Source organism: Protobothrops mucrosquamatus, unplaced genomic scaffold (assembly GCF_001527695.2).
Source record: "Protobothrops mucrosquamatus isolate PMUCROS unplaced genomic scaffold, P.Mucros_1.0 scaffold1784, whole genome shotgun sequence".
NCBI classification, from domain to species: domain Eukaryota; kingdom Metazoa; phylum Chordata; class Lepidosauria; order Squamata; family Viperidae; genus Protobothrops; species Protobothrops mucrosquamatus.
In genome coordinates this window covers 1-72,089 of record NW_015387922.1, presented here as the reverse complement: position 1 = coordinate 72,089, position 72,089 = coordinate 1, and the positions used below count along the sequence as shown (strand labels likewise).

Genomic DNA, 72,089 nt, shown 5'->3' with positions numbered 1-72,089 from the left:
TAGAATCTAAAGTAATTCTATGTTATAAAATTATAGGCCTATAGAAGGGAGAAAGATGACAAGTTAAACGTTCAAGTGTTCAAACTACTTTAATATGATGTTTTAGGTCCTCTTAACCATTCCTGTAAGCTAGACTCAGTAAGATGTTAAGAGAAATCTAATGATTACTGCCCAGTGCTGAGGTGAAATATGAATGAGAAACATCACATTCCCATGTATACACAAGATCAATTAAAAAACATCATGTCTTAGCACCTGATTCATTCTTGCAATGTAATAGTACATTGCAAATTCTATGGAAAAAAATAATTTGTACTGGATCATGGTAAGATCTCAACATATGAAGGCAACAAAGGTTTGAAAAACTTTCTAACTGTAGGATCATTCTTGGATCAACTGTAGGATCATTTTTAACAGGACCTGTTAAAAAATGGTGCTATATTCATATGTACATTTTGTAGTACAATCCATGCATGACTGCTGAGAAGTCCATAGGCTTAGAAAATCTTATGTAAGATTAATGATTGAATCTGAAATTGCTTTGGCCAATCATCTGATTTTTGTTCTTCCATCCCCTTTTGTCTCCTCAACTGCAATTCCCTCTGCCACCTGGCATTCTGCCGCCAGGGTCGGGACAAAGAATTATGTAACTTGTAGGTACAGTAATGCAAATAATAATACTTTATAATTTATTTCAATCTAGTTGTAGGATTTTAATGGTGAAAAGGAGAACAGCCATATAGCAGTAAGCTAAAATAAGGTGACTGAGGTTTTAAGAGTTTGCTGTGCATTGCCAAATGTAAGCCTTGAGTTTGTAACTTTTTCAACTGTCTGAATATATTTGGAAGATGGTGTTGTATGGCTACAGTATCTAAACAAAATATGGTGAAAGCTTTCGTTTACACAGCAGTGTAGCATATTTAAGTGCAACAAGTCAAGAAATGCTTAAAATAGCGTATCCCCTAGTACAGAGCTGCTCCTATTTTCAGATCTGGAAAATGTAATCCAAAAATTGTGAATATAAAATGAAAATGCCTGGAGGCAAATATGCTTCCTGAAATATGGATAAATTTACTACAAGATAATTTGCAACTTAATGCACAGCCTGCTGTGCAAACTTTACAAATGTGGTTAAAGTTCAAGCAGTGTTATGTACATCCAGGCAATTCAGTCAATTCAGTAAACCATCGTTCAATTAACTATACACGAATTACCATGGAAACAAAGCTATTATAAATTGCCTAGAAACTGGACAGTACCTAGCTATGGATCTGGCTATATATTCCATTATTTAACATTAGTGAAAAGATTATAACTTTTAATTTTATCCAGAATAAACTGGATCATAAAAAATTTAACTCAGAGTCAAATCAGTATATTTTTTAATACGGGAATAAAAATGGTTAATATAGAAGGGCTGATCATTTCTCACTTAGAATGTGAGTTTAAATTAAAACAATCCTTATTATTTAAAATCTGCAGTTGTTTTTCCATCTAATTTTTAAATAATAACATATGTTAGTAGCTAGTTGAAGTTTTTATTATTCTGCCAAATTGAACTTCTGCATACTGTTCTTGGTATCACATAGCAGATGTATGCAGTGAGCCCAAAATATCTATGGTCTAGAATACAAAATTGTTTATAAAGTTAAAAAAAAGCACAGTTCTTAGTACAAATACAATATAAACAGAAAAAGAAGAGAGAAACCTGCGAAGATTACTATATCTGATTGGGACCCTCTACACAAAGGACCCACCCAGCTTTGGGTCACACTAATGGTATTCAACCCAATTCAATGCTTGGATTTTGAGGGAGAATTGGGAGAAAAAGAGTTCTGCTCCTTAAAAGGTCTAGCATGAAAAAAATATAAATGGGTGTAATACATTTTTCCATGCAACGGATTGAAATGTTTATGTAAATTAGACAATTATAATGGGATTAACTATGTCAAACATCATAGAAATCAATGCAAAGGTTTCAAGTTATGTTCTTTTCAATGCTTATTTAATGCAAATGCAAATATCGGGGTAAATGTAAGAATTGATACTCTTGCTCAATAAAGCACAGTGTAAGGTGAAGGCATAAATGATTAAATCAAGGTTCTTGCTTATGATATAAACCAGTTACCAGCCCAAGCAAAGCTGCAAACACTGTTTATAACATATGGTCACATAGATGAGATAGTGGGCAACCTTAAGTTATAATGAATTGGAAAACTAAAGATGAGTCCTTCAATCTCAAGAACACAATGTTTGATTGGAGGGGCGAGTGATGGCCTGATTGCAAAAGTCTCTCTGATTTGCAACAGATAGATTGTTGATAAAATCCAAAACCAAAATATTTTTCGTTTTGGCAATAACATTTTGATGTTATCTTTTGTAAAACAATAGATTTTTTTTTAGAGAACCAGAATGAGAAAAAGCCTTCTCAAAACCAGAATCAAAATAGTGAATTCACCTGTTGGCTTCACTGTGGGAAAATGAATGAATGATTATTCTGATTCGTAGAAGTAAAGTAGGATTATTCCATTAATTTTGCTAACTTCTTTTGATTCCTCTTTTCTTTACAGAAAAGCTGAAACTTTCAGAAGTATTGTGTAAGCTGGCCATTTTCTTCTTTTCTCCTTGCATTGCATCTTTCAGATGGCAGGGATAATAGTTGCTATTGTTTTTCAGCTAGGAGTAAGTTAAAATAGCTTTAAGCTAAGCAATAAAAATAAATAACAGGCACATTTTAACTTTATGCAATATATGCTCTTCCTGTCTTACTTATTCATGAGCTGCAAGTGATCACATGGAAGCCAGAGGTGATTAAACTGGCATTACCTGTATATATTTTAAAAATTCTGTCAAGAGACCCAAATGCCAGTTTTCATACTATTCCTGATGTCCTGCCTTTGTTGTTGTTGTTTTAATTCTTGCTTCTTTTCTTCCATATCTTTTCCAGTCTCTTGTTTGGATGTACTTCAGAATCTTGGCAAAAAGATGGAAAGTATCTCAAATAGTTAAATGAATCTTGCAGTTAGTCATTTGCCAGAGGACAGGGAGTAATAATTCCTTTCAGATGAAACACTAACCAGATGCTCTAATCAAGCAACTGTGTATATGTGAGTGTGTACAAACATGTACGCTTGTAACTTTTCCTGTACTTATTTATACAGCATGTGAGGAAATATGTGAGAAGTGACATTTAATCATGAAACAGATTTCCTTGTATTAAGCTACTATAATTAATTCTTACAATCTGTTCAATTATCAAACAAAAGTCCACATAGACGACAACTCTTAGATACTCCAAGTCATTGCGCACAACTCTTATGAGCTGATTTGAAAGCATTGTTAAAGAGCTGAAAGCTCAGATATCAATACATTTTCAGTTTATGGATTAAATCTTGAGGAGTTTTAATTTAATGCAAAATTTTGCTACTTATTTTTTAAAATAGCTGTTAGCACCAAAGTGGGTAATGTTACCGTATTGGGAGTGGGCTCCAAATTCTCCGTTTTCAGAGATGAGGTAAGAGTGTTGAGCAAAGTACAATATGCAAAGCATAAAAAAAGTATGGTCCTGCCATATGTTAGGGCTTGAGGAAAAAAAGAAGCCAGCATTTAAAAAAAGACTCAAAAGATTAGGCTTTAAAATTCCCAATTTAGGAAAGCCCACATTTCTACCTTTTAAGATTTTTTTTTGCCCATATTAGAGCAAATATTTTCATTTTCTGCCGCATCATACCAAAATGCAAAAAACCCACCGCCTTTGGAATACAGAGTATAGGAGGATCTTCTTGATATATATCCCTAAAATTGTATTAGTTTATCTACATATATAGTGTTTTATGATAGAGATTGGCACCGTAGAAATATAAGCAATAATATATAATCAAACATCACTTTCACTATATGCCAAGGACCCAATTCTTTCTAATAATGTATTATTTAAAGGATCTCCCGAGATGGCTGGAATCACTTCAAACCAAAGCACTCACTTCTAGCTTCACCCTTATTTCTCAAAATATGTCTCAGCCCAAAGCCACTCCAGCTAAAGATGCTAGCAGGCTGCAATATAAAGTCTCCTAGATCATCTATTTATTAAAGAAAGTAGCTGGGAAGTAAATAACAGGATTATATCTATACTAGGATAGATGGGCTGCAAGAAGTATAGTTGTTTGGGGCTAGGGTGGGTGAGGTAGAATACACAGAGAAAAAGATGATTGATAGATGAGTAAACAGGGAGAAAGTAGGAAGAATACATGGGGAAAGGAGAAAAAAATCATGTGTAAATAAAAATATTTATGTAAATGTAGAGAAAAGGATTATATGCCCACATTCCTATACAAAAGTGGGCAGTTAGTTCGGAAGGGTATGTGGGATACTTTTCCACAATTCTTAATTTGCCTATATCCTAGAAAGATTACTAGTTATATATATTAAGGGGAAACTAGGCTATCCTATGGTATACTGTAAGGGAAAGGATGAGGCAAATATTGTTATGTATATACTTAGCTTTACAATGTCATGCCTACTAAATACCAGGTAATATTTCTCGATAAACATAGAAAGTCTACGTTTCAATACAAAAACACAAAATACAATTAGTATTTTGTAATAGCTGTGCAAGTTACCAGTAATGACAAATGAATAAAAACACAAATTTAAGGCAAATGAAGATTTAAGTTTCACAGAAATATTAGTTCTATCAGTCAACTTTTAATTCTATTTATTTTGGATTTCTGTCTTGTCCATTAACCCAAATACTGGCAAGTAATAAAAACATATAATATAAAATCTTTCAATGATGTAATTTGATTCTTTTTTGCTTCCTATTTTTCGCCATTAAAATGAATGTATGTAAGAAAATGACATTGCCATAAGTGTATACTATAGGCCCCCCAACCAAACAGAGGAAATAGATGAACTTTTGCTACTCAGTTAACTAAAGTATGAAGGAAGCACATCACAATAGTAATGGGGGGCTTTAATTACCCTGACATTAACTGGGAGACAAACTCTGTGCCAAGTGGAAGATCAAACAGATTCCTGACAAACCTAGCAGACAACTTTGTCTCCCAAAAAGTAGAGAAGGGAACTAGGGAATCAGCCATATTGGACTTAATTCTCACTAACAGAGATGAAATAATAGAAGATGTTGAAGCCACAGGAACCTTGAGGGGGAGTGATCATGCAATATTGGAATTCGACGTTATGCAAGCACAAGCAATAGAACATAGTTAAACTAGAGCCTTGGACTTCAAGAGAGCAAATTTCAATAAAGATATTGAAACTCTAGAAAGAGTATAGAGAAGAGCAACAAAGATGATCAAGGGACTGGAGGCTAAAACTTATAAAGAACAGTTGCTGGAATTGGGTATGTCTAATTTAATGAAGAGAAGGACTAGGGGTGACATGATAGCAGTATTCCAATATCTCAGGGGTTGCCATGAAGAAGAGGGAGTCAAGCTATTCTCCAAGGTGCCTGAGGGCAGGACAAGAAGCAACGGGTGGAAACTAATCAAAGAGAGAAGCAACCTAGAACTAAGGAGAAATTTCCTGACAGTTAGAACAATTAATCAGTGGAACAATCTGCCTCCAGAAGTTGTGAATGCTCCAACACTGGATTATTATTATTATTATTATTATTATTATTATTATTATTATTATTATTATTATTATTATTATTATTATTATTATTATTATTGTTGTTGTTGTTGTTGTTGTTGCTGTTATTCATCACACAATCAGCCAGATGTTTAGACTGGATTTGGCATTTTTGTCTATCTATCGAGTTCTTACCAAGGACCTGGGATAGGCAGATGTGGATGTTTGATTTGATGGTATTACAGATATCGTTGCAGGATGGAAGCTGTTCCTAATAAGGCCACCTTTTGCAATTGACTGATGGCGAATTTGTCAATGCCAATGGTGTCCAAGTAGTGCTCCAGTTGTTTTGGGATTGCACCCAAGGCGCCTATTAGTACTGGTACTATATTATTATTATTATTATTATTATTGTTATTATTAGTAGTAGTAGTAGTAATAGTAGTAGTAGTAATAGTAATAGTAATAGTAATTGGTAGTAATTGATCAGGAGAAATTTATTGTAACTGATCAGGAGAAAACATGGAGTCATGATGGACAGCTCAATAAAAATAAAAATCCAGTGTGTATCCATATAAAACAAAATATATATAAATTCCGTGCTATTAGGAAGACAATTGGAAATAACAAGAGTATAATAGTAACAGTAATAATAATTGAAACTGCATTTGGAGTATTATATGCATCTGAAAAGAATTTTAAGAGCTGGAAAAATTGCAAGAATTAAAAATATTAGCAGAGGAATGGGAGGAATTCCTCTGCAAGGAAATACTAGTGTCTGTAATTTTTTAGATTGGAGTAAAGGTGGGCTAGGGAAGCTAACAGAGGTATATAAACTCATACATAATATAGATTGTATAGAGCTATTACTAGCCACTCAATAAACATAATGAAGGACATTCAGGTCCAATAAAGTACTTGCTTGCACAATATAATTAACTTGTGGATTTCTTTGGTGCTGTAGTATGGTGCACTTTAAAATAGCTTTAAAAGGGAGTTGGACAAATTTATGGAAGATCAGGCTGATTATTTGCTCCAGAATCACAGAAAGTTACTAAAAAAGCAGAACAGAAGGTTATTATCTTCCTGTCCATCTAAGCCTGAACATATCTGATTTGTTATTGTGGTACACAAAATGCTTAATTATTTGTGCACTGGAAAGAGTGCAAAAAAGAGCAACAAAGATGATTAGGGGGCTGAAGGCTAACACATATGAAGAATGGTTGCAGAAATATGTCTAGTCTAGTGAAAAGGACTAGGGATGATACGATAGCAGTGTTCCAGTAATTGAGAGGCTATCATAAAGAAGAGGGGGTCAATCTATTTTCCAAAGCACAGAAGGCAAGACAATAAACAATGGATGGAAACTAATCAAGGAGAGAAGCAACCTAGAACTAGGGAGAAATTTCCCAACAGTGAGAACAATTAACTAGTGGAATGGCTTGCCTTCAAAAGTTGTGGGTGCTCCATCATTGGAGGTTTTAAGAAGAGAATGGACAGCCACTTGTCTGGAATGGTATAGGGTTTCCTAATAGAGCAAAGAGTTGGAGTAGATGACCCAAAGTCCCTTCCAAGTCTGTTATTCTGTTATTATTAAGCCATCAGCCTGATCTAGAATATTTCCTTGTGTGATTTTATGTAAAGAGGGCAGATGTTCCTGTATTGCCTGGGAGTTTTTGTTCAAAACATCTTGAGGGTACTACACTGAAAAAGGTAAAGGGCAATAGAGAACTTAGTATGACATGATTGGATTAGTACCTTAAGGAAGCTTCACTATCCTTAATTTGAGGAAGGTTAGAGCTATTAGATTTGGATTGCAAAAATCCAGATGACACTTAGATCTGCAGAGGATTTGGATTTTTGCTATCTAGTAACATCTGATAAGATGTTCCAAAGTATGTCATGTCCACATTTAAGATAAAAACAATTAATATATTCTAAATTGTACTTACAAAGGCCTCATATTATTATTAAGTGTCAAGGAAACCTATAAGTCTATAATGTGACATGAGGCAGAAATACTAACTGGTAGGCCTTCTATATGCATATCATAAACTTCATAAAGCTTTTAAAACAACACTATACCAGAATGTGTATTTCTCATAAGAATCTGAGGAATTTTTATTGTTTATCTTGCTTTTATTCTGCGTTTTTAGTCTTTTTATATATCACCTAGAGCAGTGGGGGCAAACCTATGGCACGTGTGCCAGAGATGGCACTCAGAGCCCTCTCTGTAGGCACGTGCGCCGTCATCCCAGCCCTGCCTCCCCCCACCGCCCCCTCCTCACCAGCAGCCCCCCAGAGGACAGTTGCCCCAGGGCACAGCCCGCGTAGAGCAGTACAGCCAAGGTCATGGCAGCTGGGTAGCAGGGACAAGACTCCGCCATGCGCAGATGATGTAGGGCGTGGGTGGAGGGTGTGGCCACCATGGTGCTGCTGGGCTGCCTGGGGGATCTGCGGTGGGCCATGGAGGCAGTGGGTGGCCCTGCGGGCAGCTGGGACACAGGGTGGCGGGCAGGGTGGGGACGGGGTGAGTTTTGAGCACTCGGTCTCTAAAAGGTTTGCCATCACAGACCTAGAGAGTCTATGGATAGGGACAGGTTACAAAAACCTGAAATAAATGAACAAAGCAAATAAGCAAGCTTACATGTTAATTTTAACTGTCAGAATTCTCAGCAATAACCATGCTGTTTGGAAATTCAGGAAGCTGAAGTCTATGTATTTGCAAGATGCTCATATTGGCAAAAGCTGCTTTAAATAGAATAGTTTTGGAAAGAGCAGGTACATAACGCATCTTCCTTTAGAAAATGGCAAATATTTGATACCTTAAAAATACCAGCACTGTGCTGAAAACTTCACCCAACTCAGTGGGAGTTACTTCCAAGGAAATAACTTACAACAAAAATATTGTGCTCATGGGCATTTATAATATTCAATATTGTTGAAATGGTGGTGGCAGATCAATTCCAACAGATTCTACATGAGCAGAATTCGGTGTTGATTGGAGACAGAATTCGTCTTTTCACCTCATTCAGGACTTGGATGGGGAAAGTGCACCTCTCTTGATCTCTTTAGATACTTCATCAGCTTTTGATGTCATCTAAAATTGTATCTTGTTAGAATGCCTTCTGGGGTTGGAGATTGGAGGCATTGGTGGGTGGTTTTAGGCAGCTGAGGTAGGGAACAAAGGTTGGCTTGGTAGACCTACTTTGCGGAATTCCAAAGATCAGTCTTCTGTCTCTTGTTTTTTAATATCTATATGAAGCCACTGAGTGAGGTCATCTGACAGTTCAGATGGGGTATCATTATTATGCTGATAGTACCTAACTGCACATTGCTACCCTGTAGGACACATGCAGCCAACATCTTGTCCCAGTGTCTGGAGGCTATCAAGGTCTGTATGGGAAACAGGTTAAAGCTGAACACAAAAAAGACAGCAGTACTACTTGTTCACTGAGGTTCTCCATTAACATCAATGTTGTCTCTGTGTAGGTATGCACTACCCCTGAAAGAGAGGTTTAGGATCTGGGAATCCTTCTGTGGCTAGTACAACATATGAAAGCTGTTGCTATCCATTTTAATTGATGCATCAACTGTGGCCTTATCTAGTGCTTAGAGGATTTCAATAACTCATGTCGTTTATTAAGAATACAAAGTTCTAGATGTCAAAATGTCTACATTTCAGGGGAAAAGGCAGAAGTACCCTATTTTTCTCTTAAGAATTTGTCTTAAAATTATAGTGATTAATTAGCAGAATCAGAGAGGATGAAATTAGAATTGAGTTAATACTCGTTTTTTCAGGTGAACATTTGTAGTGGCAAAATTATTCCTTACAATATGGTTAGCATTTCAGCTATTTCAATATCAGTTTGTATTACATACTGAAATGATTGACAGCTGAAGTTAGGAGAAATAACGAATATTTCAATGTAAAAAGGTATTAAATCCACCTTAGCTAGATTCAGCACAATCACCTAATGCAAAAATATCTTTATCAGCAATGCTGCACCTTACTTTATACTTACATTATACTTAAAAGATGTGTATCTTTTAAAGAAAAATGGGCAAAATATTGCAAGATAACCAACTCCTTAAAGTTGTGTTATATCAGATTTCATGAGATTTGAGAAACACACTCGCATTTTCAATAATTTGGAATTCTCGAGGAAGATTTCATAGGATTTCACCTCTCTAAAAATACATTTTTCTTTCTATGTTTTGCAATTGTGCAATCATTGAAGATTGCATTGTAGAACCTACAATGAGTTTGGACATCTACATGGGGAGAATGACATGTTTGATGTCATGCGTATGCCACAACTTAGATATTTGCATAAAAGGTTTAGACGCAAGTACATAAGGATATCATTTATGTGATGTCACTGCCTATGTGTCTTCATTTTGATAAGCCTGCTGTGTCACTCACCATCAGAAAATGTTGCTGATCCAATATATATGAATGCATTGAATTCATTGTCAACAACAGATCAGATAATTCTAGATCAAGAATATTGGAATCAGCTGAAATAACAGAGAAGAGCTGTAAAACCAATGAATTATGAGAAACTTCTCAGACTCAGATCCTGGCAGATTTTGAAAAAGCTTCTGACTGAAGTTCCTGAAAAGCTCATGCCAATGAGCATAAAGAATACTGGATTCACATATAAGCACAACTGTGGTTTATTGGATAAGTCACGATTGATTAATATATCATGGCTACTTCATTTCATATACCAGTGGTGGCGAACCTATGGCACACATGCCAGAGGCGGCACTCAGAGCTCTCTCTGTGGGCACGCATGACTTCGCCTCAGCCCTGCCTTCCCCCATGGCCCTCTCCTCACCAGCAGCCCCCCCGGAGGAGAGTCGCCCCTGGGTGCGGCTGCGCAGAGCAGCGCAGCCAAGGACATGGCAGCTGGGTAGAGGGGAGAAGACTCCACCCTCACGCTCCGTCATGTGCAGATGATGCTGCAGGGCGTGGATGGAGGGTGTGGCCCCCATGGCGCTGCTGAGCCGCCTGGGCGATCTGTTGCGGTGGGCCGTGGAGGCGGGTGGCCCTGCAGGCAGGCGGAGCATGGGGTGGCAGGCAGGGTGAGTGCGGGGTGGTATTTGGGCACTCGGTCTCTTAAAAGGTTCGCCATCACTGTCATATACTAATCCAAAATCGAATAACAGAATGGCTTACTGTAATGTGTTACTGTAATGTGTTAATCCAGCCACTCTAAAGTCACTTCCTATGTTTCTATGCTCTAGATCAGAATCTGAATTGGTTAATATGTATTTTCTTTCTTACAATGAACTATTGTTGCTATTACAGTATATATGGCAGGAAAGAATCCCCTATATTTCAGGAATGGCATTTCAGAACCAGGAAACTTCTAATGCATATACAGAATGTTGCTTTCAATCATTGGGCCCTAGCTATGTGGAGGCTTAAAAATACATTAGAAGTATTTTTATTATGTTTATGGAAGAAAAAAAAAATGCCAATCTTGTGAAGTGGTAGTCAGTTTGATGACTGTATCAGCTAATTTGCATGCAGAGAGGCACAATAAGAAACAACGACTTCAGTTATTTGTAAAGACATTTTTATTAGAAGTGATTTGACTAGAAATATAGCTAGTGAGTGTAAAGGCCAAGGCTATTGGCCAAAATTGACAGGTATAGATCAAAGATTTAAGAGGTGAGAAACATCCACGCTCCATGGCTAACATCATGATCATTGAAGAGATGAAGGACTTCATATTAATCCAGCAAAATAAAGTTTCCAAGTGTCCCAAAAGCCTATTTTTTTCAGAATCATTTGAAAATATACATAATGTAGGGCAGGGGTCCTCAATCCTGACAACTTTAAGACTTGTGGACTTCAACTCCCAGCTTTGCTGGCTGAGGAATTCTGGGAGTTGAAGTCCACAAGTCTTAAAGTTGCCAAGGTTGAGGACCCCTGATGCAGAGAACAGCAGATAATGGTACACAGAGGTGCTTTAAGAAACTACACTTAAAAAAAATACTTCAAACAGTTAGACCATGACTATATGAAGTAAGTTGCCTTCATATACTTTAAGATCTGTACAAAAGGCCCTTCTGAAAGTGCCCCCACTTTCAGAGGTTTGTCTATTGAACAGGTAGGAGACAAAATTTTGCTGTGTTGCTCCCAGGTTATTAACTGTATTCTCTTGGAGATGAGGTCTGCAAATATGTCTTTCTTTTGCTTGGCCTTTGGTAGTAAAAATTATATTATTCATGTTTTCATTTACATTTTTACATATTTTGTGTAGTCTGCATTTGTGTGTGCCTGTATTGTTTCAAAATGTAAATGCCTCGAGTGTTTCCCAAAGGTGCTTTTCAAAAGCCAACTGGGCTTTCTTGAACTGGACAAGAAAGTCCAATTGCCTTTTGAAAAACACCTTTGGGACAACTATGACCAGGATGATTGAGAATCTCCATCAACGCCTTGAGTGTTTATTCAAACAGAAAAATCAGTACATAGAATAAGAAAAAATGAAGAAAAAAAACCCATACAGAAGAAAAATCCCTTGTATGAGTAGAAAGTGGTCTCATTTGCACAAGGGAAAAAAATCTCCAGTTTTCACCGATCTTCTTTCTCAATTGGTCTTTCTGGGTCTAAGTAACAGCAGCAGGCAAGACACAGAAAAACCTTGTCATTCAAGTGGAAGCAATTGCAGTTGTGCTTTCATCTATACAGTTTGGGGAGGAAAAATAAAAGCTTTCATTTTTGTTGTTTGTTGCACTGGCAGCAACCACAGCCTTTGGTTCTACCAGTGTGTTCTCTGTTTTTAGAAGATTAATTGACCACAACACATACGTAAATAAAAATCCTACCCTATATCTAGATGTGAACTATTAGAAATTTTATAATTTTTATAATGGATTGGGCAATAAAGAATTACTGTAATAAACTTCATCGTGTTTATCAAAGGCTATTTAGCATATGAGACCTGAATAGCAATTAACAAGACAACTTCAATATAAGCAACTCAGTCTATAAGATGCTACAAAGTGTAATTTTAAAAACCTGTGATCCATCTGCAACCAGATGTTTATCTACATGAGGTGGTATGAATGTAGGAAAATCACTGCATGATTAAGAACGGAGCAAATAAATACTTATTACAAATTCTGATGCTTTTTTAAAACTAGAAATGTTATCTATTACATAACGTAACAGCACTACATTTTTAGGTCATCAGACTGGTTAATATTAAGAGTTGCTTGTGTGAGGTACTACACAGTACCTCAGTCACTGGGGGACGGTCCGATGAGAACACCTAATTGAAACTCCTTAAGGCAGGGCTTTTCAACCAGTGGTACGGGTACCACCTGTGGTACATTGGCACCTGGCAGGTGGTACGCGACCATCCTAGAAAAGTGGTAGCGGGGGAGGGGAATGAGCTGAACCGGTGGCAGCACCGCACAAGCCTGAGTGAGAGACGGCTGGAGCTGCAGGGCTGTCAGGACTCAGCAGAAGCGCCAGGATCAACGCCAGGCTCCAGCTGGAGCTTGGCGCTGATCCTGGTACTTCTGCTGAGCCCAGAAGAAACGCCGATCAGCTGGAATGTTGCAGCATCTCCAGGGTCTTGTGATTTACATTCAGATGCTTGGCAACTGATTCATATTTATGACGGTCACAGTGTCCCAGGGTCATGTGAACTGACCAAAACCTGCTGCAACCACCCAGCAGACGGTGGTAATAAAAACCAAACAATCCCCACCCCACCCCTGCTGCCAATCCTCAACAGAAATGCTCACAACAATGAAAACCTCGGACAGGAGAAAGAGCGCCGCCGGGCGGGCAGGCAGGCGTCTTGCTCGGCTGTGGCTTGTGGGGCACTTTTTTCAGTGCCATTGTAACTTTGAACAGTCACTAAATGAACTGTTGTAAGTCGAGGACTACCTGTACTTTATCACTTTTTGTCCTTTTTTTTTGTGGTCATCAAGTTTTTGACACCTTGCTAGGCGACTGATGGTACTCGGATATTGCCATATCCTAAAAGTGGTACAATGGGTGAAAAGGTTGAAAAGCCCTGCCTTAAGGCAGTGACACCTGTTTTTGGCTTTGCACAGCTATTGCTGCTTTTTAATCACAGGAAAGATACATTTGGTTTAAGAGAATGCATTCATTCCCCATCCTGAAGTACCTAAGAGGATCGAGATCTTCTTGCAAGTGATAAATATTTTAATTATATTTTAATTAAAGTTGTATATATATTTAAATATCTCCCATGACATATTTTTCTAAAATTATTTTTCCCCTTTGGGTTATAATTTTTTTAATTTTTCTTTCTTGTCTTCTCACTGATTATGGCGAGGTGAAATCTAGTTCAGCAGACAGAGAATATTTAATGTAAACATGAGAGATGCTCATTGGCAAACTTTACAGTCACTATACTTCAAATGCAATTTAGCACTGTGAAATTGCTTCTGAGATCACTTGAGGCCATATTAGAAAATATTTCTCCTAATGTGTAAGAGAAGACAGTTTAATGCAAACTTGGATGGATGATAATACAGAGTTTTGTTCAAAGCAGTGAAAGGGCAAATAGAAACGAATGTCTTGGCTGCGTAGAAAGTTTTTCTTTAAAGATTTCAAAAAGAAGAACAAAACAGAATTAAATCCCCCCCCCCTTTTTTTTAACCAAAGGCTGGTTGCTTCGCATTCTTTTGGTCAGTTTTTTCTCATAAAAATATTATTGGGACCTGGTTATAAGGATCAGCTTAGAAACTGGGAAACTATGAGTTCCATTTCCACCTTAGCTATGAAAGCCAGCTGTATGACCTTGGGCCAGTCACTCTTGTCTTGGCCTAACCCACCTCACAGGGCTGTTGATGTAGGCAAAAATAAGAGGAGGAAGGTGTGTTGGATATATTCGCTGCCTTGAGTTATTTGTAAAAATCATAAAGGCGAGATACAAATAAATGTTTGTATATTTCTGATTCTGCTTACTGGCACCGAAAATGCTTTTTCAGCGCTGCGGAAAGTATTTGCAAAAAGAGCTGTTCCTTCAGGTCAGCTTCAGTAATGACAATGGTCTAGAACAGGGGTAGGCAACCTTGGCTCTTTTATGACTCGTGGACTTCAACTCCCAGAATTCATGAGCCAGCCATGCTGGCTCAGGAATTCTGGGAGTTGAAGTCCACGAGTCATAAAAGAGCCAAGGCTGCCTACCCCTGGTCTAGAAGGTGGAACAACATTTGGCTAAACATATGGCAGCTTTCTAAGCCTACTTAACGTACAGAAGCAAGCATTCATTGATACCTTGGAGATGAATCCAAAGCTGTGCATTGTGAAGGGATGGAGCTCGTACTTCCAATTCAAAGCATAGTAACAATTTTCTAGTGCCATTTCTTTAGGATGTTAATGTTAAGTTATGTAAACACTCCTCTAAAGTCTGTGGGAAGATTAGTAGATACCTTTTGCTGATACAAATGAATAAAAATATAAGCATTAAACAGATATATATTGTTTCCTTCAAAACTGAGATGAATACTTGGGTGGTCAAGTATCTGTCAACTTAAAACAAAACACCGCTATCAAAAATAAAACAATGCTTTCAGCACTCTTGGATATATACTGTACATACATATGTGAAGTATTCAAAAATAAAGATGGAAGACCTACTGAAAGCTGAGAAGTAGAGCTTAAAAACATTCACTGACGAGTAAGCACTTAGCAGTTCACTATAAAACAAACAAAAGAGTTTGCTGCTATCCTTCATTTGTAGCATAGGGAACTTATACATACACTATCATTGCAACAGTTAAAAAAAACCCTGCATATTTTTATTGATTTCGTTGTGTAGTAATTTAGCTAGGTGGGAGAAAAATAATATCTAAAGGAACAAGGTCAGGCAGACACTGAGGGCAAAGTATTTGGTTGCGTGAGTATGCAAAATATGTACTGGTCTTGCTTGAAAATAATGTAGCATTTTATAGGCTATGTAGAAACATATCAATTTTCAAATCAAAAGATCATTACAAATTTAAAAAATGGCCCAGCAAGGATTTATACTTCCTTGACCTACCAAAAATGGGTTACTTTTTAAAGAGGAACCAATTGGGGATTGGGAAGATAAATAATTAACTGGCTCAGCTTCTAATATGCTGAGAAAAGGGACTGAAGTGAAGTGCAAATTGTGAAGTTAAAATCCCCCCCAAAAAATGAGAGGCTTCAGAAAGGAAAAAATGGTTATTTCTCTCTCATATTCTTTGCCTGATAGCAAGTCAGAATAACTACAAAGTTGATTACAGTATTCCAGTTTAACTGAAGCTTCGAATGGGATCATTCCATTTACAGTGAGTACACAATGAAAATTTAGGCTTTCTTAAAAATAAAATATGCAGAGAAAAACATGACCTCTGTATGGTATAAATAACCACACCATTTCTATTTAAATTCAGGTAGTCTGACACTTAAATGCTTTAAAGGCAGACCTGACAACCTTTCAAATTAACTTCTGGATATTACGAAAATATGACTTCTGTTAAATGATGAAGAACTGCAGAGGGATTGATAGTTTTCTAATTTATTCATTATGAAAAGTTATTTTTAAGGCTTCAAGCAAATGTAGGGTGTGTGCAGAAATTATTTATTTTTAGATCATGCCTTTGGGAAAAAGATAAAAATTTAGGCTTGTGAAGCTTCAACTTATTGAGTGATTGCATAATGCATTTTTATATCTTTAAGCTTCTGTAAACTCTGATGCCACAAAATCCCAAGCAACTGAGTTTACTTTTCAAGAAGCTGAAACCAAGATCATTGGGTGAGGAAGAAAATCTATTACAACGTGGAAAACAAGGAAATGAAGAATGAAAGAAACAACTATGAACATAAAGTGAAGATAATTCCTTAAGTCAACTCTTAAGGAAGATTTACATGGACTGTAGAGAATAACAATAAAGTAATAAAAAGTCCAGATTTACTATTAGTTCCACATTACTTTTTTAAGGTTCAGTAAGGAAAGGTATTTAGACACTTGCATATATACCTAGCATTAATTAGTCTCTCATCTGTTTTCCAAACTGCATACTTTTTTTTTTTTATCAAAATGTGTACTTCTCAACATTAATACAGCCTTCCTATCTTTAGTATTCTCTAAATGGCTTCAAAACTTCCCCTTCCTGAGCATTTGTAAGGCTTTTTATACTTCTAAATAGAAATCAGGAACAAACTACAGACACATTCATGCTTACTAAAATGCATGTTATTGTTTGTCATTTTTCCTCAGTAGAGATAGGCCTTGTTTGTATTTGAAGGTGAACATTTGGAAAATCCAGGACTCTAAACTACATGGAGCAGCTGAAAAATATTTCCTGAGAGAAGGTAATGTCTACAACCAGGGCTTTTTTTGTCATAGAACGCCCAGAACGGAGTTCCGGCACCTTCTTTGGATGGAACCTTGTAGGGTAGGCAAGGCAGGTTGGGTTGTATGACTTGTGTGAGTTCCGGCACCTTTTTTTTTTTTTTTTTACAAAAAAAGCACTGGCTACAACAATGGGTATGTTTATATCAATCATCAGCAATTCAGGTCTTCTTGAAGATAACTGCTTTATATGACTGTAAATCGGTGTTATATTGTGAGAACCATGGACCAAAAACAAACCAAAATTCTGGTTAGTTTGTTTCGTGGATTTAATCAAAGAATCCAAGAACAACCTATCATACTGACAGCCTTGTCTCCATCAATATTCTATACCAGTGATGGCGAACCTTTTAGAGACCGAGTGCCCAAACTGCAACCCAAAACCCACTTATGCATTGTCAAGTGCTGGGTGGGTGTGGCCCATTGGCTGGGTATGGCCCATTGGGTGCGCGTGGCCCATTGGGTGGGCATGGCTGCAGTTGTAACGGCAGACTGGGTGGGATTAAAAAGTTCAATCAATCAATTCCAACTTTGCAAGATCTTTTTTTTTCTCGTGAGAAGTTGAAATTGACTGTTTGAACCTTTTTTTTTTTTTGCACACGGCAGTGGAGGCCTAAAGTGAAAAGGTTTTATAAAACCCAGCTGAAGGCCTAGGACTGGGGCGACAGCGCGCTTGCCCACAAAGAGGGCTCTGAGTGCCACCTCTTTTTCTCCACAATTTTGACAAGTCAGTTGCCATAACTGACAATGTTTTCCTCATATGGATAAATGGCAATATAACAAAATTGCTCAGTTTTTAAATTATTATTATTTAACTATTAAAGAAAATGGTCCCTATTTGGTAGAGAGAGCTCCTTGGAACATCTTTTGAGCTACTTGTGGATAAAGTCTCTCTGATTTGCTCCAACCTGGACTCCATAGGGCACTCTGATTCCGGGGACATGGTTTGGGAGGGAGGTAATTCGGAATGAGTTGAGCTGGTGACTCCCAAGGAAGTGAACAGGATTCTCTTGCTGTCAGTTTAGCCACCTCTTTACTGAATCTGGGCCCCTCCTATATCATAAAGCATCCAGGAAAATGATCTGCAGTTAGATCCAGGCTTAGCATCAGCTTCTCTAAAGGAGGGAGTGCTAATGTCTGCCTTGAAAGAAAAAAACATGTGCTCCCTCCTCAAGAGGCCATCTTTGGATCCAACAATTTTTGACAACTACCAGCAGGTACTCCACATTCTGTGTTTGGGGAAGGTTGACGAGAAGATGTTTGGTCTGCAGCTGATAAGAAGTCTGGAGAAAACAGATTATCTAGACATGTTTTGATGGGGTTTCAGGCCAGGATTTTGTACCAACACAGAATTAGTTATAGTTGTTGATAATTTGTAGTGGGATTGAGGATGCCATTCTTGTGCACCTTGATCTCTCAGCACTTTTGATACCATCAACCACAGCATCCTTCTGCCATGGGTTCGGGATTGGGCATACCATTTTACTGTGGTTCTCTTCTTTTCTCTTGGGTTGGTTCTAGTCAGTGTTGATTAGGTGAAGAGATTTATTTATATAATTGTAAAATGTATTGGCTGCCCATCTTATCTCAAGGTAACTCTGGACAGCTTACAATTATAAGAGACCACAACCTATTTGGTATGCTGCAGTGTACTATTCTCTCTCCTTTTTTCAACAACTATATGAAACCACTGGGTGTAGTCATCACTTATCTGGGATCATCACTTATCTGGGATCAGTAACCTTATGAAACCCAATTGTATCTTTCAACTCTGGGCCAGCCAAGTGAGGTTGTAAAAGTTCTGTTCAGGTTCCTGGAAGCTGTGCAGATTTGGATGAGGAAGAACTACCTCTGACTCAATCCTATCAAGACCAATTGACTGTGAAAGTTTGCACTGCCCAGAATTTGGGATATTCCACTTTTGGTCTTGGTTGTGATAGCACAGGGGTCCCTAACCCGCAGCCCACTATTTGCAACTGGGCCGGCACACATACACACACGTGCAGCTCCTCATGCGAGCAGTGGGCTGGCGTATGTATGCAGTTTGACTCACACAAACAGCAAGCCAACACACAAAAGCATTCGACCTGTATGTGTATGCATGAGTGCTGCCCTGTTGTTTGTGTGAGTTGAGCTATGTCGCATGCAAGCTGGCCCACCGCTCAGGTGGCCCGGTTCCCCTCTCCCCCACCCCCCAGCCAGGCCGCCAAACCACAAAGGTTGGGATCTGCTGGGGTAGCACTTCCCTTTCAAGGTTGGTGCACAATGTGGGGCTGCTGTGCTGGCAGCTGCAGCCAGGAAGATCTCTGTACAACTGTCAACTTTGAAAATGAGCATGGCTGTGGCCATTTTCCCTATTCATTTTCAGTTGACACACAGAAAGGGGGGAGGGGGGATTGCCAGGTGCTTCGCTAGTCAAAATAATCTTTTGTCCCGTGGGAACCAAGGTCATCGGCTGTTCCCGAGACTGCTGGCTGGGCGTTTCGTGAAAAGCCCTCCAAGAAGATGTATTGGGGAATGTAGTTGCATGCATAGCTTTAGTGGTGGGATTTCTTAACTTTGTATTGGGGATTTGTTACATGTGTCTTCAGACTTGGTTTCACTTTTGATGTGCCAATACTTTGTAACTAATAAACATGTTCTTTGAGAAATTTTCAAGCCTCGGAGTTCTGCTTTATTTGTCCCTGTCTGTCGGAACCATGACAACTTTATCTGCTGTATCAGTTGCACCAGCAGTCCCCAACCTTTGTGGCTTGGTGGCCCAACTGGGAAGCAGGGGAGAAACCAGGCCATGGAAGTGATGGGCCGATGTGCATGCATGTGCAGCTCAATTCATGCAAGCAGCAGGCCAGCACTCATGCGCATGCACACAACTGCAAGTTGAGCTGAGCATGCATCTGCATGCTCATTGGCCCTCTGCTTGCACAAGCTGCACATGCACCAGCCCCCTACTCACAGGAGTTGAGCTACATGCAAGTGTGTGCCAGCCCATGCCGTTGCGAATAGGCCATGACCCAATAAAAGGCTGCGAACCAGGGATTGGGGACCTGAGTTACATCCTTCATCAAATTGGGGAGAGGTCTTCAGTCACTCATACTCAATCTTGACGCCTGTAGATGGGGCTGCTGTTGAAGACCACCCAGAAAATTCAATTGATATGGGATGCAGTAGCACAAGCAGAGATGGGTGTGCTATGGTATGCACATTACATTTTTATTGCATGAGTTGCACTGCTTTCCAGTTTGATTCCAGGTGCAATTAAAGGTGCTGGCTGTTATCTATAAAGTCCTATATGGCATAGGGGCTGATTGCTCAAAGGACTATCTGTCTCCTATATTTGCCTGGCCAATTTGATCTTGCAGTGTTAGTGTGCTCCAGATTCCCTTGACTAAACAATATCACTATCAGGACTTTGGAAGTGTGCTTTCTCTGTAATAACTCCTCCTCTCTGGAATGAGGTTTCCCCCCCCCCCAAGATCTGGAATCTGTTGTTATTTAGAAGGGCTGTGAAGACCTGGCTCCTCATAAAAACCTTTAGCAAGGGAGAGTGAGACCCTTTGCTTCATTCGTTCTGATCTGAAATGCAAGCCATCTTTTATGGGTTATTATAATTACTTTGATTGCTGTAAGATGCTCAGTCATTGGGAATCAGGCAAAGTACAAGTTTTAAAAATTATTATTATTATGGTTGGTTACACAATGTTTAGACTGGATTTGACATTTTCATCCAGCTTTTGAATCCTTCCCAAGGACCTAGAATAGACAGAAGTTTTTGTTTAATAATATTAAGGTATTACTATGATTGGATACAGTCAGCCAGATGTTTAGGCTGGATTTGGCAATTTTTAATCTGTCTATTGAGTCTTCCCAAGGACCCGAGTTAGGCAGATGTTGTTTGATGTTAGAGGTATCATTACAGGATGTAAACTGTTCCAAGTTAAACGGCTTTTTGCAATTGATAGACAGCAATTTTGTCAATGTCAACAGTATTTAAGTGATGCTCCAGATATTGACCACCATCAGCATTTACAAAATCACCACCAGTCATTATAAGATATTATTTTAACATTGTGTTCCTAAGACTAGTTGAGCAAATTCTACAAATATGTGGACATGTGTGGTGGAATCAAGTAAGAAATATGACCAACAGGCACTGAATCAGGAAATTTTGTGGAGTCTTCACTGGAATTATCAGCAATAAAAGCCATAGTAGGCATAAATCTAACTGCCTAGGTATTAACTGAAAGTTAATAGAATGATCTAGGGCAGTGATGGCGAACTTTTTAGAACCTGAGTGCCCAAACTGCAACCCAAAACCCACTTATGCATCGTCGAGTGCTGGGTGGGTGTGGCCAATTGGATGGGCGTGGCCCATTGAGTGGGCGTGGCTACGGTGGTAACGGCAGACTGGGTGGGACTAAAAAGTTCAATCAATCAATTCCAACTTTGCAAGATCTTTTTTTTCCCCGCGAGAAGTTGAAATTGACTGAACCTTTTTTTTTTTTTGCACACGGTGGCAGAGGCCTAAAGCGAAAAGGTTTTATAAAACCCAGCTGAAGGCCTAGGACTGGGACGGCGCGCGCGCCCACAGAGAGGGCTCTGAGTGCCACCTCTGGCACCCGTGCCATAGGTTTGCCACCACTGATCTAGAGGACAGAAAGAAGTCAAAATATTTCTGCAAGAATGGACTAAATATTTAAATCTTCTGGATCCAGCTTACTCTCTAGGGTAGGCATGTCAAACTTGCGACATCACGTGGCGTCTCGGGACTTTTTCCCCATTGCCGGCAATGGGGTGGGCGCGGTTTTGGCATGACGCATCCAGCCTGTGGGCTGGCAGTTTGACATGCCTGCTCTAGGGTTAAGGAACACAATTTATATTTATTGCCAAAGTTCATCTGTGAACCCAAATGACTGGGAAAGAACTGGATCTGTTAGGCTTTGTCTAAGCAAAAGGCAATTCTAAATTTCTCATGTCATATTTTATTTTATTTTACTTTAGTCTTCCTTATTTATTAATGTAAAAGTTAAAAAAATATGGCCTTCCTAATTCAGACTTGGGAAAGTCCTTGTTGCTACTTATTCTTTCTTAATCATCCCCTTTTCAAAGTCTTTGCCCACCTTTCTATAGGTCTGTTCTATCAGACTAATCTTTCTCTGAGTTTGTGAATTTTCTTATAGAATGCAGCCCTGAATTTTCTTGAGTAAACTTTGTTGGGAATATTTTCTTTTAAATTTTGGGACGGATTCAGTCTCAGTTGTATTACTCCAAGGTTACTTACGTCTGATGCAGAATAAATGAGTGTATTCTTCTCTGTATTTGACTCTTAAGTCTATGAACTGTTATATATACCATAATGATATTTGCAATTCATGTCTCTTGTTGAAAGTTATATAAGAAATTGTACACCAATGTTTGAAAATTATTCATTTAAAAGGAATGATATATATTTCACACAAGCTGAACTAAAATACAACAAAGATATAGTTTCCAATGTCCATGTAAGCTAGATCAGAAGCAGCTAACAGAATGTTACAAAACTAAAAGTGATGTCTATTTGCCTAAGAAAAATGATAAATTAATTTATTTGTGTAGTTTTAAAATTACTTTATGTTCCTCTAACAGTAGTGAATATGTAATAAAGAATACGTAGCCCATTGTGTTCATGTGTCATAACTCCAACATCAGTGAATAGATAAGATTTTTAAATTCTTGGCTTTATTTCATCTAAGAACCTGAATGCAACAACAGAATAAACCTACATGTTTACCCCAAAGAACTTAACAAGATTTGCTCCAAAATAAGTGATATAGAAGTGCAACCTAAATGAACTTCCTCAGTATAATTTTAGATGCAATACTGAATACTTTTACATTAATAGTATTGTTGATAGTATTACAGTACATAAGCTGCATTCCATGTTCTATTCATGATGCTGTGGCTGCTCTCTTTCTCAAAAAAGCACCAAAAAGACCTGTTCCCCTATCAAGGGAATACAATATTGTCAAAAATATTATTATTGTGGACAGCCAGAATTATCTTTATAGTGTGAATTATAAAAAAAATAAAAATATTTATTTTCAGGAAACCCTATTGGTGGCAAATGTGCAGGCAGCTGTCCCAGGTTTACTGTTACTGTTGAAGCAAGACTCATAAGCCTTAGTAAGGAATCAAAACAATTCCATTTGCCTTATTTCAAACCATTTTCAAGGAATGCTATGGTTTATCCAGTAATAGGAAAGCTTTTAATGTCATAGAAAAAAAAGATTCTTCTCTTGCTTCTCTTTCTCTTGAAAGTGTACATCTTGATATGTATATTATAAACGAGCAATCTGATGGTGCCTTCTTTCTATGGTGATTTGACTTTAAGCATTTATATGGTAATTTAGCATGTGCAATAATACAGTTTCACAATCAAAATTTAGATGCTGTTTGCTACTGTTCCTCCTTTTTATTTTTGTGGGGTTATTTGAGGGAATGCCTCTCCCCTATTTCATCTGTCTATCCCATTAGATCTGGCAGGACAAGCATGCTTTGGTTCCCTTTTGTTACAGAATGTCATCTGGTTAGATTCAGAAAGAAAGCCTTTTTCTGTTGTGGCACTTGCTCTCTGGAAATCATTTCCCAGAGATCAGAATGGCTATTGAATAAATAGGCTACTGAATGAAAAGCCTACTGGTTTATGGACATGATTTTGCTTCTGCTTGGGGATCTGGGTGTGTGGCAGAGGCTGTGCAGTAGTTATGCTATTATTTATTTATTTTCAAAATTTATTAGCCGCCCATCTTACCTCAAGGTAACTCTATTATTGGTGAATCTTCAGATACCTCAGATACTGTTTTGTTACACGGATATCTAAATCGTTTCTATTATGATTCTTGTATTTTTAAATATATATAGTTTTAATTGCTGTGAGTCATCCAGAATCATTTGAAATGAGCAACAATATAAAAATGAAATAATAAATAAAAGATCTTTTACTTGCAGGATAAAGCTAGTGCCTGATCACAAGATGCTTCAGCAAATTCAATTAGTACAAAGATAAGCAACTTGGTATTTTCCACGAGTTTAGAACTTTAAATTCACATTTAGCTTTCATGGATCATAAAGTACAATACCAAAGCATATTGCACTCATGCTCCTATAATCAATCTTGTACCATATATTTGCCTCTACAGCCATACTAAAATTACTTTGCTATTCCTGTACTGAATATAGCAAAAGAATCATTATACAGTGCATTCAAAAAGAATTCAAACCCCCTTCACTTTTGTCAATTTTGTTATGCTGCAGCTTGATTAGTTGTTGAAATTCATTTTTTCTAATTTATTTACACTCAGTACCCCCATAATGCCAAAGTGAAAACAGACATTTACAGACATGTCTGTAAATTTATCGAAAAGAAAAAACTGAAATATCACATTGGCATAAGTATTCAGACCCTTTGCAACAACACTTGAAATTTAGCTCCGGTGCCTCCCATTTTTCTTGATCATTGCTGACATGTTTCTACACCTTGATTGGAGTCCACCTGTGGTAAATTAAATTGATTGGACATAATTTGGAAAGGCAGACACCTCTCTATAGAAGACTTTACACCTGACAACGCATACTATAGCAGAAAAGCCATGAGATCAAAGAAACTGCCTGCAGAGCTCAGAAACAGGATTATTGCAAGGCCCAGATCTGGAGAAGACTATAATAAAATTGCTGCTGCACTGTAGGTTCCTAAGAGCATAGTGGCCGCCATAATTCTCAAATGGAAGAAGTTTGGCACAACCAGGATTCTTCCAAGAGCTGGCTGCACAGTCAAACTGAGCAATTGGGGGAGAAGGGCCTTATTAAGAGAGGTGACCAAGAATCTGATGGTCATTGACTGAGCTCCAGAGATCCTGTGTGGAGATGGGACAGAGTTCCAGAAGGACAACCATCACTGCAGCCCTCCACCGATTGGGCTTTATGGTGGCTAGATAAAAGCCTCTCCTCAGTGAAAAACACATGAAAGCCCACTTGGAGTTTGCAAAAAAGCACCTGAAGGATTCCCAGACTGTGAGGAACAAGATGCTCTGGTCTGATGAAACCAAGGTCAAACTGTTTCAGCTCAATTCTAAATGTTATGTCTGGAGGAAAAAAGGCACCACTCACCACCTGCCCAATATCATCTCAACAGTGAAGCATGGTGGTGGCAGCATCGTGCAGTGGGGGACTGGGAGACTGGTCAGGGTTGAGGAAATCTGAATGGAACGAAGTACAGGGATAACCTGTTCCACAGCACTTAGGACCTCAGACTGGGCCGAAGGTTCACTTTCCAACATCACAACGACTCCAAGCACACAGACAAGACAATGCAGAAGTGGCTTAGGACAACTCTGTGAATGTCTAGAGTGGCCCAGCCAGAGCCCTGACTTGAACCATATTGAACATTTCTGGAGGGACCTGAAAATGGCTGCCCATCAACAGTCACCATCCAATCTGATTGAGGTTGAGAGGATTTGCAAGGAAGAATGACAGAAAATCCCCAATTCAGATGTGCAAAGCTTGTCACATCATATCCACAAAGACTAGAAGCTGTAATTGCTGTCAAAGGTGCTTCAACAAAGTGAAGGGTCTGAATACTGATGCCAATGTGATATTTCAGTTTTTTCTTTTTAATAAATTTACAGACATTTCTAAAATTCTGTTTTCACTTTGTCATGATGGGGTACTGAGTATAGATTAATGAGAAAAAAATAAATGTCAACAACTGTAGAATCAGACTGCAGCACAAATTTTTTTGACAAAAGTGAAGATGCTCTGAATACTTTCTGAATGCACTATATATACAGACATCCTTGTCACTGTAGTTCTGGAACTATGAGTTATTTATTCAAGCACACTAAAGGAAGATTCCATACTCACACTTTGAGGATTGGAGACTTGTATTGTCCCAAGAAAAAAAAGCATTTGAAAATAGATTCTACATAACGTGTAGTGCTAATATGACAAAATTCATATTGTGCTATTGTGATTTTTCAGTTTTTTCTACTGGGACTGTAAAACTGGATGACAGTTATCCTATTGGAACGGTTAATTAAGAGGAAATGTCAGAATACTAGTGTCAAATGAAATATAGTGTTATTATCTTTTTTGGTATTAAATCTGTTAAATATACATTTTGAAGTAAACTTTGTTTTTGCATATTCTTAGATTTTATAGAAAGAAGATGGTTATTCAAATATCAAAGGAAGGAATCACATCTAATAATATAGAAGGAAAGAAATATTGTCAAAAAGAAACATTCTTTCAGAAATTAGGGATGGAATGTTAGGAACTGTCAAGCTCATAAGTTCTTCCTCATGCGAGAAACTATGCACATATTGTATAACACACTAAAAGTATGATTTCCAGCCATGTTCATTTTTATAGGTACTGTAATCAGTTTTAAGTATTCGCAAAAACATATCAGGGCATTTCATAAGCAAAATTAATTAAAAACCAAACAAGAAAAACTTCGTGGCTCAATTTACATTGCATTTCAAGGCTGCAATCCTATGCAAATTCAACTCAACTCAATGGAGTAGGTTTGAGCAAACATGCATTGGACTACACTATAAGCAAATAGCCATCTTTTCATACTAGAAAACCAACAAAAAATCATCAAGAAAGAAGTGGCGCAGACTTATTATTCAGTAACCAGTATAAAATCTTAAAATCACTTATAATTTTAGTATCAATTTGTGGTCACGCTTGTGATTTTTGAAATGTCTTAGAATAAAAAATGTATTTTGGAAATATACATATTTTTAAAATAAAGCAAGGTAACTACTATTGGCATTTAATGTTTTGCATGAACTACAGAATCTATGGGAAATCATTCCTGATAAATTATAATTTCATGAGCACCACTGGAAATAGGAATATGGGAATCAGATACATGGATTATTTGCATTAAAATATGTATATGGGAGCAGTCTTTTTTTTAAATAGTAAAAGTTTACATTCTGGGAATGTCAAATTAACTTCCCAAAGATGCTATGCATATTCTGTATGGTGTCAATTATAGTACAAATTTCTGGTTCTGCTTTAATTTTCTTTTGAAGAGATTAATTTAACATGATGCTTAATGAAGCTTTTAGGACCGTCAATTGAATTAGAGTATAATAATTTAAGTTGTTAATTATATTTCTATTTTGGTTACTTCATTTATTTGAGATTTTACTTTATTTTCTATAATAAACTTATCAAAACACATTTAAAAGTTACATGTTAAACCAATATGCCAGTGAAAAATAGAATTGAAATTGTTTATAACAATTAGCTGTTTCCTTGTTGAAAAAGGACAATTTTTCTCTATAATACAAATGTTTATTTCATATATGGGAACAAGAGGAAAAAATATATAGGGCAAGAGCAGTATATTCTCAAATAATTTCTAGACCATGTCTTAGATTGCTATTATAATAATTAGTGATTAGGCTATTAATTTCATTCATTAAGTTATCAACTTTAGCCTCATAAGGAAAACAGTCATATCAAGCAAAAGACTCACAGCTGATCCTATGTTTTCAATATGTTAGTGGATAGAGGTAAATTACAATTTCTCAGTTGAAAAATGGAACAGCTACAAATTCAGTAGTTCTCAGTTCTCAAAGTGACACTGACTCATGTAAGTGATATATTTACCACCATAATTTGGAATACCACTAGCAGTAACTTTCTGCCAACAGAACATAACTATCTTGTCTGGAGATCCCTTCTATCTAAGAGGCAGCTTTGTCTCTTCCTACTTTTCCTCAACTAGTAGATCTGAGCTATCCCAAGCCTGTCTTACCCATAGATGCTATGTCCGAAGATAACATAAAGTATGACATACTTTTATGCTATTTAAAATTTTAAAAGATACAGCTTTTACATAGTTCCAAGGTATCTTTTTATATGATAGTGATATATAGCTAGTGCTGTTCCAAGATTTAAACTTAAAACTTCATAACACATCCAAAATGTTTGGCCACTTGTAAAAATCAAAAATGCAATCAAATACAGGAATCTTATAAGAACTACTGTCCCAAAGTAAGAAATGCAATTATATTCCACTGTTGCATTATTTCCAGTAAGCAAATACAAAACTAGGGCATTGTAGCTAAATTATACTGATTTTAAGCAACAGCATCTTAATTCTTAATGCTGTTATATTTGGCAACAGTAATTCAATGAAAGTGAATCCATCCTGACAGGCAGACTGCCAATACAGTATGCAACAATAATGCATTTTGTAATTTAAGACTTAAGTTCACCAAAAGCAAAAGCGGTAGTGCAACTGTGAATTTCCAAATTGTAAATTTGTAATTCTCAAACTTTATTGCAATAAAAGTGTACTGACTTCATAATATTAATGACATTTCTGTAACTTTCATATATTTCATATTATTATAAAAGCATAATTTTGTGGAACTTGACTAATTCACATTATTGAAAATTCAAACTTTTCTTGAATTAAAAGAATGTCATTTTCTACATAAAATATTAATTTAGCACAATATAAATTCTAGAACTATCATATTCTTAGATTTTGAAGGCTTTTTAAAAGAAAAAAAAAATAAAGGATAAAAGGTTACATTCCATCAACTTGTTAGAGAGTAGATCCTAAAAACATATTTTTAGTTTGGGCAGAAATATTTTTATGAGGCCTTTTCAAATTATGGAAGCTAACTAGCCCAGAGTTTAAAAAATTCCAAATATCTAAATGCCAGTTTTCAATATTGATATCAATGAAACTTAATCCAAGTTAAATGCATATACGATTGTAGCCTAAAGAATCTTCAAACCTAAACCTTATGTGGTCAGTTATTTGAGATAAGCAAGAGTGTTTTGTTCTTAAAAGTGGCTCAATATGTTTTAGATAACAACTATGAACTGAATATTCACAGCAAGCAAATCATCAACAAAGTATTTTTATATATCACTTTCTACCCAAAACACCAGAAGCATTACAAAAATGACAATTCAAACATTTGCTTCATTTTTGCACCATATATTGCCACACTTAAAAAGCATCCTTAAATCTTACTCTTCAGCCTTCAGAGCATGCCAGTCCACCTTCTGAAGTCATAAGAATTTAGAAGAGCAAATATTAATTTGTTTAACCTGTCACATCAGCATCTACAATTTTCTTTCTACCTAAAGATTAAATATGAAATTGCATAACCTAATTCATTTCATTTTATTTAACTGTCTACATTATTCTGTGGGTGCGTGCGCATGCACTATCACACACAGAAACAGTGGTATCTACATACAGTTTTACACAAATATTTACATACATGTATTATACACAAACTAATGTGATTCCATGATTTTTTTAGTAGAAAGGCATATGCTTTTGTAGCATATACAATTGTTGCACTAGTTTTACAAGAGCATTATAAACCTTTTGCAACAATTAGTAAAGCACAATTCAACCAGAATATTATAGATTGTATATAAAAAATACAATACCTAGAATGCTTATCAAACAAATAATGCTTTATTGGCATCTAAAAAAACATTTAAAATGTATGTTAGTTTTTAACTCATTGCAGTACGAGGAGGACAGATCATGGACACTTATTTGAGAAACAGAGACTATAATGCAGAAATTTCAAAAATACACCATCTCTGTATCATTTATGCTCCTTTTCTGGGCCAAACTGAGGGAACATTTAGTATCACAGTTCTGCCTACGTTTTAAAATTTTCCACCAGCCTAGAAATCTGGATAAGATATACCAGCGCCTGTTTTCAAGTATAACAATTTCTATGGCCAACCTAATAGCATCTTAAAAAATCAAGTTCTTCCATAGGAAGTCTTTTTCTTTGTTTGACAAGCTGTAATTTATCCTTCTGAAGTAAAAGCAAGTGGGGAAAGTTTGTGTTTTGCCAGGAAAAAAAAAAGAAAAGAAAGACAAACTTTACCTACCATGTTCAGATTAAAAACAATATTCTATACAGGTCAGTTGTACAACTATTTAAGTGAAAGATGAACGTGAATATTAGATTAACTTAATTCTGGAAGAAAAAAAATGAACTAAGGTCCAGTCAGCCATTCATCTATTACAGAGAGAGATGACAACTTTACAAAAGGTATCTTTTTTACCTACTGAGTGATGATTATGTCCCCTCAGTTTCTGTGCTTTCTACCACTGGTTCAGTTTCTAATTCAGCTTCTGTGTCACTCTTCTCTTTTTTTGTCTCATTTGAAGTCGCCAACTTTTCATAAAGTTCCAATTCATCCTGCACTTGCACAGCAGATGGCTGATTCTCCGTCTCTGTGTTTTCACCATTAACTTGGGGAACACTATCAACTTTTTGTTGAGAAGCACCACCTTCAAAATATTCAAACACTCTTGGATGCGGAGGGGGTATCCAGTTGTTCTGTGTTCTCTCTCTCCCAAATCTGTTTCCATTCATTTCTCTACCAAAATTAAAATCTCTATCATCCCTGTCCCTTTGCCTTTCCCATGGTCTACGACGGTCATCAAAGTCTCTGTGAGCATCTTGTTCAAGTCCTCTGTTCCAGGTAGGACCACTTCGAATTTCAAATCTGTAGTTTGTTTGCCGGTATCTGTCTCGAGCTTCCTGGAACCCTTTGAGACCACCATATACAGGAAAGGTCTGATGTTCTCTTTCATCATAATCTCCTCTTTGACCCCAGTGTTTTTCTGAGTTGAAAGCAAAATGCTCTCTCCTTAGATTATCAATACCTGGCCTTCCAAAGTTCTCCCGTAAATCTATATGTGGTCTGAGAAGATGTTCTCTTCCATCCATAGGAGGTCGACCTAGACCTTCTCTTGGATCTAGTGGTGGCCTTCCAACAGAATCCCTTATATCTATTGAAGATGTTCGATCTCTACTTTCCATTGGAGGAAAGCGATAGTCTCTATCTCCTTCTTGTTGAATGCTATCTTCCCCAACAGACAATCTTTTATCTGGGTTAGAAATATCCATATTGTGCCTACCAGAAGTTGCAAATGGCCTCTCTGTTTGAGTAAAAATATCTCCTGGAAGGAAAGGAACTCTAGGTGGAGGAAGGGATGGATCAAGTATAGCTGGAGGAGGAACTGTACGTTGTGGTGGCATCCCATGTTGCAGTAGTGGAAATCTAGGACCAGGTGGTTGTGGTATTAATCCCGATCGGATTTCTACTAGAGGAATTCCAGGCAACCGTTGACTAGAAATAGTTAAATGGGGCAAATTTTGAATTCCAGAGGGTGGTTGTAGTCCTAATAGTCCAGAACCACCTGAAATATTTGGTGGTGGCAATCCTAACAGTCCAGAACTACTTGAAACCATTGGTGGTGGCAATCCTAAAATTGCAGAATTGCTTGATACAATGGGTGGCTGGAGTGCTGACAAAAGCCCAGAACTACTTGATACAATGGGTGGCTGGATTCCTGACAAACGTCCAGTATTATTTGAGACTATGGGTGGTTGGATACCCATTAAAAGGCTGGAGCTGCTCGAAACATTTATCGGCTGAAGTCCTGACAAAAGCCCAGAGCTACTTGAGACACTTGGAGCCTGAACACCTGTTATAAGACCAGAGCTATTTGAAGCAGTGGGTGGTTGAACTCTTGTCAAAAGTCCAGAGCTGCTTGAGACACTGACCGGCTGCACAAGTCCAGCACTACTTGAGACATGTGGTGGCTGGATTCCCCCTACATGCCCAGAACTGGTTGTGATACCAGGTGGCTGTACTCCCTCGGTAAGTCCAGAACTGCTTGAAACATCATCTTGAACTGAAATACAAAAACTCAAATCAGCAAACTAAAACAACCATGCCTAATACTTTTAATAGTTTAATTATAAAGTCAGTTTAAACTAAATTCAACATCTACAGGTTGGCTTTTGATTACAATCTGCAACAATATTTATTTAAGGAAAAGTAAACAGTATCTCTTACTGAAGAATAGCTTATAAAATAAATGTTTAGAAAAATTGTAAGCCTTTAAAGTACTTTATCTAGAAAGTTATAGAAAAGTTAAAAAAATAGTACTAGGGTTTAGCACAGTGATGGCGAACCTTTTAGAGACCGAGTGCCCAAACTGCAACCAAAAACCCATTTATGCATCGTCGGGTGCCGGGTGGGTGTGGCCATTGGCTGGGTGTGGCCCATTGGGTGGGCATGGCTGCGGTGGTAACGGCAGACTGGGTGGGACTAAAAAGTTCAATCAATCAATTCCAACTTTGCAAGATCTTTTTTTCCCCGCAAGAAGTTGAAATTGACTGATTGAACCTTTTTTTTTTTTTGCACACGGCGGCGGAGGCCTAAAGTGAAAAGGTTTTATAAAACCCGCTGAAGGCCTATGACTGGGGCGATGGCGCACGTGCCCACAGAGAGGGCTCTGAGTGCCGCCTCTGGCACCTGTGCCATAGGTTCGCCACCACTGATTTAGCATATCATTTTCCTGTCTTCCTGTATATTTGAGTGAATAGAAACTATAAAAATTACGCTAAAAGTTTTTAAATTATTTGTATGGTATTAATATTAATACAATTCAGATTAAATAAATAAAAAAGTATTGTGGCAATATAGTGATGAGTGAATAACAAATCTTATTAAAAACATACTGTTGAAAAAAAACAGAAATTATATTGCAATTGGCCTAATAAACAACTCTAGTTATTCTGATCCTATTATCTATCCTTCTAGTATAAATGTATGTAGGTATGTCTGTCTGTCTTTATTTAGCTCTTAGGAACAAGTAAGCTCATTACTCTCCCAAAAGCGGTATCTGATACACATATGAAGTCTTGAAAGTTATGACATTCCTATTCTAAGCATATATGTGTATGCATGTACACATGCATTTGTCATGTACATGCAGATGCAAGCACACATATAGTCCTCCCAAAAGGTTTTATAATGCTACTTACCAGTTCTGTTTTCGGTAGAAGAGGTTTGAAGATCAGCACGAAGAGATCCTTTTTCATCCAATTCTGAACTGTTATTTGAAAGAGAAGAAAAGACACTTCCGGCAGATAATGTTGGTGTCGTAAGACTACTAGAAACAGTACCACCTGGTAGAACAAGGCTGCTAAAATCTTTCATTGATTCTTGAGCAATAGTCAGCGACGGCTGTACAAGAGCTGTAAAACAATACACATGCACATTAATGGTTGTGCAAATCTATACAAGTCTTTTTAAAAGAAACTACTAGTATGTTAATCAAAATCTTTCTACTTAATGTATAAACAAGTAACCACAAATAAGAGAGAAGCAACTTAGAACTAAGGAGAAGTTAGAACAGTTAGAACAATTAATCAGTGGAACAACCTGCCTCCAGAAGTTGTGAACGCTCTAACACTGGACGTTTTTAAGAAGAGACTGGACAGCCATTTGTATGAAACAATATAGAGTTTCCTGCCTGAGCAGGGGGTTGGACTAGATCAGAGGTCCCCAACCTTTTGGGCACGAGGGACTGGTTCCATGGAGAAAGATTTTTCCACGGACTGGAAAGTGCGTGGTTTTGTATGCTGCCTGCATCCCACGGATGGGGCTTTACTTGTTTGTGCAGACCAGTTGTTGGCATGCCACGGCCTGGTACTGGTCCACGGACCAGAGGTTGGGGAACCCTGGACTAGATGACCTCCAAGATCCCTTCCAAATTTATTATTAAGTTAAAAGTATAATCTTTAAAACATCCAAAGTGAAGAAAGCTATTAGAAAACCCATCAAAATTATACAGTTGGATTATAATTAAAAAAGATTCTAATCGTTACTCATCAATAACAATAAATACAATCTATTACCTATTAATTTGGGGCAGTTAATACAAATAGTGCAGCTTTCAAACAGCATGAGCCTCTTGGGATCAGATAGAAGAGGGTTCAGTTATGTGCCTGTCATTCTGCCTAATATTAACTGTTGTTTTAAGAAAGAATTGAGTTCATAGAATAAGTGGATGGTCTCTGTTTATTTCATTTTATGGGCAGAAATGCCAAAACCTGTCTGTAGGAGGCACTACCATGCTTTAAGCACAAGCACTGTTAAATTGACATACAAGTGCAAAGACTTGATCTAAGTCCCACTCTGGTAGAGTACAGAAATGAATTTTAGATCTGCATGATTTAAGCTTCTTTTCTGCACCAGAGAAATTCTCTTCCATGCACCAAGGAGAGCTGACATCTGTCCAGGGGGTGCAGAAACAGAGCTTAGATCAGTGGTGGCGAACCTATGGCACATGTGCCAGAGGCGGCACTCGGAGCCCTCTCTGTGGCTACATGAACGTTGCCCCAGCCCCGCCTCCTCCCACAGCCCCCTCCTCACCAGCAGCCCTCCAGAGGAGAGTCGCCCCCGGGCACGGCCCACGCAATGCTGTGCAGCCAAGGACATGGTAGCCGGGCAGCGGGGGCAAGACTCCGCCCTTGCACCCCATCGCGCGCAGATAATGCTGCAGGGTACGGGTGGAGGGCATGGCCACCATGGCGCTGCTGGGCTGCCTGGGTGATCTGTGGCAGGCCATGGAGGTGATGGGTGGTCCAGCGGGCACGACGGAGCGGGGACAGGGGTGGTTGGTTTTGGGGCACTCGGTCTCTAAAAGGTTCGCCATCACTGGCTTAGATCTTCATGATTTAAGCTTCTTTTTCTGCATCCCATGAAAAGATGTCAGCTCCCCTCAGCCAGCAGCTCTTTCAGTAAGTCCCCAAAGATTGAGAGGGAGTCCTCTCAGCAGGCAGTAGCAGACTTCCTGGGGAAGCCAACACAGTAGATTGCAAATGACAATCACATGATCACAGGGCACTAGACAACTGGTTGTAACAACTCACTTAATGACTGCATTGCTTTGTGACAGAAGTTCCAATTCAAACTGTAGTTGTGAATGACTTCCTATACAAAGAAATGTTATCTACATGCAAAAACCATAATTTCTGGATTCCTATGTTTTCCAGTCTAACCGTAATCCTAATTGGAAGTCGCACACAGAACAGGACTGTTTATATAGTTCTTGATAAGGCCTGTACAGGTGCCATCCTATCTAATATAGGTAAACTTGGCCACTTATTCAAGAGTAGCAGGAACTCAGTTCTAAGCTTTATAATGTTATTTATAAAAATAAATCCAATTCCACCAAACTTTTTTTTTTCAACTGTGACAGTTTTATTGGAATCCTATGGGAAAAAAAAATTAAAAACAGCTTACATGTTGGGACTACAGGTGGTGGAACAGGTGGCGGAACAGGTGGAGGCATGAAACCTAGAAGAAACAAAGAATAAATATTAATAAACAAATCTATTAAAGTTTATGAAAAATAACAAGAGCTAAATTCTTAACTGAATTATAAATATGTTCAAGCATTCATTATCTGATTCAAGAAAGTGTTGTAATTAAATGGACACATACAGATATATATATGGAAATAAGATCCACTGAATTAAACAAGGTTTACTGCCACTTCACTGTGCAAATAGATGACTACAGATTAAATTAATATTTTAAAAATAGGTAGAGTCATAGATTCATAAAGTTGAAGGACTCCTTAAGCCACTGAAGCCAAGTCCTTGTTCACAATTTTGGGCCCTGCTTTGCAAAGAGGGAACCAAAGCTTTTCTGGCTAATTATGCAAAATTCTCAGCAAATGTAAACTTAAGAGAAATAAATAACAATGCCAATACACTTTTATGTTTATGTTATAGAATGGAAAGATAACTTTACCAGGTGGTGGTTGTGAAGGATTAAAGCTTGCTCTCAAGAATGGAGGTGGAGGAATTCCACTGTAACCAGGTGGAGGGACAGACATTGTAACAGGAAATGCAGGTGGAACTAAATTAACAGTCGGCACAGTTGGCGCTACAGGCATCTGTTATAATGAGAAAAATAGATCCTGGTGATCTTTAATCCATACATATTTATGAAAGAAAATTTTAAAATTGCACCCCTGTAAATTGGCCTCTTTGGGCTATTCTGCTGTTGGATTTCAGCTTTAGAATGAAGGAGGTACCCTGGGAGCCCCAAAATAAGGACTTTTATAGCTTGCAAGTTATCACAGAAAAGCATATAGCAGGGGTCTTCAAACTTGGCCCTTTTATGACTTGTGGATTGCTGAGGAGTTCTGGGAGTTGAAGTCCACAAGTCATAAAAGGGCCAAGTTTGAAGACGCCTGGCATATAGGAAGAGCAATGTAGGATTACTTCTGTCTTTTCAATGTAGAAGCAGTTCAGACTCGGTGTTTTAATAGTTGACCAACAAATGAACTTCTAGAAAGTCCAGATGACTACTTTTCATTTTTCTTTCCAAATTCTCTCTCTCCTATCAGTAAACTGAACACTTGTCAGTTAATTTTCCCAAAATAATTCCAGGTCAATTTAAATATTATTACATTTTATTTATTGCATTTTTTAAACTGTTCATTTCCTTCACAGGGTGATTTACTATAGGGAAGAAAATCATTCCCAGAGTTGTGCTGCCTCTTACTTTTGCTTATTGAGGTAATTTTTTACTACGTACTTATTGGGAGCCTCCTTAGGAAGCAACCAACATGAGATGTTCCTGAGATGTCTCAGTGGAATTCTTTGTTCTATGGGTGAAACCAACACATTTTCTGTTTTGTGCATACTTAACTTTAGAGAGTTTTTCACAATAAAAGGGAAAAAATTGTGTTAACAAGTTGCAGAAGGTACGGGAAGATATGATATGCATCTGACACAAAAGTAGAGTTATCAATCGAATCAATAATCTGAATGTCCTTTACTACTGGAAGAAAAGTGTGAACAGAAAATGGAATGCAATACTAACCTGTAACATAGTGACAGATTGTTTATACGTTTCTGCCTGTGTTGTGACAACTGTGGTTTTGTCAACAGTTGCACTCTGGGTTATCTGCACACTCTCTTTTACAGTCTCTGAAGTCCTTGTAGTTTCCCATTCTAAAGAAACAACAACTGATCAGTGTTTTGAAAAGCGTATTAGAAGAAAACAAGCATTTGCTTCACTAGCTATGATACCTACATTTTCACAATGAGTGGAGATTGAAAAATATATTTTAAAAAACTATTTGAATGGCACATTCCTAGATTGTTTTATGTAGAACAAGAGGGGGGTGTTGGGGGGGGTGTGAGGGGGTATTTTGTGGTTCTTGAAATTTACAACCTTGGATTAATGTTTGCTCCGTTTCTAACAGTGTAACAGAATAGTTTCTAACAGTGTTACAGCTTATACTAGGAGCATGCTAAAAAAATCAGGCTAGGGCTTATTTTCTGGGTGGGTCTTATTTTGGGAGAAACACAACATTATTAGATATGTACAATATTTGAATCTAAAGCACCTCTGGGAGATTTCGATCTGAGTATTTCATAATATATTTTTGTCCTATTTTTCTTTTCTTTGTATGCTTTTCCTATTTCTTTCTATGTATCAAATTAAACCAAACCACACATTTTTTTTGGCAAAACATTATTTTGTAAGTAGCAATTGATTTTTCCTATTTACAAATTCTCTACAATTTTGGTCTAAGGATATATCTACATTAAATCTTAAATATTATATTACATGAGATTTATTTAATTAATAAATAAATTTCCTTTGGAAATGAAATAAATAATTAGTAAATAAGTTTATTTACTAAATAAGTAAGTAAGTTTATTTAAATAAATAATTTCCACATTTCCTTTGGAAACTAGCATATATCCTAGTTGAAGACAGAAATTTTCTAGAGATGTCACAAATTGGAACTCTGTGATTCAGCTTCATTGCCAACAGTCAGCCTATCTTTTACATAGCCTGAGAGGAACAACATTTGGAGTGCATATTTAGATTATTGGAAACACATTTCTCTGGAACAAAATATGAAAAAATGAAAATAAAGTTTTAATTACAAAGTATTTTAAATTGTCCTTACCACTATTTACTGTTTCCTGGTCAATCATGCCTCCTTCTGCAAAGCCATCTAAATCATCCACCTTAACTTTTTCCCAGGGTATATATGATACTCCAAGATCCACATCCCAAAACTGTTTGTATTCAGTTTTCACTCCTTTGTTTAAAGCCCATGCAATCTGAAAATAAAGCAAATTCAGTGGTGTTGGAAACAAAAATACAATAATCTCTACAAGGCATCATAGCATTCTGTTTATTTTTACAGTTTGATCAACAATTCATTTGTTGAACAAGACATACTTGCAAAACAGAAAAATGCAGTGTCCAAATACGTTGTAATGATATCTTTTGACATTAAAAGATTATTTCCTCATCATGAAATTTCCTTCTTTTTATAGGAAAAGAGATATCAAAGTCATGTAGCACAGAAAAACATAGACGATGTGTTGATCTATAAAGAATCTTCCTGTGCTTGTCTTAAATTCTTCCAATATGTCAGCTTTTTCTGATATAAATGCATCAGTAAAGAATTTTAAAGTTCTCAGTCCCAAAGAATATGGACATTATTCATCCCAATGTCAGGCTTACTGTTCATCCTAAACTTCTAATTATGTTCTACTATTTTACAGGACAGTTTTTTTCCCTTCTAATAATCAGATAATAAATATTTTGAACTCATTTTAATTTTTTCCTTTTCTATTTTTGGATAATATTTCCATTTAATTGGAATCATTAAAATGTGTTCTTCAGATGAATTCTTTAACACACATACGTTAAATTTGGGCCGACCGGGTACATCATAAAAAAACACTTACATATACATATGTATGTATGTATGTATGTATGTATGTATGTATGTATGTATGTATGTATGTAGGAAGGAATCTATATATAGATTATAGAATATAGTCTAGAAACATATTTATTATATTTATATCCTGCCACAATCCCCTAAGAGAGAGAAAAGTAGGAATGCTTTGTGTTTCTTATTGCTCTGGAATAAGCTTGAACTTGGACAGCTAGTTGTGCTTTGTTTGTTTCACTATTCATCTTTCACCTATGCTCCAGGTATCATTCCTGCTGCTTCATCTTCCAGAGGACCACTAAAAACCAAGAGGTTGCCTGGATCAGCCAGTGGACTGAGGCCATTCAGGAGCAAAAGTCTGAGTCATTTCTTGCAAGTGGTGAAGTAGGCAGTTAATTGATGGATTCACCAATCTAGCAGACAAGCCAAATGGACCTGACCCTATGGGTAACACAGGCTGCTGATTTAACTATAACAAAGGGGTAATGGTAATACCTTCCATATCCTTCAGATCATAAGACAATTGCTCTAAAGCAAAAATTAGACCTAATTCATGCCCACCTATGTATGCAGATCTTCATGAAACTCCTAGGGTTTCCCAGCATTCATTGTATGGAGGTTAAGATCCCCCAATACCCATAGGGAGGAAACTCAATCTTCAACCCAACAACCAGGCCCAGGAAACTTGGGAAAGATCCAGATAGACAGCAGAGCCACTGGTATAGCAACAGTACCCCTAGTTTGTCCTTAGGCCCAACTTAACATCCTGCAACATTCAAAATAATGATCCTGGTCACAGATAAGGTCTTATAATATATCAACATCACCCTATCTCCCTGACCCTGGTATTCAGACTGGGGAAGGACCCAAAACCTGATTGGGCAAATTTTTGAAAGAAGGATATTGCTCCTTTTATGCAGTTAGGCATGAGTAACACACATCAGATCTACTTGTCTGTCCATCACCAAATCATGAATTGACACTGCTTTATTATAGACAGATCTGCTATTTACCAGGAACACTATGAGGCTAGATACTCTGAAAATATGACCACGAGGTCCCCAGCACGGAGCTACTGGACTGGAAAAAAAGAGATCACCACAAATCATCTGTTCCCTGAAATAATCAACCCAATGCCTTCCGCCATATTTCCCCTAGATGAAAACATTGGTACTTGCCATATGTATTCTGTACTCTTCCCATTCAACCATCCTGTTCATCTAAGGCAGGGGTCCCCAACCCCCGGTCCGTGGACCAGTACCGGGACGCAGCATGCCAACAACCAGTACCGGGCCTCCGCACAAACAAAGCCCCATCCATGGAATGCAGGCAGCACTCAAAACCACGTACTCTCTGGTCTGTGGAAAAACCTTTCTCCACGGAATCGCTCCCTGGTGCCCAAAAGGTTGGGGACCTCTGATCTAAGGCAAGCATTGATTTTATCCCAATTCTCACTAACCATCTTTCTTACCCAACCTATGCTTGAAGTTAACAATCTGGTGAATCACTCAGCCCACCTCTTTGCCAAATCCTACTTACATGACACTCAATACATCCTAATTTCCAATAATGTCCAACACATTTAACTCCCTTCTACGTGATTTGTAAATAAGTACAGTAGACAGAGACTTTTCCATTGGTCTGGATATTACTTCTTCACCTCCTGGTGCACATTCTTCTATTACTATTACTTAGGTTTATGTTCCACCATTCTTGCAAACTGATCATCCTATTATAACGACCATATGAAATAGGATGAGAAACACAGTGACTTGCTCAAGTCAGCCAGTGAGTTTCTATGGCTCAGCATGGATTTGAATCTTGCTATCCCCAGTTCTAGTCCAAACTCTTAAGCACTGACAGTGGCTTTCCTTCATTATATACAAAAGCACATGATTATGACAATAAACTACAATTCATACTACAGATAAGCAGGACCACTGAAACTGTACCTTAATAATTTTAGATCCAATTTTGTAAGATCCAGAGCTTAATTTCTGAAGAGCACGATAAGCATCTTGCCTATGAACCATACAGACATATGCACAACCTCTGGGAGGGATCATCTATAAAATAAAAACAAAACAAAGGAACAAGTAAAATTAAAACAGAAATTAATAACTGAGTTTCAGAAAAATCTCTTACAATAATGAATACTAGCAATCCCAATTTATATTTATTTTTATATTTTTTTATGTCATACCCCATGCCATTCTAAATGATTTCCTGAAATTCAGGTGAAATGTTTTAAGAGGCACAAATGGAGTAACAAAAATATCTTATGTGAACGTAATTTATATTTCTCTGGATCCAGTCACACAACCTCTAGGTACTTTTATTTTAAAGTAAATAATGTAAAATTTCCTCTTAGGTAAATTAAACAATTTATGAAAACTCAAAATTACCATTCTTTTTAAAAATTACAGATTATTTTACTTACATTTATAGATTCTATTTGTCCAAATTCTTCAAATAAATTGGTTAAATCTTGCTGGGTGGCCTTCTTGTCCACTTGACCAACCCAAAGCGTGGTACTGCAGACTGCCACAACAAATTATAATGGCAAAGGTTTATATTTTATTCATATCATTTGACATTTATCATCACTACAATCTTTTACTGTCACAGAGTGAAAGATAAGCTGAAACAATTTACAACTTGCCTATATGTAGAAATCAATACAATTATTTAATTTAAATCAGTGAAAATGGAAAACTGTCTTCCAAGAAGTGAATAGCAGGATAGCAAAATCCTGAAACACTCACTTTTTATGAAAGCTACATATAAATAAGAATATTTTAATATACATTAAAAAGGAGAGACATGGTGAGAATATAGAAATCTTGTGGATTTGGTTATTTCTAATGCAGTGATTAACAAAGGAATCAAAATCAATACTCGAACAGAAGTATGTTTGAAATAGCAGGTGATGCCATGAAAGAGGGAGTAGCAATCTTTAATTTCTCCTTCCTCTTAGAAACCAATTTATTATCTTCCAAACTTTTCTTGAAGTTCCTGCAACAAGTTATGGAGAGAACAATACAGCTCCTGTCCCCGCGTTACAAGAAAAAATGGCAAAAAATATTTATAAGAATATGGGAAGTTATAGTGGACATACCACTGAATATTTATGAATAATTTCTTTAGCTTTTTGCAATATATTTTAAGAAATGTTTTAAAAATGCTTTCATTAACATTAGTTAAATGTATCTTAACAATACACCCAATTTATTGGATTATTACAATAAAAACAACATATGTTTGTATCAAATCTTGCATAAATTTTATACCATGCACATATTATTAAAATATTAATTCTGTGCAGACAGATTAACAAAATGGATAAAAATGGACAACTAATCACGGAAAATTTTAAATTTGAGCTGAATATTTCTTCCACAATAAACATCACATGGACAACCCAAGTCCCAGAAATATCAAACAACTCTTAATTCTGGGTTGACACTGAAACCCAGGAAATCTCACTAAATTTAACCATACTATTTAGCACAGTGCACATCAGCTGGGGTTACAGGAACCAAAACTATCCTTGATAATCAGTGAAGGAAGGTTTTAAGATCCTGTCTCCAGGAGACTCATGAAGACATGGTTTCTAAAGATATGATTGTCATTTTCTTCTCACAGTTACTGGCAAAGAAATAACAATCCTGATGTCATGTGTCTGATTAACGAAACACTTAAAAGGACTTTCAGGCATATTTTTATCCTAAAAGCATTTATTAAGGTTACAGAGATGTCAGTACGGCATGGTGGAAATGCTTAGATCTGAGATTCTTTTCCGTTGCACCTACATTCCAGGCATTTTTCCCTCCCCTATTTTGGGGTCATGGTTCATATCTTCCAATTAACTTGGAAGATGTGATTTACTTCCGGTTCCTTATTCTCCTCCCCTTTCACTGTTGCCTGATTTAACTATAAAAATACCAGACAGTTCTGCATATTGTCAAAGCAAGAATATACAATATTTGCAGCGTTGACACCTGATTTAGATATCTATAAGTGAGGGGAGATTTGCTAACAATCCCGATTGCAATTGGTGTTTGCAATTTCTTTCTACAGAATTGCATCTCTTTTGTGGGCTGGGAGGAATGAAAGCAAGTTATATTATGGAGACAGATCCCTCCTATACTCCCTCAAATATTATGGCACTGTCTGCAAATGATCTTTAAAGTAAGTAATAATAGTAATAGTTCTGCTTCTCCAGTTTCTCCCTGATTTATAGATTCTAGAGAGTGTTATACAGAAGTCAAACTATTCTGCCTACTACAAAGGATCATGCTGAAATTTACCCATTTAAGGAGTGGTAATGCAATTTTAATGAAAGAAAATATAGACACTGAGAATCTTGGACCAAAATGAAAATGTACTACAAACATTTCAGAAAATACCCAAACAAACATACATACCACTTAGTGTTTTTGATCGGACAGGAGGTAATCCTTTTTTCTGTCTTTCTTTTTCCCTTTCTCTAGCTCTTCTTTCACTTGAGTATGATCTTGATGACTTCCTCTTTCTTTCTCTTGACCTAGAACGCGAGCGCTTTCTGTGTTTACGCTTTCGAGAACCAGACCGTGATCTTGACCTTCTTTTTCTTGGTGACCTATAAAATAATCAATTAAATTATGTTAATATAAAGCATAATAGTCATAAGACAATTCAGAAACAAAATATGGGTTTTAAGCAGGAAGACAAATATCTTTGTAATAAAGTTACAAAAACCTTGAACGTGATCTTGAGCGTGTTCGTGATCTTGAAAGAACTGCTGGCTTCTTTTCTTCTTGCTCAAAGACTTCTTGTTCTACAATCTCCTGGGCTTCATCTATATCCATGTCCTAAATAGGGAGCAAGTGAGATGCCAACATATTGGAAAATATATTCATTCTTATCTATATTTGTTTATGGAGATTTTTTTTTCATATATTCCTGAATATATCAGTTTATATCTAGGAAAATTGTCTTACTCAATGTATCTTAATGTGCCCTTATTGTCCTCATGGACAGAGTATCCTGCTCTCCAACAAATTATATTATGACATCAAAACTAATGTTAATATTTACATTCCCAGTATACAGCCATCCGTGAGATTATAGATAGGATAGTGTTTATTTTACAATTTTGAGATCTACTGAATTCATAATTTAAATAGAAATACTAAATTTTACCTGTTGTTGAACATCCATTGAATTGTCAAGCTTTGTTTCCACTTCTAAAAACTGTTGGTGACTGCTGTCTTGAGAAGGTGATGCTGAATGCTCAGAACCAAAATTTTCTTCTTGAGTTTCCTCAGGGCTGACCTGCAGTGAAGAATGTTTATTTTTTTAGCCTCAAGCTCTGTAATACATGCCTGTCTCTCTCTGTCTACCTATCTATGTACCTACCTCTCTCTCTCCCTGGCTTTCAATAACTAATATATAATTTGTATTATGGAATATGTTTGGAATTTTGGATAATATCAACAAGCAAGCAAACAAGTGTGCAAAATTCAGTCCTTTATTTCAAACCACAGTCCTGGAACTACAGAGATCCTAAGTTCAAATAGATTGTTAGGATTAGAAGTTAAAGTGCAAATATAAGCAAGTGAAGTATAAGCAAGTGTTATACTGAACAAAAAAAGGGGGGAGAAGAAGGAAAAGGAAGCTATAATGCTGAGGGGAATTCAAGATGGCAAAACAAATATACTTTTTTAAAAAAATTCTAAAGTCGTTTCAAAAATTTAGAAACCTAAAGCCATGCAGTTAGTTTAGAAATTTAAAAAATGCAATATTTCCCAAAATAAAAAAAATAGTATACCTTTGGTGGCTGCTGATCTAGAAGCTGCTGCCGAAGATGTTCTAAGTTTTGTTGCTGTAGTTGTTCAGCTAGCTGATGAAAAAGTGAATTGTTCACGGATTCAGATACAAGCGGCCTAAAAGACATAATTTAGTAGTTACCCTATTGTTTTTACAGTAACTGTATAAATATATTTAGAATTCATTAAAGAATACAACAGAACTTTGTAGACCAGAATTTGATGTTGTCTTGAAGTATGATGAGAATAGGAAGAGACAAGAAGACAAAAGTTGATCTAATGGGAGTTTTAATGGGATTCAAACATTGTAGTAGATCATATTGCACTTTATGTGGTAGAGGGAACCCAACACACTGTGATTTTTAAACAACAGCTTATAGCTTAATATCTTGAATGAACTCAACTGTTGATTTAAGAAATTATTGTTTATCTTCAATCTCTCTCCCTTCTTCTCCCTTTCTCAGTGTAAGACAACAACTTAAGAATATTTTAGTAAGATTAAAATGTACTGGAAATCTCAAGTAGGGGAAATCTGACCTGCTGAATTTTTTTTTAAAAAACTAAGCAATTTAAAAAAAAATATGATTTCCATAACTTTTCTCCATCATCAGTTAACGTCACAAATACTCCAAAACCATTTTGCATATGTGAAAAGCCCCTGAATTTGGGTAAGCAATTAGAAGTTGGACTTAACTGCAGATTTACTTTGAAAATAAGTTCAAATTAAAATATAAAAAAAGTGTTTCCAATCACAAATTAAGACTTACAATTGAGAAGTTGGAGTTTCCTTTTTGGGCTCTTCATTCAAATCAGCTTCTTCTCCAAAATCTCCAAACCTATCTATCAGCTTCTAGGAGCAAACAAATTATGCATTAAACAAGAAAAGCATTATTTGAAATCTAAGATTCCTATTAGATATATTTTTAATGTTTTAGATATATACATGTTAAGTGTAATAAATAAACTATAACACCCGGATACCAATATATGTACAAAATATTCTTTCTAAAACAGTACCTTACATCTCGCTTATATATATTACCATAGATGTAAAACAACTGCATAAATATAAAATCCAAAATATTTAATTGGGATCACATTGATATACATTATCTATATGTACTCCAAAGACATGACTTGTGTTACTAAAATTAAAAATTATAAGATGGGTTTTGATAAAAAGACAACCATGAAGCACGTAGAACTGCAAGTTTAGTGCCCAATAGAAAACCAAGAATTGCAAAAAGAGGACAAAAAAAATATATCACAGTAATATTGGTCAACTGAGTGTGAAAGAGAAAATTCATATCAGGTACTACATAAATAGAAGTATAGTTATTACTACTATTATTGTATTCATTTAGCTATGGTCAAGATAATACAGAAGCATTGACAAATACAACAAAAACAGTGTATCAGTCTCTTTAATTTTTGTCCCTTTGAGTCAGGTTTTTTTTATTATTATTTATTTCTGGGAACTGCCTAGGCTAGTCCCTGCAGTTTTCTTGGCAAGATTTTGGAGTGGCTTGCCACTGCCTCCTTCCTAGGGCTGAGCGAGAGAATGCTTGACCTAAGTTCACCCAACTGACTTTGTGCCTAAGGTGGAACTAGAACTCAGTTTCCTGGTTTCTAGCCTGGTGCTTTAACCACAACACCAAACTGGTTCTTGTATCAGTCATATACAGCAGCGGTCCACAATCTTTGCAGCTTGGTAGCTCAGCTGGGGTGGGAAAGGGGAACTGGGCCATGCGAGTGGCCGGCCGGTGAGAACAGTGTGTGCCCACCAGCCCGCTGCTTCTGCAAGTTGAGCTGTGCACGTGCATGCTGGCCAGCCACTCGCGCGGCCCAAATCTGAATAGGCCACGGCCCGGTAGTGGGCTGCAGCCCGGGGTTTAGGGACCCCTGGCAGACAGCATATTAAGCTAAGACTTAAAAGAAAAAAAAGATAAAACAAAACATAAAACAATACAAAATACAAAATAAATAAAATAGAAAATTTCATAATGTTACCACTCCATGATTAGAACATTTTTTTATCTTTTTATGGAAACTGCTGTAGATAAGAACTCAGCAACACTACTAGTCAGCAAGTTTTCAATCTGAGATTAGAAATGAACCTTTTTCCTTCATAACCAAGTTGATTTTTGTTAGGTATATAGGTAAATTACCACAGAAAGGGAAATGGAGTATGACTAAGGGTCTCAGGTTCATTCAGTGAATGAAATCCCACTGTACTTCCCATCTAGTACTCTAGAGAAAAAATCTATGAAATGAATCAAACAAAAGGTTCTACACTGTGCAGGATTTAGTATAACTGTAATCTTACGAAAAACTACCTTGTTAAAAGAGACACTCTGTTCTAGTGGATTGAGTGTATTGGCGGCAGCAGCAGCAGCTGTAAGTTGAGCAGTGAGAGCCTGTAGCTGAACGACGAGACCAGCATCCAGTGCTTGAAGCAATGATGGTTGTGGTTTTTGTTGTTGCATCTGCAATGTCTGTATTAACTGCTGAAGCTGAAATGGAGTTGGGAAGAAGATAGTTTTGCTATAAATAAAATCTGAAATTAAGCATAAATTCTAGCACTGCTTTGAAAGATAGGACAAAATATCCCAAATCAAAACTTCAATTTCAAGCACATAATTCCTAATTTTAAATTTTTAAACATTTTTTAAAATATAAGCAATCTTCAATGCAGTTACAAAAGAAACTGGTGTGGACAGGGCAAAAAGCAGCGATATCATTTGCAGTAGAAATCAGTGGCCACATGTTGGATCATGGCTAGCAAATCTCTCCAGAGGAAAAAAAAAGAGAATATATATATATATATGGGGGGTGGGGGTCACAGGACAGGAGGCACTGGGGGATCCTATAGCAAAGTGTACCCAGATACGGCCAAAGCGGGCAAAGAGAGCGACAATAAGAGAGGCGGTGATCCCTGAGCTTACAAGTATACAAATGGATGCGAGACTATTAGAAGCAATACGGTCAATTGGGGCGGGTAGACCGGTGATGCATTCTATGAGCAGAGTGCACAAACTGGCGGTCTTATGAGCAGGCTTTCAAACCTCTGGCATTCCACTCTGACAATGTCGGCAGTTAGCCGACGAAAGCTAAGTTTATTAAACAGTTGTTTTTATATTTATCCCGGTGTTCGGCTACTTTTCTCAACACACACACACACAAAACCAAGATTTTAATGGTCAGTTTATGCTAGTAGCTGGGAGTAAAGGGATTCCATCTAAGCTCACAGTTGAATATAACCTATAATATGGACATAATACTTAGCTGAATCTCATTTCTTAATTCCTTTTGGAATTATTTTTTTTACTGATTTTTAAACATTATTTTTTTCCAGAATGGCCAAATCTTTACTGCATTCACTGGATGAGTCTTCTTCTCCTTAACAAAATTAGTTTCAAGCACAAGTTTAATGATTAAGAAAAAAAATACTTTTTGGAATTAACAGCAAAAAAGTGTTTAGAGCACTGATTTTGGAAAGTTAAAAACAGACTAAAGGTCCAGATAGATTTGAAATAAGATTTTGTAATTAATTATAAGAATCCTTCCCAAGGGAAATTGTTGTTGTTTGGATTCCTTAGGAAAAAAAACATGAAAAAATGGAAGTTTGAAAGCTGAACACTGGAGAGGAGGCTAGAAGAAACTAAAAGTTACAATTAAAGGACAACAAAACCTGAAGTCAACTTGTTAATTCAGAATGGAGCAAAATATTTTCACACTGGATATTTTCAAGGATATTTGTGAACAATGGACTCAGAAGTGAATTTTAAGAATGTCTTGTTATCATAGAAAGATGGTGTATACATTTTACAGAGAGGAACAAGCTCTACTGGCAAGACTGAAATTGATTTGAATGTGGATTTTAAAATGACAAGCTATAAGAATATGGAAAAAGATGATAAACCATATATAGAAATGAAACCCATTGAAGTATTCATAATTTAAAAAAGATATAAAAATAACAAATAAAGTAATGATTGAAATAACTTTTCTGCACTAGATTTACAAGAGAGAATTGTTAAGTTTGAAGGAATTTCGGAGAAGGGATGCAGAAAAAATGAAAAGAAATCAAGTTCTAAAACACTATTTGAAGGGATTAAAAATCAAGGTTGTTAAAGTTACAGGGAAGCAATATGAAGTTGGTTTATTTGATTGGGGTTAAAACAGATACATTATTATCTCTACTAACCCTTTAATGGCCTTTTGCTGACTAGGACTGAATAAAGAGATTTTAAGATTTTGTTTACAGTTAAAAGATAAGCTGGCATTTGTTGTATTTTAAGAGGTGATAAATTACTAAAATTGTTTATACTTGTGATGATGGGGAAGTTACTTATTTATATATTTCCTTTTCCTTTCTATTTTTCTTTCTTTCTTTTTTCCTTTTCTGCATTTTCTATTTTTTCTCTTTATTCTTATATATATATATATATATATTAGTTTGCATTATTTTTTATATTTTCAATGTTATCTTCAAAAAATTAAAATTCTGGCATAAAAGGCATTGGGACAAGTGTTCATATTTAGTATTTATTACTCATTGATATTCATGTTATTTGCTTTAAAAACAGAAATTGCAAACATTTTAAAAATGCAAAACAAATTGAAATTAGTTTTTAACTTTTCAATAGCAATTTAAATTATATGAAGCAGAGAAGCAGAATTATGTATTTCTAGGTGGATAAAAAACCAAAATGGACTTACTACCTGTTGTCCTTGTGGACTTTGAAGGATCTGTGCTACAGCAGCAAGCGTATCTGTATTAGTTATCTGAGATACCCATGGATCAGGTAAACTTTGGATTACATTGGCTGGAGTAGCAGGAGTCACTGGAGTTCCTGAAAAGAAGACAAGCGGTTATCTTTAGATACTGTTGGAAAGAAGTAGTAAACAGCAAGAGATTAATCACATTTGTATTTCATCTAATCCAGTGGTGGCGAACCTATGGCACGGGTGCCAGAGGCGGCACTCAGAGCCCTCTCTGTGGGCACGCGCGCCATCACCCCAGTCCTAGGCCTTCAGTTGGGTTTTATAAAACTTTTTCGCTTTAGGCCTCTGCCGCCGTGTGCAAAAAAAAAAAAAGATTCAATCAATCAATCAATTTCAACTTCTCAAGGGAAAAAAAAGATCTTGCAAAGTTGGAATTGATTGACTGAACTTTTTAGTCCCACCCAGTCTGCCGTTACCACTGCGGCCACGCCCACCCAATGGGCCACACCCACCCGGCACCCAACGATGCATAAGTGGGTTTTGGATTGCAGTTTGGGCACTCAGTGTCTAAAAGGTTCGCCATCACTGATCTAATCCATTCTTAGCCATAGAAAATAACTGGGTGACTTTGGAACAATCATTCTGTCTCAACCCAACCTACTTCACAGGATTTTTTAGGGAAAAACAGCAGGAGTGCTCTGTAAGCACCTGAAACTCTTGAACAAGTTGTGATATAAATAAAATAAATAAATGTCTCCCATCTATTCTTTATCTGAGTCCAATTCAGCTCCTCCTTCATCAATTATTCAATGCATTAATATGAATACCACTGTAACCCACAAACTCCCCATTAGCAAGACACATGAGAACAGAAAAAAAGTGTATAACATTTAGTGCAATAAAGTACCTTGTATCTCAACTCTTGGGTGACTAGGGTGCTAGTTCAAACTACTTCTCTTCCTAAATTCAGTGAGCTTATCAAGTCTAACTTTTGGTGACCAGACATTACGTCACAGTAAGTCCACCTACTCTTCTTGGTTGCAGGAGTTAACAGTGAACAGAAAAGCAATAAAATATAGCAGTATTCCCAGGGTGGATCAGCACTCTACATGACCCAAAGGAGATCAAAGCCCACTTCTGAAAGGCAACTTTACCTATTTCATAATATTTTTAAGGTAGATAGCTTTATCCCAGATTCATCTTACAAATGTCTATTATTGGTACTCCTACTATTAAAGATTGCCAACATAAGTCATTTTTACACAGAATGCTGTGAAGCATGATTCTGTGTTTGCTGTGAACAACAGGACAAAGCATTATCCAAGTCATGTGTCAATTCTGGAACAGAAAGTTATTTTCTCTGATTCTCTATTTATAGAAAACAAACTATTTACCTCTTCAGTTTGAGTTTGAAGTGGACCTTCAGAGCCCTGTGTACATCTTGTTTGAGCCATGTGCTGTCAGTTGGCAAGAATATTCTCTCCTGTGCTTGTTGGAATTTTGAATAACTTAAGAGTTCAAAATGTATATCTGGCCTAGAAACATCTTGTTTTTATGGAATATGTATAGATCTTCTAACTGAGAGCTCCTATCTTCCAAGCCAAGGCTAAGTTCCATATAACAAAAATGGGTGGAATTTGTTTAATGAGTCTGAGGAGGGTAATCATCAAGATTTGATATTCAATGTTGTCCAATATAAGAAAAAGGTGATCTAAAAGCAGTGCCTTGACTTATTCTGAAGAAATAGCAATAGCATTTAGACTTATATACCGTTTCATCATGCTTTACAGCCCTCTTTAAGCAGTTTACAAAGTCAACATATTGCCCCTAACAATCTGGGTCCTCATTTTAACGACCTCAGAAGTATGGAAGACTGAGTCAACATTGAGCAGGTGAGACTCGAACTGCAGAATTACTGGCAGTCAGTAAAAGTATCCTGCAATACTGCTTTCTAACCACTAAGCCGCCACGGCTCAATGAACATAAAGTGGTTTCCTATGAGTGCAGTCCAATCACTGTTAAACCCTTCTTCAATTTGGTGAGTCTCAACATATTGCGTGATAGTATGTGCTCTGGTTTCAAAATATGGGCTTGATATCAACAATGTATAACACATTATCATCATATTGTTATAAAATATTTTATATATAAAAAGCTATAGTATTATTTAGAGAGCATAAGCCTGTCATTTAAATTTGCGTCTTTCATGTTGTAGAATATGCTGACCCCTAATGGCTAATGTGCAAATATGTTATTTTCCTGGAAAAATAAAGTTCTTAACAATGGCACTTTTAACTTGAAAATGATGTTGAATTTAATCATCTTCATTAGACATGTACGTATATGTCTTAACTCTCGACTCTTCTGGCTGAAATTGAACAATAGTCTATTTTTCTGCCAATAGAAATTTCACAAGCAAATATTGACCAATTTAATTATTCAGTTCATTCAAATCCTTATAGAAAAAAAAATATTTTTTTCATTTCCTTCTCATGGTTATGGTGCACCTAATATATTTCAAAAGATCAGAAATAAAATATAAAAAAGCTATAAAATATAAAAAATACAATAAGTCCCTGCCCAAAGAAACCCAGAAATCTGAGTATATGTTTATTATTCATATCAGGAAAGAATACATTTTAAGGAAAAATATATACATATCAGGAAAGAATGTAACTGAAAAAAGTAATGCAACAAAAATCAATTACTCTTGCAAATTTAAATCTTAAAAGATGTAACAAAGGGAAAGTTGTCATGGATGTAAAACAAAAGGATAATGTTGGGTTCTTGTTACCTGGTGTATTATTACTCAAAGTAGCAGTTGTCCCTGGCAAAACAGGAGTAACAACTGGAGGAGGAATTCCTGCTGCCATATCCAATAGAGGCTGAATAATTTCACTTTTGAACACATTATTCTTCTGCCACAAATTGAGCACTCTAACAATTTTACTCTAGGGAAGAAAGAGATGACATTTTAGACTTTACATTATCAAATCCCTATTCCAAGTTAAACAGCTTTTAAAATAAAACTACTGAGACTATGTTTAATATTCCTTATCATGGTTACAAGGGTCAGGAATGTGTTGTGGATTTTAGTGCCCTTTTTATATTAGGACTGGAAATCATGAAACTTCTCCAGTTTTAGAGAATAAAAAATAAGTCTATGTCAGCGGTCCCCAACCTTTACAGCTTGGCGGCCTGGCGGGGGGGAGAGAGGGGAACTGGCCCCCACTCGCAAAAGTAGAGCTATGCGTGTGCTCCAGCCAGCCACTCACACGGCCCAGATCCAAACAGGCCACAGCCTAATAGTGGGCCGCGGCCTGGGGGTTGAGGACCCCTGGTCTATGTGACACAATTAACATATGTTCAATTTGGATTAGATTTTCTCATTTCATTCCTACAAATCCACTGAATGATTCTAGTGATTCTATTATGAATCTAGTATATCTAGTGATTCAGATTCTGAATCTTCTAGCAGTGGCCACAAATTCTTAAAAAGTAAGAACAGAAAAGAATTCTATTATTGAAAATGAAAGGTTAATGTCCCCTTCCTCTGCAGCTACTTGTACACCTATTAAAATAGTTGGGGGTTAGGGGGGTTAGGGAAGAAAAGAAATTCTACTGCCTGAGTGAATTTAGTTTATGGGTTCCTAGATTACATCCAATGTAAATCTCTTTAGTTTAGTATTCTATTTAAACTGTTATTTAAATCCCTAAGACAGTGATGGTGAACCTTTAAGAGACCGAGTGCCCAAAAACTGGCCCCCTGCCCTGCCACACCCTGCCTGCCCGCAGGGCTACTCACCACCTCCAGGGCCCACCACAGATCGCCCAGGCAGTCCAGCAGCGCCATGGCGGCCACGGCCTCTGCCCACGCCCTGAAGCATCAACTGTGTGCGTTGGGGCCTGAGGGCAGAGTCTTGTCTACGCTGCCTGGCTGCCATGTCCTTGGCTGCGCTGCTCCGCGTAGGCCACACTCGGGGCAACTCTCCTCCAGGAAAGCTGCTGGTGAGGAGGGGGTCACGGGCGGAGGCAAGGCTGGGGCAATGGCATGTGTGCCCACAGAGAGGGCTCCGAGTGCCACCTCTGGCACCCGTGCCATAGGTTCGCCACCACTGCCCTAAGAACTTTAGAAACTCCTTTTCTCAATTTTATAGAGCTTAGCTCATTTATATACATAATGTATAGGCACTGTTATGCTTAATTTTATATATATTCTAGAAGAATATTATTATTGTATAACCTTCCTATGAATATATTATGCAATGTTTATTATACAATACCTGTGCAGATTAAAATCAGCATTACGTCTGCTAGAGCCAGAGTCTATCTATGCTTTTGATTTCATTATGGGGTTCAAAAATATGGCTGACATGCTATATGTTGAAATGATAATCAAGTACCAATAAACAATTACATTCTTTTCCTTCTATAATTCACTACCCAATAAAATTATGTTCCTTTCATTTGTTCTACACATCAAAAATAGTACTAAAAATATTGGAAAATGTTGATTGATATAATCTTAATTTTTCCAAAATAAACAGACATTTGCCTGTATGAAGTACCAACCTGAAAATTAATTACTGAAAAGCAAGGAAGTTGTATTTCTCAAGGAAAACAGAATACTGCAAGTTAATAGTAGATAAATGTGTGTGTCCTTTGAAAAGAGTGAAAATGGAAAAAATTTAAAACATACAAATGACGGTAGAAAGATAGCAAGTAGTATCTGAACTGCTGCAAAAAAATTGATTCTTTCCAAAACAAATAAAAATGACTGGGTTAAAGAATGTGTTTATGCCAAAAGTACTTTATTATATTGGATTGAGAATTGAATATGTCAAGGAAAAATAAAAGCTGAATATAATGGGACCAGATTCCTTAGGAAGGGTATGTGGTATAACCATAAAAAGATTATCATTCAATGAGTAGTGAATTAATATGGACTGAATACAAAAGGCAGTGACCATTATGAAAATACATTGAGATGGTTTGGTCATACAGAAAGAATTAATGAGATTGAAATTGTAAAATTAATATATGTTGGATGATGTTATATAGTAAAAGAAAGGTGAAGAAAGTTATGACTATAATAAATTGATGTTCTTAAGAGAGAAATGAGAAATTTAAAAAAATGAAAAGCAATATATGAAACATGACAAAGTACAGCAGTGAATGGTTTAGCTACATCTACTTTTCTTTTTTTTTAATCTCATGGGGGGGGGTTGTTGTTGTTGGGGTTTTTTTGGGGGGTTAATATTTTCTGCTCTTTTTCAGTATTCTGCATAACTGTTTACCCCAAAAGGGAATACAGTGAGGGTATGTGCAGTATTTTCTTCCCTACTCACAAACAGTATTATCTATTACTCAGGAACATTGTCAAGTAAAAAAAAAAAAGCATAAAAGTTTTGTAAACATTATATTTTTAACATAAATTGAACATTAATAAATTGTTTATTGGGGAAAGAGTGAAATGTAGAAGAATCCATACCTTATCATCCCCAGGGCAACGATATAAATTCTGGAAAGTGCTAATGATGTTATTGCTAAACCGAGGAGCAAAGACATCCTTTTCTTGTCCAAACTGATGCCGAGACTGCCGTACAATCGAGTCAATGACATATAAGCCAGGCACCTTGTATTCTGGTTTACACTACATAGAAATACAATAAGAATATAAATTTCCTATAAGATTTATTAGCTAGCAAATCTGTAGAAACTATGAATGCTCTTTTTTACAGTATGGTATTGTTTTATATTAAAATGTGCCATTCATATAGTATGCTATAATCATTTGTAACATTTCATTGTTGGAAAATTTCAATTACTTAAATTTCATTTATATAAAGGTAATAATAGTAGATAATTTTAGGGAAATGTACCTTCATTTTGATGTTAACAGTTGGAATATTCTAAGTTTTTTGAACTATTTAGATAATAACACAGCTAGTACTGGGGAACACTGCAATTTGTCAGAGGCATGACTTTACTAAGATGTACTCTATGCAGCAGTTATGCCACCAGCTGGTATTATGAGGAGGGGGGTAAAATTAAGATAAAGCTCCATACCAGAGGGGAGGCTTGTTCCCTGGAAGAGGTGAAACATTTGTGATGTTCCCCTTGTCTTATCAGTTTAAAGCCCAAGCACTGAAAGTGAAAGTCAGAGTCCACAGCAGAAAGGGGTAGAACCTAGTATGGTAATGTTCACTGTCACTCACAGAGATCTATTGTATGGGAGCATTTCAAATTTGCATAAGACCTATGATATGCTAACTGCACCTCTACTCACTTGAAGTAAGTCCCCCTGCAACTGATACTTTAGCTTGGACACTGTGTTTTTGGATCAATGTGCACCATAATTTACCCTCAGACAAATTATCTAATGTTATTATTAAAGAAGATATGTCAATATTTGGCAGAAGTAACTTAACCTTAAAGTTAACTTAATCAGACTCAATATCATCTATGAAGGTATGATTGTATGGAAACAAAAAGACAAATTAGAAAATGATTGCTGGATACCAATTTTATATAAGGTCAATTCATAAACGTCCTTCTGGAACTGAGATCATATCTTTGTGTGATGGGAATAATTGAAACTGTACAATATGTATTGACAAAGAGGGCCAATATCAAAAATCACACCATCATGTGTAGTTTGTTAGTATTAACTGTGTTGCTCACAATTTGCTCACATAGAATGACACTGGGTTGGACAGTACAAGCAACAAGACTATTGTCTCCAGGCTTGGACATTGCCACCTGTGCTCTTTAAAAAAATGCAGTAAGACTACTAGGCAATCTCCTATGGACCATAAATGTCAACAAATGTCAAGCCAATGCCAGGCTGAGGTTAATCTATTCTGATTCCTTTGAATGTTCTCATTCTATGGAACATTGTTTAGTTATTGTTCAAGTCGGTAGATGGTCTGCAAATGGCTGCACATGGCAAGATGTTCAAATATGTGTTCTCAACCTCTGGTAGAGCTGTTATTTAGTGCTGAGACAGCCATCTGAGGCAATCTGTGCTCTTATTTTGTTACTCTCAAAATATATGGGTAAATACCAAACTGAATTCAAATAATATCCATACAATAGATAAAACCCTTTATCATAAGCAAACAGTTATGCATTCTAGTTTTTGTGATCTAAGGGACTCACTGATTGGAAAGCAATCCATGTAAAGGAAGCAATAGTGGACTGAATCATAGTGGACTTTTGTTCTGATTTCCAAACAAGAAATAACTCTTATTTGATCCTTGCCCTTACAACTGCTCCACAGAGGAAAAATACCTACTGTACTCCATCAGATTGTAAATTGTGATAATATATCCATAATAATATAACATTAATATCTTTAATACATTTATCTATATTTAAATATCTAGATTCCTGAGTATTTAAATTACTAAAATATTTTTTGTTTGGTGACTTACCTTTTGAATGAATTTCTCAACACTCTGCACAACATGTTTGTAGAACTAAAAATAAATATATATAATTTGTTCAATAGGTTTGTTTGTTTATTTATTTATTTATTGTCATTCATTAAACAAATTTATATAGCTTTCCAACTCACATACAGGTTACTCTGGGCGGCTTGCAACATTTATATAGGTTCCATTATATACCATCTTCTTTCTTGTTTTAGCAATTTTCTGATTAACGTACTTTATTTAAAAGCCCCAAATAATTAGAGCCACAGTGAGGCATGCAATTGTTAATATTTAACATGTTTTCAGACAAGTTTCTTTTATGCAGAATTAAGAAAATATCCCAATAAACATAAAAAGTATAAATATTTAGAGGTTCCACATATTAAATGTTAATCAGTATTGACGTTTTTTTAAAAGAGAAATTGAGATAATGAGCAGGATACCCAGGTATTGCACTGTACTAACAAACTACCTGGACCACTTAAAGCTAAGAGGTATTTGTAAACTGTATAATCATTTTCTTACCTTTATGGCCTTGATTGCTGCTTTAGTAATCTGTGTCATTTTAGCCTTTGAAATAGGAGGTTTGTAATCATTCAGTGAGTAAAGCTGAAAGAAAAGAGATGACTGTGAATATAAATGGAAAAAACGCTTAAAATTTATGTAAGAACGTTAGATCCTCCAGTAATATTTTCATCAGATCAAAACTGAGCTTTAATTTATTGCAATCAATCATGTCTATTATTGATTCCAGGTGTGATCTGGCACTTTCATGAAACCCTGGATGATCTTGCATTGAGAGAACAGTATGGATCCCCAATACAAAAATACTAGCATTCTCCAGCTTCTGGAGTAGAGCTATAGAATCTATTAGTTAAGTTTAAAACTGAAAAAAAAAGTAGGAGCTTACCCCTTACCTTAACTCTGTCCCTTAAAAGAGACTGGTTTGGGTAGAAGCAAGGCTAGCAAATTTTTTTGTTGAAACCAAACTTAAAAGTCAAATGTGTAACAGTGAATCAAGGAATCCTTTTCATTTTCACCACATTAGGGACCACACTGCAGTAAAGCCTGAAATCACTGTTCATCTAGATACATTACAACGTGTCAACAATTATTACAGCCCCCCCCTTTCTTCTTTTTCTTTTATTCCCCTCTGGGTTAGTTCTCTCTGCCATTTTTGGTTTTGTTTTATGTTGCTTTATTTTATTTATTTTTTACCATTTTGAAAACTGCCCAAAATTGGGCAACATATACATTTAATTAATATTATAATATAATATAATATAATATAATATAATATAATATAATTAGTATAGTATAGTATTAGTATTAGTATTAGTACAGTACAGTACAGTACAATAAATTTGCATAACACCACTAAAAAGTGTTGTGGTAAGGCTTGGTGTGAGCAAGATACAAATTCAGATGAAGTTATTATAACCATTATCTGAATCTACAATTCATCATTGATTTACTTAGCATGACATTCATACATCAGGAAAAAGTTAACCATGTATTTTAAAGAAAGGAAAATCAGAAATGATGGTCAGCCATCTTAAAGATGATTATGATACTGTCCAAACTGGAGAGTTATCAATTATTATCATGATCAATAGCTGATCATAATTGGATGTGCTACCTGAAACTTAACAGATGAAGAAGATTTACTGATGCATAGCAAGGAGCCAGTCTCACTCTTTCATTGAAACCAGTATTTGCCTGCCTGTTTGCTTCTTGAGATTTTCACTCTTATGCCCCTTTCTACCTGAGTTTCACAGTTCCTGGGTGTGAGTATTCCCCTATGAAAAAGTTCTATCTAGTCAAGTGTTTTATTGCCACTATGTATTCTTAAATGGAAAGATGCCACCTCACTGGGGGGTGGGATAGGAAAATTCAGAGCACAATCAGAAACTCACAAATTCACATATTTAAGATGTTAAATAGCTAGACCAAGTTTTCCCATGTTCAATGAAGTTTAAATAAAAGAAGACCATATGTACTATTCTTAAAAACAGGAAATATTCTGGACACAACTCCTGAGCACACCAACACAGGTTCATATATTCTTACACTGTTCAATGTTATCCACTTTTCCTAGTCCATACATGAGCAATATAACGCCTTTGGCACCATAGTACCCAGCATCCCTAAATACCACCAATGAAACAATAATGAAGCCAAATTGTCCAAGCTTTCAGGGCTTTTGCATGAGAGCTTGCATATATATATGTGGGGGGGGGGGAGAATCTCAGCTCTTTACAAGCCTCAAGCAGATCTGCTAGTTAAAATGATTGCCAATCCTTATCTTACTTCCTATTCCACTTAAATACAATAGTACTATGCATCTAAATCTAAGTGCTATTTCCCACTCTCTGCCCAATATTTTTCATGTATTAAAAATACTGAAAAACTATTTCTGATTTATGCAAATCTCAAAGCAAATGGATTACAACAATAGAAATTTATAAAATAATAAACTCAGTAGTTGCAAATACTAATATTAGTCTTGAAAAATGTTTATACAATAGTTGAATCATAGCTATAAATTCAATCAACCTGCCCCAAAGAGCAATATTGAAATTAATAATTAGTGGTTATTATAAACTTGTGGATCTAGTGAGAGTTTTTCTTCCATATAAAAGTCATCTCCTCTTACTCCTGCCAACTGACTTCAAATAAAGTGTAATGGGCAAGGGTCCAGATGGCAAATGGTAGTGTAAACTTCTACAAGCATCACAATCATATCCTCAAGGTTGTAAAAAATGAAATAGATTCTATACAACTGTCCTAGATTATATTAAATATTTTAATTAAAATTGAAACAAAATTATGTAGAACAACACATTTCAAAATGTTGTGCACATTTGTTGCAGAAAGCACTTGAGAGTTGCAAGATGTTTTCCAGAGTAGATGACAACAAAAGCTGCACTGGACAAAAACACTGAACATGTACTAAGAGAGCAAAATAACATTTCTTTGCTACACTGACCCTTGTGGGAGTGGATAACTGTGAACCCTTGCTATTTGCTTGATTTTTCTATGCCAGGGATGTCAAACTACCAGCCCCTGGGCCAGATGCATCATAGCGAAACACGCCCACCCCACTGCTGGCAATGGCAAAAAAGTTGAGATATATCGTGACATGTCAAGTGACATTGCAAGTTTGACATTCCTGTTCTATGCAGAGGAAGCAAACACCTTCACAAAGAGATTACCACAAACTACCCTAACTCCAGATAAACTTTACTGAGAACTGAATTTGACACTATTCCTACTTGACTCTGCCACATGATATAGAAAAGTTTTGAAGTTTAACAATCTAACTCCAAATCAGCTAAGCTCCACCTTCAACATTATCCATTTTTCCCCATAAAATTTAGCATAGGGAACCATTGTTAATGTATGATATACAACTTACTCTATCAAGAAAAGTAACACAAAGCAAGTATCAAAGCCCCCCACACAGCTTTTGTTATTGAACATTTTGTGAAGTTTGCAATGAACTCAATAAACTTCATCCATTGTTATCCTTCCACTCTGACATAAGAGTGAGGCCAAAAGAATCTGATCCTGCTACATATTGCCTATAGTTTATGTTTGTTTATGTTTATTTAGATTTGTATACCGCCCTATCTCCCTTACGGGACTCAGGGCGGTGAACAGGCGATAACAAAAATCACAATAAATATCTATTCTAAAATCAAATTAAATAAATAAAGGCCTGCTCTAAAATACCCCATATAAAAACCTATACTAAAACCTAATTAAGACTACGCCAGGCCGGCCACACGAAATAGATGAGTTTTCAGGGCTCGGCGAAAAAGGCGCAGGTCCGCAGTTGTACGTAGGTCGGGGGGTAGGTCATTCCAGAGGGCAGGAGCTGCTACAGAGAAGGCTCTCCCCCTGGGGGTCGCCAGCCGGCATTGACTGGCCGACGGCACCCTAAGGAGGCCCTCTCTGTGGGAGCGGACTGGTCGAAGGGAGGTATTTGGTAGGAGGCGGTCTTGCAAATACCTAGGTCCATTGCCATAGTACACATCAAAGGTCCAAAGAAATGCTAACTAGCCCAGGAAGTATTCATTCTTCTGGTTTACCCACAATATAGTGTCTTTATGACAACACCCCCCCTTCTTAGTGAAAATAAAAAGCTAATAATATCTTTAGTACTGCAAACTGTACTATACATCTGTAAAATAAGCCTGGATTTTAAAGCATTTGTTTGGAAGGATTAGTAAATGCTTCTTTTAGGATTTCTGGAAGTCAGAAAAACAAATCTGCAGCAAATTCATCTTTGAAAAACAATGGCAGCTATACTAGATAACAAGGCCAAATCAAGGAGAAACCCAATGTGAAAAAGTAGGCAAATACTGACCCAGTGACAAAATCTGTTCCAAAACTTTGCTTAGTCAGAAATTATTTAATACTCAAAGAAACAATACATTTTCAGATACTTGCATTTTTATGATATTATGCTATTCAGCCATTAAACAAAAATCAAACCTCTCAATTTAAGTGGATCTTACTACAAATTCCATCTTAGATTCATATAGCTGCATCACGTGACGTGTCGTGATGTATAGTGACTTTTTTCACCTTGCCGGAGGTGGGGTGAGTGCGGCTTCCATGTGACACATCCGGCCCGTGAGCCAGTAGTTTGACACCCCTGCTTTAGTTTATAAAGATTTAGAGTAACAGTAACCATTACATATTGTGTTAAAAGTATTTTGCAATACTGTATAGGAAAAGAAGTATATAGGTTTCATTGTACTGGATTATATATATTTTATTGCAGATGATTAATTACAACTAATTTGAAACAAAATAAAAATCTCAAAAAAAATTATAAATTATCTTTAGTGGCCATTTACTCTTAATTTTCTTTCAATAACATTTATCTACATGCTGTCTACTCACTCTTTTTAATTTCCTAGCTTCTCTACCTTCATTTTTGTTCTAAAATGAATGGCTAAGCAATGAAATTGTGTTGCTTTCAGTACAGTTTGAAACCAGCATGATTGTAGGAAATGAAGGTGCTTATCATTTTCTTTTATAGCAAAATCTGCTCTATTTGCTAATTTTGCATAAAATAACTTAAAAATATGAAAGGATTTTTCTTCTTTTACCTCTGTAGCCATCTTCCCAATTCCTAATATACAATGAAGAATCAAGAGACACCAATTCATTAAAAAAAATCCCCACTATCATTAATATTGAAATCTACAGAAACAGCAGCAAAATATTCAAACCAAAGATATTGCTTTTCAAAAAGCCTTACTTTTTCTTTATACTGCTGAGATTTGACCAATCCAATTTTAAATTTATGGTTTGTAGATTTGGCATAATTATTACATAATATCTTATCCTTCTCTCAAACCAGAAAAAAGATGAGTCATGGTTTCCCAGATCAATGTACTGACAGATGAAAAATATTATGTTCTCATTAATATATCTAAAAGAATATTAAAACATGATTTTGAAAATCAAACTGCAAAAGCAATTCCCCTAAACAAAATATATGAATTCAAAATTATAGTTTCCAAGCAGAAATTATTCTTTAAACTTTATTTTGAAGGCTAATTTTATTTTAAGAATATGTATATATCGAGAGAAAAGAAAAGGGTTATGGTAGATACTTTAGATAAAGGAAGAGAGTTATTAAACTACAGATTGCATTTAAAGGGAATTCTTTTCATTTAGATTAAACATCCATTTAATCCAGTATACTGTTCCAAAAGTAAACACATTAATAGTTCACCTTGTGGTTCTTTCTGCATTATGTTTCATCTGATATAGGTCTATTCTATAAAAATGTAAGCCCGCCTGCGTTATCTTTTATGTATCCAAAATGGCTAAGATTTTACACATGAACCAGAAACTCTAACTTAAAGTGATTTAAAAATGTTAACTTGTTTGGGCATAACAAAGCATAATTCTTGAATTGGATTTCACACTACGTTTCTTTATGTACACAAATGTAACAATCTGTGCATGCTGTTTGTTCAAATCGCAATTAAAGAAATCAGGACTCCTGACTTATTTTTTATCAATGAACAGGAACAACAAAAAAAGAATCAATCAGATGCAATAAAATTACTATGAATTTATATTACTATTATATTATTTTATAATAAAATAGATGGCAACACTTTCTAAAGTAGGTGGATGAATTAGTAAATAAAAGTACAGAATAATAAACATAAGTATGAATGGTCAAAAAACGATAAACTGAAATAATGGCATTGTTTCACAATTAAACTATTATAGAGAACAAAACAAATTAAACAAAAAACCCTACCGCTATGTTAGTGAAGTTCAAAAAGGGGGAAATATTCTCACTATTACTGTGATAAGTTGAAGATGAGCAGTGGGAAATTTACTTCCACTTGTCAACATTCTGATACATTAAAAAGTCAAGTAACCAAATTCACTTTAGTTTCTGCTAAATTGCTGGTTTAGCAACTTAATCTGATATAAAAACTTTGTGTCTGTTGGTATTTTCTATACTTCAATTTCTTTTCTTTTAATTTTATCCAATATTGTTTGTATCTTCTCTTGAGATTTCTTTTTCACAAGGCAACTGTGCTGAATAAGATAACCCTACTTAACAGGCTTACTAACATCCCAATCATTAAATCTGTACCTTTTCCCAAACTATTGTCAAAAAAATTATTCAGATTCTTTTTATAATTCTCTATAACCTTTTCATTCAGATTTCATTCAGTTTTCATCTCAGAGTTAAAGTTTTTCTTTTGAGTATTAAAAGCCAAGGAGATGACTGGTATATAAATTAAGAAGAGAAAGGGAAAAGAAACTCATAGAGAAAATTCAAGAGGGTGAGACTGTGTTAACAGATAATGAATCTATTCAGAGGTTCTTTTATAACTTTTTCCCCAACTTATATAAAAAACAGGAAATGGATTTGGAATAGATGAATTATCTACGAAAACAACAAGTAGCAAAACTTTCACAAGCCCAGAAAAAATCAATGCACCTATAACAACTTTTGAAATATGAGACGTCATTAAAAAGATGAAAATGGGTAAAGCACCAGGTTCATATGGACTTTGGAGTCAATACATGTAGACCTCGACTTACAACCACAATTGAGTCCCAAATCTATGTTGTTAAGTGAAATGGTTAAGTGAATTTTCCACCAATTTACAACCTTGTCACAGTTGTTAAGTGAATCACTACAACTGTTAAGTTAGTAACACGGTTGTTAACTGAATCGGAATTCCCCATTGATTTTGCTTGTCAGGTCACAAGAGGTGATCACATGACCTTAGGACACTGCAACCATCATAAATATGAGTCAGTTGCCAAGCGTCTGAATTTTGATCACATGATCATGAGGATGCTGCAACAGTCATAAGTGTGAAAAACAAAGTAACATTTTTCAGTACTGTTGTAACTTTGAACTGTTACTAAATGAACTATTGTAAATTGAGGACTACCTGTACAACAAATATTTTGAAGATCAACTTCTACAGCCACTTAAGAATCTAATGAATTCTATTTTAAAAGATTCTATAATGCCCAGAACTGGAAAGAAGCCAATGTTGCTTTATTGCCAAAAGAAGCTCAGGATATTTTTTAATGGAAAAATTACAGACCAATATCACTGCTAAATAATGATTACAAACTTTTTATTGCAATATGCGTTGAAAGATTGAAGTTTTACATATTTTTATCCACAAAGATCAGTCTGGATTTTTGCCCAAAAAGCAGCTAAGAGACAACTGAAAACTGTCTTAGGTGTTACTGAGTATTTACAATACCACAATCAGAAAAAGCAGCATTAATATTTTTGAACCTGGAGAAAAGTTTTGACAATTTAAATTGGGTCTTTATGTTTAAAGTATTGGAAAACATGGACTTTGAGAAGGAAACATTCATAGGATTAAGTTGATGTATATATCTCAGCAAGCTGATGTTATTGAGGTTTGATTAAGCCATGTCAGATTAAAAAGGCTACAAGGCAAGGATGTCCTTTATATCCTATACTTTTCATTGTGGTTTTAGAAGTTCTGTTAGAGAGATTAGACAGGAAAGGAAAATATTAGTTTTGAAGATAAAAAAAGAAATGTATAAACAGAGAAATTTTGCTGATGATTTAGTTTTGATTCTACAAAAGCAACTAGTGGAGTGGAATATTTAATGAAGAAGCTGAATGACTTTGGGACTCCAGCTACTTCTTCAACATAAAGAAAGGGTTTTTTGGTTAATAATATAACGATTACAGGATAAGGAAGTTTTGATGAGAACATCAGGTTTTAAAGTGGAGAAAAAGACTAAGTGTTTGGGGTTACATTGACTAATACAAACATTAAGTTACTTCCGAATAATTACATGACTATTTGGAATGATATTAAAAAGGATTTATAAAGGTGGAAAAAAATTTCAATTACCTTTGTTGGGTAGAAATTTTGTAATTAAGACGAATGTTTTACCTAAGATGTCTTTTTCCAAATGTTAGCAATATTGATTACTGATGTTCTATTTAAGCAAAGGGAAAATGGTATTTTTAAATTCATATGGCAAAGGGAAAAAACCCAAAAATTAAATGTAAACTGTTGCAAAGTGTGAAAAAGAGGAAGGCTACCAAATTTTAAATTAGACATTGAATCTTGCTGTTCAGTTTGTATAAAGAATTGGGTGAACTGAGACTACTAGTCTTGTAGGGCAACAAATTGAGATTTGTTGTACTACAAGGGTAAATGCAGATTTTAAAAATCATTTTATTAAACATGTCAACCTAATAGTTTGGAACAAATATTAAAAAAAGCTCTTACCTAGGATACCTTGTTGGCCATCATCCCCCAAAATCTTTTTTTACAGGAGCAATGAAAACAAGACTAATCTGGTGGAACTGTGGTAAATAATATGTTTTACTCAAGATAAAGCTAATTTTGAGGAAATAAGAAGGGTATGTTTGTCATTGGTTGACATATATATCACAAAAAGGTTTAATTTAGATAAGCATGGTTTTGAATTTGCAAAAAGTGAATTTGAAAATGCATTGTGTAATGATGAACATGTTATTGCTAAGATTTATAAAATATTGTTGAAACTGAATTTGGAAAATGAATATGTTAAAGATTGTATGATTTGGTTATAATATAATGACTGATCAATGGGAAAATATGTAGATGAATGAAGATTGCACTGAATTATAATTTGAAATAATTTTTTTTGTAAAATGCCTAAAAATTGTCAAAATGTATAAAGATGTTTCAAGCTTATGCTAGAAATGCAATTGTAAAGACGATACTTTTATCATCTCTGGTGGACTTGTGATGAAGCAAAAAAATATTGAGACTAGATTTTTTTTTTCTTAATTCAGAAGATTTTTTAAAAATATATAAAACTGAAACCAGATGTTTTTCTTTTAGGTTTGATGGATCTGGATTTTATACTCAAAACTAAAAAAATGAAATTTTGATTGGAGGTTGTGATGATTAGAATGACTTTGTTGTTATAGAAATGGCTTGAAACTTTTAGAAATGTAAAGCAAAAGGTTGGGTTTATCCTTTTTTTTCTACTGCACTAAAAAAAGTCAGTCACTATTTTTTCCCCCTTTATTTCTGCATTTTTTTTCTTTCACTTTCTTAATTTTTATTTCTACTTGTATTTTATCTTACAATAATTTTGAAAAAACTTTTTAAAAAACAGGTAACCAAAGCATCTCTATCAATCAAAAAGCTAAAGGTAAAGGACTCCCTGTGGATTTTACTCTACTAGTCATTGCCAACTATAGAGGGCAGCGCGCGTCTCCGTTTCAAGGCCACTGAGTCAGCACTGTCTGAAGACATTTCCAGCTCATGTGGCCAGCATGACATCACAGAGCATCACAAGCATTCTTCGACAGACGATTTCTACTATCACTTCAGTACAAAATTAGGATTATTTTTTTAACAAAAACGTTAAAATGTAGGGGTAGGGGTTTGCAAAATATTGCAAACTCAAAACTTGTTTCGAACAAACTGGATAGTCTTACAAATCTGGACGTGTTCTCATTCTGAAATATTTCCTCTCCGACCTCAAAATATATCTATTTCAAGATTAGAATATTTCTGAAATGGCTAGAATAACCCATTACAAGCTTGAAACAGCCACACAGCCCTATAAGCAGTTTTTTGGGTTCACAGGATATAAACATTAATATCTATTAATGCCTCAACTAGAGAAACTAATATCTGGTTGGTAATCAATAATATGTCTGTTTTTTATTGTTTATACATAGGATTTTGTTTCTGTATCCCTGTAAAAGAAAGAACATTGAATATAAAATCTATTTTTTTAAAAAAAAAAGTTCTTAGCTACTCCACGTTATTTTATAGGAACATAAGAAACAAGTTTACATGCTGCTTAATAGAAATCTTTATGAACTAATATTTTAGCCAAAGCTATCTATTTTTTTTTTAAAAAGATACTATTTCCTTGTATTTGGGGAACTAAATTAAAACCTAATAAGTATTATAAATATTATAAATTACAATGAATAAAAGTAACTTAAATGGTATTGAAAACTTACATGTTACATATTACATGTTACATTATTCAATGCCAGTAACATGTCTCTATGTGCAGTTGGTAGACTTGAAGTATTTTAGCAAAAGGTGAAACAAAGACAGATGCTTTCTATACTTTACTTAAATCTTAAGGATGGCTTTTGTTGTTTACATATTCTAAGAAAGCAGTTGTATTTCAAAGTTATCTAGTTGACTTCTGCCCCATCTCTATTGATTCACTTTGCATATGAGAATGTAAAATCAACAGGGAGGAACAGAAAAAAGTCATTGATGCTGCTGAGCATGGTGCTGAAAAAGAGTGAATAGAACTGATTGTGAGTCAAGAAATATTAGCAGAAAAACAATCCAAATTCTCTTCACAAATCATATTGGGCTTCCCCTTGTTAAAATTCCTAATGAATGTCAATCTTAATGTATACTACCATACTTGCAGATAGCATTGTACAGGAAATTTATAAGTAGATGATAATTGTGCCTAGATTTTTTTCATTCATTTGAAATTATTTCAATGTATAGAATAAACAATTATACATTTAACAAGAGTAAACACAAGTTCAAATGGTCACAAGCTCTATTAAAAGACACACCACTGTATTTTCTAAATCAACAACAAACTGTTTATTTTGAAAATTATTAGGAAGATGTTCTTTGGAATGTACAGGAGCCCATGCACAGGGTCTCTTTAAAGAAGAAGCATCTTTCTTATAAGCTTGAGAAAGTCACAGCTGCTTTAATGGGTTGTATGAAAAACTCACTGTACTGGTACTTCTGTACCTTCCAAAGCAATTTTTCCAAATCATTTTCAAAACATGATCTGTATGTTTTGGACTATAACTCTGACAAGACATGGTTAGCACTGTCAATAGACAGCTATTTTGAAGGTGGTTTTACAAAACTCTAACCACACAAATCCTTGCTAACAGTTTGAGAATATTCTGCTATAGAAGAAAAGAGTTTATTTCCAAGATATTGCAGATAGGGTATGCTGCCTATTCCAATCCGCTATCCCCCGCATGGTGTTTTATGTTTCTTTTGTATTTAAACAGTGTTAGGTTTTGCTTCTTAATTTTATGGATACAGATTTAATTAGCCTGAGTAAAATCAGAAGCAGCTCCTGATTCTACAATATTGTTGAAGCCAAACATGTCTAGGAAATATTTGAATGGAAGAACACCAAGGAATCTTAGTTAAGCTGCCTTAAATTCAAAGAAAAGATATATAAATGAAATAAGTTTCTTATTTCAAAGGGAAATAAAAGGCAAAAATAAAGAAGATTTGTTTCAAATGTAAGTATAAACTATAGCAGCTACAGATGTGAAGACCTGTAAAAAAAATACAGGAAAAAAGATGAAAAACTGAAATGAAAATTTTGCAGAACAGTGGGGGGGGGGGAATCTCATTATTCAATATTTTCTATTTTAGAATGACTAAATGCTTAAAAATTGTTCACAGTCCACAGGATGAACATTTGTATATACAAACCAATCTGCAACATTTGTGAATATTTTCACCTAAATACAGATATCAATGTTTTCCATGGCATATAAAGTATGCACTTTTTTCATACTGGCCATATATAAAATGGTTCCTGTCTAAAATATTTATCTTATTTATTATGAATTTGGGGTTTTATTAAGGAACGTTCTTTTCTTGCCAAGCTTAAAAATTAATTAAATCAAATGATCTGTAGACAAAATGATTTTTTTTTCAAAAATCTGTAAATGTTTTTCTACTAGATCTAGCCACATTATATGCCATTAAAACAAAGTGATCACATAAATCGGATTATAATCCTTAAAAAAAATCCAGCCAATTGATTAAGTATCACACCTATAGTACAACTTGAAGGGCTGGCATTGAGAAATTCTGAACAGCTTAAGGCAAACAGTTCAAGCTTGGATTGTTAATATTCCTTGTTAATATTCCTTGACTCACAATAAGTTCATTATTATTTTTTGTTTCACATAATTTTTTTTATCAAACCAACAATTACAGTTTGTAAATTATAATGTACTTATGAATCTAGGGTTAAGGCAGATACTGTAGCTGAATTATTCAATCCTATAAATGTACACTTGAATGTAAACTCACAAAGGTTGAATATCATTAATCTCATTAAATGCAATTTTAGGCATGTTTAGCCAAAAGTAAAACCCATTAAATCTAATAGTGCTTATTCCATAGTGGCAGAACCTAAATGCAGCCAAAAACAGAATTATAATACAACCCTATAGCTGTCTATTCAAAAGTAAACTTGATTTGAGTAAAATTTAATGAAGTTTCTTCAGATTTCAACTCTACAACACTCTACTTGTGTATGTTGTGGTAAGCTAATTTACATATTTTAGGACAATATTAACCGGAAATGATACTTATAGAAGCTCTCTGTACACTTGAAAGCACCTAAAACATACATGAAGTCTTTTGTTTTCAAAACAAATGGCTTCTCATAAAAATTAAATGTTTATAATATTTCATTTCTACTTGATGTGTGTTTTTTGTTTATGGTCTAATCCAATTAATATTCTCTGAGAAGCAATTTCCATGGCTTTCAATGTAACCTACTCTGAAGTAAGTATTTGTAATTATCACCCTTTTAGCTTCTGTGTGTTTACTCAAAAGTAAATCCACCAGGTTCAATACAACATAACCAGTAATTCAATATTATGTCTGCATTTGTACAACACACCCATAGTTAAGTGAACCATGGTTTACTTAAATTTTCTAAATTCAAGATAAACTGAACTATGAATTAATCACAGAAGCTGGGTTCATATAACAAACCAATTAATCACAGAAGCTGGGTTCATATAACAAACCAAGCTAAAAGTCTGTGATTTCACATATCATCTAAACAGCCTACATATAATTTCATGACTGTAGAAATCTTCTTGCAAACTGATCTTAAAAATGGTAGCACCGCTAATATAAAAACGTTAACAATATCGGAGATCCTCATAAAACAAATGTGTGTTATTTTCTCCTTTTACAACTCTCCCCAAAGTTAATTTTTCACAGTATCAAATCCATTTGCTTAATCAAGTAGTGTAATATTTGCACAATGGAAGCAAAGTAAACAATATTTTATGTTCAGGAAATAGATGATCCTCCTCCTTAGCAACCCGTTTCCTATTATCTCCGTATTATTATTATTTTTTTCAAATTAACCAAAATAAATTAAATAGCCTGTGTTATTAATTCAGCAGTTTTGATTGGTTGAAATTAAGTCACTCCCCCCCATTTAGCAGACTATTCCGCATATATAGCAGAACTCCTAAGATATCCTTTCCTTAGGAGTTGTGAGTGTGCTGCTTTCCCCAAGGCTAACGGAGATGCAGACTTTTTTTTATTTTTTTTTAGGCCTCTTCCATCATCCGGAGCGTTGCTGTCTCCTTATCCCAAACACAACCTAAGTAAGCCAAGACTAATACACTGGATTCTTAAGGGTTGGGTGCAGCAGACCCCAACCTTCATCTGCGGTGTACATACGCTCTATAACGTAAGCTAGCACAACTGTATTTGTGGGGAGAGTGTTGGGGGGGAAATATACCCCTGGCAGGGGGAGGTATTTAAAAGGGGTAGAAAATGGGGGGGGGCGGAGAAGAAATTGGGGGGGAGGGGAAAAAGCTAGCTAAGCGGGTGGTTAAAAACCCAGAAAAACAAGGCAAGCTTGCCGTTTCGTTTTTCCCTCCTTAATTCCAGCCCTGCTTCGTGCTACACCATCGTCAGAACAGTGGAAGTAGGAAGACGCGCCCCCCCCCCGCACCCGCTCCACTTTTCTTCCTCCCTCGAACAGCCCCGGTTTCCCCAACGGCATCTAGGCCTCTCTTCCACCCTAGTAGTAGCGCCGAAGGACGGCAGCGGCAGCCGCGGCACCCCCTCCCTGATCTCGGGCGACAAGAGCCTCTTCCCCCGCATCCCCTCCTCGGAGTCCCAAGACAGACCTCGCTATTAAAAGCTTTCACGGCCTCCATGTTGTGTGGCGGAGGAAAAGGCTTAGAACCGCGCCGAAAGGGGGGTTGTTCTCCGCTGGGGTGACGGCGGTCGGCTTCTTTCACGGGCCACCGGGCCTCGTCGCCATGACGGGGTAGCGGAGGGTTAGGGGGGCGGACGGGTCGGGGAAAAGGGGGCGCCTCCCAACTCCGCTGGGCCGCCCCAGGGCAGGCTCGGCTGGCGCTGCAGGGACAAACACGCAATAGCTGCGGCGCGGGCACCAATATGGCGGGCGGGAGGGCTTGCAGCGGCGTAGTTCCCTCCGAGAGCAGCCGAGACGCGGGCCAGAGCGGCTCCTAGCGGGCGAGCCCGAGCCGTGGAGAGGCGCGGCGGCCACCAGCGAGGTAGCGGGCAAGAGTGTCTTTTAGGGTTGTCTTCTGGTACCCTAGCGATGGCTCCGCGAGAGAACGGACTCCCCTCGCAGGAGAAGGGGCGGTCCTGCGGCGGGGTGAGGGATGGCGACACCGGGGCGCGGCGGACGCCCCCCCCTCCTCTCCGACCCGGAGAACGGGCAAAATCGGGAAAGCGAATGGAGTCCTATGCTTTATTTAGCGGTCGAGCCTACTCGAAGATAAAATTGCTACTTTCTTGTGGATATGTAGGGGAATCTTACTGAAAAGTTGTATGCATAGGAAAGAAAGCCTTTCTTACTGAAATATCTTAAACGGCCCTTCGGAAATGGATACTTGCCCTTGCTTGAGGGAACTGGGTTAGCATCGATTATGTATCTCCTACCCCTTTGGTAAAATATTTTACTTGCTTTTGCTTAATCCATCAAAAATCCAAAGTCTGTAAATTTGTTCTCATCCTCTGCCTCATTTCCTTCTGCAAACCTGAGGTTCCATATCCAGTGTAGCCTTAATTTGGGGAAGGGTTAATACAGTCCTAAAATTTAATAAAACCAAACAAAACGCAGCAATCAATTAATTTACTTAAAAAAAATATTGAAACTGGCCAACAGCCCTGGACTTTCTGGGTATTTA

The 72,089-nt window shown here is 36.3% G+C and overlaps 1 protein-coding gene across 1 annotated transcript; it reads right to left on the bottom strand.

The window, feature by feature from the left end:
* Positions 1–29,458: 29,458 nt before the first annotated feature.
* SCAF8 (SR-related CTD associated factor 8) lies at positions 29,459–71,087 on the bottom strand. Its single transcript, XM_015823151.1, has 20 exons — positions 71,058–71,087; positions 57,107–57,190; positions 56,582–56,626; positions 54,637–54,798; positions 51,940–52,096; positions 49,143–49,273; positions 46,754–46,930; positions 45,185–45,267; positions 44,420–44,534; positions 43,792–43,923; positions 43,348–43,460; positions 43,035–43,228; positions 41,048–41,148; positions 40,560–40,673; positions 37,825–37,981; positions 36,723–36,853; positions 35,643–35,787; positions 35,130–35,183; positions 32,864–33,076; positions 29,459–31,725 (listed from the first exon to the last, which is right to left on the bottom strand). Exons 1-20 carry the CDS (start codon positions 71,085–71,087, stop codon positions 30,098–30,100), a joined length of 3,966 nt encoding a protein of 1,321 aa, XP_015678637.1. The 3' UTR covers positions 29,459–30,097.
* Positions 71,088–72,089: the final 1,002 nt, after the last annotated feature.

Coding starts and splice junctions, on each gene's coding strand:
- SCAF8 (XM_015823151.1), bottom strand. CDS start 71,087: ATGGAGGCCGTGAAAGCTTTTAATAGCGAG. Junction 43,924..44,419: donor TAGATCAGCAGCCACCAAAG/GTATACTATTTT, acceptor TCTTCACTGCAG/GTCAGCCCTGAGGAAACTCA. Junction 35,184..35,642: donor TCCTTCACAACCACCACCTG/GTAAAGTTATCT, acceptor TGTTTCTTCTAG/GTTTCATGCCTCCACCTGTT.